Source organism: Pinus tabuliformis, chromosome 7 (assembly GCF_031772625.1).
Source record: "Pinus tabuliformis cultivar Carrire ecotype Pingquan chromosome 7, CPIR1, whole genome shotgun sequence".
Lineage (NCBI taxonomy): Eukaryota > Viridiplantae > Streptophyta > Pinopsida > Pinales > Pinaceae > Pinus > Pinus tabuliformis.
In genome coordinates, this window is record NC_142293.1 from 1556088124 (window position 1) to 1556160212 (window position 72089).

The 72089-nt window shown below is 37.3% G+C and overlaps 3 protein-coding genes and 1 pseudogene across 4 annotated transcripts; all 4 read left to right on the forward strand.

Annotated features, from left to right (window-relative positions):
• Positions 1-967: 967 nt before the first annotated feature.
• Positions 968-5288, forward strand: LOC149253888 (uncharacterized). Of its 2 annotated transcripts, none has more exons than XM_089460041.1 (3): positions 968-1876; positions 4246-4372; positions 4490-5288. In XM_089460041.1, the coding sequence occupies exons 2-3, from the start codon at positions 4327-4329 to the stop codon at positions 4684-4686; spliced, it is 243 nt and encodes an 80-aa protein (XP_089316167.1). In that variant the 5' UTR covers positions 968-1876; positions 4246-4326; the 3' UTR covers positions 4687-5288. The 2 variants fall into 2 exon arrangements, with proteins under 2 accessions (XP_089316167.1, XP_089316166.1); XM_089460040.1 differs by lacking the exon at positions 968-1876 and adding an exon at positions 1990-3111.
• A 13986-nt stretch (positions 5289-19274) lies between these two features.
• Positions 19275-20228, forward strand: LOC149253889 (benzyl alcohol O-benzoyltransferase-like). Its single transcript, XM_089454617.1, has 2 exons — positions 19275-19706; positions 19797-20228. The coding sequence occupies exons 1-2, from the start codon at positions 19275-19277 to the stop codon at positions 20226-20228; spliced, it is 864 nt and encodes a 287-aa protein (XP_089310743.1).
• Positions 20229-20293: 65 nt separating this feature from the next.
• LOC149253890 (putative small nuclear ribonucleoprotein G pseudogene) lies at positions 20294-31178 on the forward strand (annotated as a pseudogene).
• A 2565-nt stretch (positions 31179-33743) lies between these two features.
• Positions 33744-37636, forward strand: LOC149253891 (small ribosomal subunit protein uS17z-like). Its single transcript, XM_089456956.1, has 6 exons — positions 33744-33755; positions 35041-35081; positions 35172-35272; positions 37127-37271; positions 37360-37449; positions 37543-37636. The coding sequence occupies exons 1-6, from the start codon at positions 33744-33746 to the stop codon at positions 37634-37636; spliced, it is 483 nt and encodes a 160-aa protein (XP_089313082.1).
• The last annotated feature ends 34453 nt before the right edge of the window (positions 37637-72089 follow it).

Consider the following 72089-nt stretch of genomic DNA (forward strand, 5'->3'; position numbering starts at 1 on the left):
CTATGCTTTCCTCTGTGTGGATCCTACACTCAATACCTGTAACATGCCTACCCTCGAGGCTTCCTCTTGCTACATGGTAGCAACCTTCTGCCTGATTAGGAAGTTCCTTTCCAAATGGTCGTTTACACATATCCAATATATAATAGGATTATTCTCCTTCACATTAGTTGTCTATTCTACTTTTTTCCCTTAGAAGTCTTAAAATTCCCTTGGTCCTTTTTTTCTTACCCTTATCACCATGGCCTTCTTCTTAGTCCTTCCCATCTCTCTGGTAGTCCAAGAGATTCAAAGTTGCGGTAATGGATTCTACAAGAGTTTGGACACCTTTCTTCCTTACCTCCTTCTTTTTCCCATAGATGCAATCCACTAATGAAGTGATACATGTGATCCTCATTTAAAATTTCTCTAATATCCAACATAAGGCCAAAATAATCTTTGATGAGGGGATGGATCCTCCTTGTATGCTTCAATACCATAAGATGATCTCTAGGAACCCACGCTTAATTCTCTAGTCCAAATTAAGCATTCAAAATTGCCTTCAACTCTTCCCAGGTTGATATATCATTAATGATACAACCAGATGCCATGTCTTCTACTCAATTCCTTTATCACAATTTTTGGGTTCATATGAGATACATAACAACAGAATTCATCTTGGCCTAATCAGAACATCCTAAACTTCCCAAGAACCTTAGCACTTCTAGTCCCATCATATGGTTCTAATTCCTTCAACTTCACTCTCAAATATGAACCTCTTGAATCCTGTCCAATGGCCTTATTCAATGCTGCAAACATATTGGCCTAGTCATGCGTCAAAGCCAAAAGAGAGGCCACCTAGTTTTCTAAGTGCTTCACACAATCCTCCCATATTTGGTTTTGAACCTGATTCACAGCCTTGGAAACTTCCTCAAGTACACCTACTCCCTCTTAGATAAATTCCTTTACGTCACCTAAATCATTTTTACGCCGTAAGGCGTTCCCTCTGAGAGGAACTCCCCTCCGTGCCGCGGTGTCTCGATATGGGCCCTTAGATCGATTGTTAGACGATGGAATAAACTACAGCCATCAGATCATCAGCTTTTTTAGAAACCAAGCGTCAGCGAAGAGAGGCCAAGCGTCGGCCAAGCGTCTGTGGATGGATGAGAGAGGACAGCAATCTGAGGCGATCCCCTTCGATCTGAACATCAGGGAGCTCTACGAAGCGGATCATGTCCCTTGACGAAGATGGCAAGGTGTGGTGAGGAGAGCCGTCCATCCATTCGGCGGTGAAGAAGTGACAGAAAAGCCATGGTACACAGTCAGCCGCTCGGCGGTGAAGAAGTGACAGAAAAGCCATGGTACACAGTCAGCCGCTCTGCAATCTCGAGCAGTGGGATGTGATGGCCCGACCCAAACCCAGGGAAGATTGCGACATGAGGCTTTTGGCTCTGCTCTTGCGACTCCATGAATGTCTCTATATTCCAACAAGCAAATGCCAATTATACCTTAAACAATTAAGATTCATTGCCATACTATTCGGATCTCTTATGGTTCTTTATATAATGAATGAGATTTCGTACTGTCCATCCAATGGGTTAATGGTTGTTTGTACCTTCAGTCTTCAGTCTGGTTATGATGTTAATGGGCTTTTTGTATCCTCTCTGTCTTTTGTATTCATCCTATTATGATGATAGCTGTTATCGGTTTGAAATAACCCACTATCATTTTCAGAGTGAAAATGCGAAATCCTCCCTTCTTTCCTTCCACATACCGATATTTCTTCCTCTGTTACTCCGGTTTATTGTGTAAATAATATATTCTTCCACATTCTGCGCTGAAAATGGTGTCAAACGACAAGGCCTCCGTCAGGAAGGAGCTCAACGATAAGCACAGAAAGGTAAAGCTTCAAGGTCTCATGTTTTTTCTTTGAATAGTTCCGAAAATGTTGTGGATTTTGATTTATCTGTAAATGGGCCGAAAGCCCTGGAATTTGCCATCTTATGAAGAATTAATCGGCTGGGTTTCTTAGAAATCAAGTATTTTATTGTCGCCGACCGTAATTTTGAACGGTCTTTGTCGAATTTCGATAATTTAGGCCATAGATCTTCTCTTAGATTCCCGGTCTCGACGATCCTGGGCTCGAATTCTTCTTTTTTGGGAGGATTTCTGTTATCTAGGGCCTGAAATTGTGTTGTTAGGGTTTCTTCTCATTTAGGTTTGTTTCTGTCGATACGCGCACTTCCACGGAGATTGCTTTTGTGCCAAAGTAATCCGAATAATATTTCATTGGAATATTAGGTGGTCGTCGTCATCTTTTTAATTGTTGGTTTTGGGGTATGCATTTCCGCCATGAGTTGTCCCTTTGATCACCCGCGTGATCCGTCTCTCTTATGACTTTCTTCTTGGTTAGTTGGACGAGGATCAATTTAAGTCATAAACTTAATTGCAAGTGCAAGCGTGGTTGGGAAATTGGCAACTTTTGACTGGAAAATTTGTTGGTCAAAATGTTGAGTTTATCGGAACGATTTCATGGAAAAAAATGTCGCTGGAGAGCGGGTTAAGTATACATCTCAGAAGCTGTGCCCTGACAGGATTTTTACACATTTTGGAATCTGATTCCTTTGGACAAAGCATGAAGAATTGTAAAGTTCCATTTAACAGCACGCTGAGGGCGTATGAGCAGTGGTAGATGTATCTGTTGATGGCCTTCGAGATAATTCACCTGCGGGATTTATGAAATGCAGGAGGTTGCCTTCTGGTTGTTTGATTCAGGACATGCCCAACGGGTATTTCAAGGTTGTGCCCGAATCTTATATCGCTGATAATGGGGAATAGGAATTATCAGGCGGGTACAGTAACCAATTAATCTCAGATGTAATGTATATGTGTTTGATGAGATATCAGGCGACACGGGTAGAGCATGCGGAGTATGATGTTAGTGGAGTGCACAGGCTTTACCGTTCTCCGTTAAATTCGGGGATTTTTTTCCCTTTCCTCCTTCGGAGTTTGTCCAATGAAGTCAGTTGTGTCATGTGTGGATAACGCCTGAAATTGAAGGGCTGCCGTTCGCAAGCTGTCATGATGATCAACCGGTGTTTGGTGTTGATATTGGTAGCATGAGGACGGATAGAGGTTGGTATTAGGAACGCGTACGAAGTTGTTTTCTGTGTGGATAATTTAAGAATGGGATTGGAAGCTTGGTGTTATTGTGAGTCAGTTAGGATTCCTATGGCTTTCTGGGATTCTTATTCTTTTCTTTATTTAGGATTCCTATGGCTTTCTGGGATTCTTATTCTTTTCTTTATTTATATTGTGGGTTGATTGAGTTATGAATTGAAGATGGACTTAAATTCAACAGCAGTTTGTATCATTGGAAAATGTCATACAGAAGAATTGTTATTTGGTATTGGTACCAGAAGACAATGTCTGGATGGAGTTGACATTCTGTATGGGATTGGAAGCTTGGTGTTATTGTGAGTCAGTTAGGATTCCTATGGCTTTCAGGGATTCTTATTCTTTGCTTTATTTATGTTGTGGGTTGATTGAATTGTGAATTCAAGATGGGCTTAAATTCAACAGCAGTTTGTATCATTGGAAAATGTCATACAGAAGAATTGTTATTTGGTATTGGTACCTGAAGACAATGTCTGGATGGAGTTAACATTCAGTGGTTGTGTTCGGTAAGAGGTGAAGCTGAGATGGTTTATGTTGTATTATAGAAATCTCCAGGAGCATATCAAGCAAATATTTTCGCTCTTGGACTTCGAAGAATAACAGTGGAAATTGGGTGTTTTTTCGCTACAGGAAATTGGAACCGTTTTTCCTTGATTTTAATATTTATGTCTATCTGTTAAAAACTTGAAATTAACGCAAATGCAATCACATCATTTTTTCAAGAAATATTCATGCTAAAATATCGGCCGGCTTTAACCAGAACTTATTATGAACATGCAGAAATATTCATGCTAAAAAATTGGTATAGGATCCGGAGTTGGGACTTCTAATTTCTGCCCTGAGAGACTATTTTTACTTTTGCTATTTCATAATTTTCTTCATAAATATTGATACCCCATTTCAACTAGAACTTCAACGGTTCAAGAGGGCCAAAAAGTATGAGACCCTTGTAATTATGCTGGTATGGTCGCTGGTATGGTCGCTTGATAAATGCTGGTATGGTGTTAGGTTCTTATCCCTTCATTGGTGACTCCTTGCAAGGCACATATGACAAGGTAAATGAATCTCTGCTGCTTTTGACTTTTCAAACAGGCCGGATGGAGGGAAATACTTATTTTGTTGTTACTAGTGGTGGCTTAGATTGTTCATGATCCACTTGTACTTCCAGAGGATATGAATCCAACACTTGCAAACTTACTCGAAGGTCTTCTTTGCAAGGGTAAGTGACTTTTCTCAATTGAATGTTTTACAGAGCAGATTTTAATTTTAAGAGTTGCATTGCTGCAAATTTTGAAATTCACCATAATAATCAAGCTGCCACTATTGGATTTCACAGATCCGAAGAAAAGGATGAGCTTAGAGGCTGTTGCAAGGCATCCGTGGGTTATGAAGGATTTCACGTCAACTGTGCAGGTTTTGGGGAAATGTGAACAGGGTAGCTCCAGATATCATTATGATCATCATGAGAAAACTGTAGCTTCCTTAACAGGGATGGTTATGGTTTTTATTTTTACATATTTCATGGCTGCTTAGTCATGGAAGAGATGCTGTGGTTCTTCAGAAGAAAGGGTTCCTTTTCTCATTGTATTTATATTGAGTTGCTCTATGATGCTTGTACATTGTATCTGCCTGTATGACTTTAGATATTCAGCGGCATACTTTAGTTGGACTTCCTTCTAATGCAATTGGGACCTCAAAGGAATATTATTTGACAGTTCTAAGCATGCAAATAATAATCAAGAATCACATGATATGGTGGCTAATGTTCAAACTTCAAACTTTCAAAGCACTTCACTGTCAAGAGCTCTGGGGAATTCTTCAAGATATCGGTGTGTCAGTTGCAGATTATGTGCTGGTAAGGTTGCAGCAAGCAAGTTCAGTGTCTCTGTTGTAAAATATGTGCTGTTAAGATGTAGCAATCAAGTTCTTCATACTAGGAATTCCCTGGTGTAATTCACAATCAAATAATATTGCAATTTGTGCATCCTCCTTGTAAAGGGATGTGAGGCGGAGGGTTTTAAGCACCTTGTGCATGTAATAACTCTATTTATGATAGCTTATTTTTTACGGCTTTGTGCAACCTGTTTTCAAGCTAGGTTGGTTGCCAGTCCAAATATCTGCAGAGATCTTGGCCATTTCAAATTGATCTAGAATCGGTCAAGTTAGTTTTCTTGTAGTGGAATATTATAAAGACCTTTCCTTTTATGGTTGTGGTACACAACTTGACGAGTGTAACAATAGAAAAGCAAGCTAATTGTGTGGCCAGGTTTTTCATGGCAGTGATGGAACTATCCCTGAATAAAATGGTCATATGGGGCTTCATATTTAGATTGTGATTTTTATTCTTATCTATATGTTCTTCAGAAAGGATTAATACACAACCCTAAAAACCCTGTTATCCCCTTTGACAAGCCATTTTACAAATATTTGGCTGTACTCACTGGAGCTGGATTGATTGCAGTGGTAATGATTTGGGACTAGTTCTAGAGTGGCGGTAATGGTTTGGGACTAGCTGCAAATTTTGCCAATATAAAGTTCAAATATCATGGGAGGGGAGAGGAGGGGACGGCTTGAGTTGATGATGAGAGCCCTACTGCTGCTATTTTTCCCTCTACCATCCCTGGAAATTGACGCTATGGTTGTAACTATGCCAGTGCTCTGCTCTATTGGTCATGGTTTTCTTCGGCCCTTCCTACTCAGAGATCAGGTTCATTTCTAGCTTATATCCTCTGTGTATCACTGTCTTATTTGTCTCTTTTTGGGTAAAGTAAATGCCTCTTAAATGGAAAAAGAATGGTTGTTTTTTTTTCTTTTGTCCCATGAGGTTTTTGGCCCACATGTATGCACGGTTCAATCACTAGACATATTTGTATATTGAGTTTTTTTATTTGTGTTTGGTAGCGTTAAGAATATTATGCGACTTATCTGGTTTTTTTTTATTACCTGCATGAAGGTTTGAAGGATCTATTTGTTGAGATATTTGCTACCAGACCTGCACACTGAGAAACAGCTGCATTTACTGAAAGCTAAATGAAATTCAGTTGGATGATAAGAATGAAACAGCTATATGCTATCAAAGGAGAAACTTTATTACCTTGTTGATTCTGTTACTTCTACAGCGAATCAGCCCACTCATTGATGCCTTCATAGGCAGTCCTTAATGGCTATTAGCCAAGCTATCCAGATTCAAGACAGTATGAAACATCAAACAGTTCTCCAAAATTCCTTCGTTAGGCTAGTGCTTAGGTACACACTGGAAGCTTGAATCTCTTTTTCAAGCTCTTTTTCTTAATGAAGTCGTGTGGCCTGCTTCCTATTTGTAGTTGGCATTTAGAGAGTTTATAGATCCCCTCAGTTGCCATACAAGCATTGCAAGCACCACAAGCAAAGTTATGATTAGAGGCCTGGCTTCACAATTCTACAGACAAAAAGGTACAAGACGAGGGTGGAACCTCAAGCAAAAGAAACTCCATAAAGCAGCTAACAAAAGTTAAAACGGAATTGGTGAACTTTGCCAAGTGGCAATCCTCAAAACCACTTGTTCAATTGAAAATGAACCCATTCCCCTGGATATCTTAGAGACACAGAGGCCAATTCTACAAATATTGCCATTACAGTGCTCAGAAAACTACACTGAAGAACACCAAAATATTCTATTGAAATATGGCATCTTTGCAAAATTTCAGGCTGGCTTGCAAAAGAAGAATCTTTGTTGCTGAATGGATAGGCTATAGGAAGTTGGAACTGCATTAGAAGTATTTTTTCTGCCAAATGGTCCCAACAAATATGGTAGCAAAGGTGAATCCATGACACCTATCCTTAGAAGCAGGAAAGATGAATCCATGACACCTATACTAAGAAGCAGCAAAGGCGAATCTGCGACAACTATACTTACAAGTAGCAAAGGTGAATCCATGACACCTATTCTTAGAGGAAGCAATCACTGGAGGAATACTGAAAGGACATAATTTCAGCTTGAATTTTGGGACTGAAGGAAAAATTGGAAATAAAGACGTGAGATAAATCATAGAAAATATATCCAATATATCAAAAAGAAATTATTGCCAAACATTACACATTTATCAAACAATCTATCCATAGAATGGAAAAAAAAAAAAAATTGGTCAAATTCAATTTCAGGGCTCTTGACACAGTTATTTTTCCCCGCAGAGATAAACCCGTAATTTCATTCATAGAAATGAGTGAAAATTACATTCCTTCAATACACATGGTGTGTATTCATATATCAAAGAAGACCAAAAAGGAAATGCAGCTGTGAGAGCTCATATAGGGCCGAGCTCTTGCCCAAACACAAAGCTGTAAGATTCTTTTTTATTTCAGAGACAATTTCAATTGCATATGATTCATGAACATCAGAGCCTTCTCCGTCATCTAGTAAGTTTTTGCCCAGAATTTCCAATCTTGACCTTGGAGATTTTTCTTCGGTCCCATCACTGCCTTCTACGGTTGGAGAAACATATGAAGACTCCTGAAAAGAGCTAGAATAAAAGCCTCTTTTCTGATTGACATAAGACTTGTTAAGTTCTGGCATCCAATCTTTCCAAGGTTTCATTTTCTGCGGTGCAGAGGGGGATTGTGAAGGAGTGGGAGAGGGCAGATGTTGAGTCATAAGGTGCATCTGCTCCCTAGGTGCCAAGACATTACAATGCTATCCAATAACATACCTACAATTACTCCAGCTTTTCCTTTTGGTGTTTAGAAGAACTAGATATTTTTTCTCATACATATCCGATGTATCCAGGCTTGTGATTGTTGTTCCAATCTTAACTTCATTGACAAGCTCTTCCTTTTGCTAAGAAGCACACAGTAAATTTCTTCACAAAATGATACTATTATGGGCATTCTGCCTATTTGAATCAAAGGGTGATGCAGTTGGAAATGGAATGTACTTTCCTAAGAAGCACACAGTAAAGTCAGAATGATATTTCAGGTGCTTCTAATCACATAAACTTGGACTCTGCAAAGATTGGAGAAATCAGGGAAGAAGACACTGTGTGGCAGCTCTTTGAAGCCATGGAAATAGGAGATTTGGAACCAATGCACTCTACGCAAGGAATGGAAGAAGCTGACAGCTGTAACATCTTTTATTTTTCTGATGTATTTCAAGGTTTTACTAATACTAGGAAGCTTTTACAGCATTTATACTTGTGTGAACTGTTGGAAATCTTTGTTATTAAGCTGGAAATTTTAGACATGGAGCTGGAATGCCTAGCTTATCTGGAATTTCAAAGAACAATGTACTTCTGTTGTTACGTAGGGTAACTGTTTATATATATTCAATTAAAACATTTTTATTTTACAATCATTTAACAATTAATTTATAACCAATCAACTATTAAATTAATACAAAACATCAATACTTTATAATAAAAACATGATATGACCATTAAACTAACATTCAAAATCTCATGAGGCCACAAAAAAACACCCCTTACAATGTGTAGAACTACAACAACCACAGATCAGTAGAGCTCCTCATCAAATATCCAAGATTATTGCCATGCACATTCCAGACCCATGTAAATACACAAAAGCAAATTCTCCATTCCTTTCTCAAACAGTGAATTGAACTTTCTTATTAAAAGAGTTTTATATTTTAATTCCCTCAATACAAATACTAAGCATGCCTTGGGGGACTTTCTGGTGATCGTTAAGCAGTGATAAAACTTGCAATAGTTGTTTTCCAAGCTACAGCAACTGAAGTTGTTTCCCACATCACAGAAACTCGTTTATGACACTGGCACAAAACTATATTGTCATAAGCTTTATTAAGTATGCGTTTAAGTTCCTCTTTTACAACTAGTTGAGAAATGCCTTTTTCACTCAATTAAAATATTGCTCATAGTTAAATGCTATCAGATCTAAAGTAACAGCCAAGGAGTGTGCCCTCCTGGCTGGCATAACTCAAGTAAATAATGACTTTCCAGCAGGTCACCCTAATGTAACTCCTCATTGATGGTTCCCTTCATGTAATCAGTAAAGTTAACTCCCTCATGAACCTCTAACGCTGGTTGTAACTATTTATACCAGCAGGACTGCAGATCCAAAAATAATTGAAATAACCATCTCAAGTACTGTGCCTTCCTCTGCTGTCATAAATGAATGTGGACAGGCCCAAAAGTAGCATCAAATCAGCACCTTTCCTCTGCTGTTAAGTTAGTAGCATCAAATCAGCACCTTTCCTCTGCTGTTAAGTTATCCCTGCTGCTGGTTATAACTCCCATCACAAGCACGCCCAATTTCTTGTTGTAGATACTGTGTTTGGGCTTCAAAGGAGTGCCCCATATCTTGATATATCTCCTCAAAAGAACACTCGAACTTCTGAACATAACCCACAGCCACATACTTTTACTGCAGTGCCCTATCTTATGCAAATCTGCCCTGGAAACAATGGGAAACATGCAGGAATGTGGCACAAATGTCCATGATTGAAGTGGCCACAAATCGACTTTGATTTAACTTGAAAGATATTATCATGAAAGGTACTTCGAGCTTTTGCATCCTTGGTAGAAGTAATGAAGGAACTTCCTTACATTTATTTTTACTATGCCCTTAATCAATACCGGTGTGGAAAGAAGTTGAACATCAGACCTCACTTCAGCATTTGTGGGATAAATTGATCCTGGAAGATTGCTTTCAAGAGCACTTTAATAGAAGAGAGCTGAAGAGAGCTGAAAAATAACACAAAATCAAATATCAGTGATAAGACTTTGGGCATAAAGAGAGCATCTTTATTTTTCTATTAACTCTTTATTTTTCTATTAGCATAAAGAGTTAATAATGCACGCTCATGTTAATAATGCATGCATGCTCATGAAAATGAGGATGTAGCATGACAAGAATAAATGAACCATTTAAGACAAACCTTGTCATGCTATCAAGGATTCTAAGGATTTAAAAATATCATCTTTTAATATCGATGGACATTATCACGACCAAATGCACACCAAGTGTAAGAAATATTATTTTCAGTGTCAACAATCTAGCACATTCAAAACTAATATTACAGGCAACTGCCATTTATGCCAAGTCTCCTTTCCTTGCACAGCATAACATCTCAATCTAGTTGCAAGTTAAACATGAAAAAAATTGTGTAATTAAAAATTGAAAAATAGTTGGCTTTGAATACATAATGAATACAAAAATTGTAATATAGATTTCAGTTTTGACTTATGAGTTACCATTTCAAGTTTGTACAATACCCGAAATTTCCAGCATCTCCCCATTCAACTCTCTTCGTCTGCAATCTTCACTATCTGAGTTCCAAGTTCTAGAATAATTGCAATTTTTCTTTGAAATCGCTTCCTTCTAAAGCTCAGATAGAAACATTACAATGCCTAGGAATTAGACACAAGAAGCAGCCCACTTGAACAATTAAAGTGGCCCTTGAGGGGCAAACAATTGAACACGAGGACTTTCATTTGGTTAAGCTGTCGTGACAGCGCGTACTTTTCTGTCAAAATCACCCAGAGATTTGCACATGGCTCCAATTGCTTATTCATGGCTCAAGAAATTTAACTTTAGTGGTTGCCTTAACATTTGTACATTTGTATGTTAAGGCAACCACTAAAGTTAAATTTCTTGAGCCATGAATAAGCAATTGGAGCCATATGCAAATCTCTGGGTGATTCTGACAGAAAAGTACGCGCTGTCACGATAGCTTAACCAAATGAAAGTCCTCGTGTTCAGTTGTTTGCCCCTGAAGGGCTACTTTAATTGTTCAAGTGGGCTGCTTCTTGTGTCTAATTCCTAGGCATTGTAATGTTTCTATCTGAGCTTTAGAAGGAAGCGATTTCAAAGAAAAATTGCAATTATTCTAGAACTTGGAACTCAGATAGTGAAGATTGCAGACGAAGAGAGTTGAATGGGGAGATGCTGGAAATTTCGGATATTGTACAAACTTGAAATGGTAACTCCTAAGTCAAAACTGAAATCTATATTACAATTTTTGTATTCATTATGTATTCAAAGCCAACTGTTTTTCAATTTTTAATTACACAAATTTTTTCATGTTTAACTTGCAACTACATTGAGATGTTATGTTGTGCAAGGAAAGGAGACTTGGCATAAATGGCAGTTGTCTCTAATATTAGTTTTGAATGTGCTAGATTGTTGACATTGAAAATAATATTTCTTACACTTGGTGTGCATTTGGTCGTGATAATGTCCATCGATATTTTGTTCCAGTTTTTTGGTGGCTTGTAAGTTCAATGCATTATATCTTTATTTGTGATGTTTTTCGAAATTTCCATTTTATCATTAAATTCTTTCTATTCATTTGTTGAGGATTTGGTAAATTAATATCTAACATTAAGAAAAATAATATTTACAAATCATTTTTTTGAGCAGCTGGAAAGGCATGACCCCTTTGAAAGTTGTAAGAGTAGGCACGTAGGCACAAGAAGAAGATCTAGAGTTGATGTTTGAGACATTTCTGAAGCACTGAAGACAGATAATGAATTTGGCATGCTTGCAACATTTAAATTTGACAAGTTTTGGGATTCTTTCCAATTCTTTGGATTAGAATGCCGACAACCCTTTTCTAAGAATTTTCTATCCCTGGGCATGTTCTTGTTTAGTCCATAATTTATGTTTTAATTTGCTAAATATACAATGAAATATAAAACAAATAAGTAAGCCAAATCCCCTTCAATCAACCTTCTAAAAAGGTGTGAGCATTGTGAGTCATCTGCCATGCTCCAGTGTTTATGTTATTGAAGAAACATAGAATGACTAAATGTTGAACCAATTGTTTCAGTTACCAGGCTTTTCTATCTGTTTAAATTCCTGCAATTACAGTCTTTTGACACATAGGCTTCCCTTCTGTACGGACCTGATCAAAGGCACTCTCCTTGGATGTGACATGCTTGAGATTAAAATCTTGAATTGAGTCAACTTCTGCCTTGCTTAACATGACAAAGCTTTCCACCCCCAAAGCTATGATATTTTTTGTCCCTTTTCTTCATGAAGTGTTTGCCTGTTGTGAACTCAACCTCTACATGCAGATTGCTCTCTGTAGTTTGGTTAACAAAAAACAATTTTCTGCTTAGACCAGGAATTTAAAAAAGTGTTTTTGAACATAAACTTTACCAGTTAGATGTAGTGTTAAAGACCACCACAACAAATGTCAAAGCAATTTGTAGTGGTAATTAAATATCTCTTGCTTGCGTTAATAGAGAACGCTTTTCATGGGCACATTTTTAAAGAACATATCATTAGCTTAGTGTTAATGCATTTAAAAGATCGTATTACAATTCTGTTTCAATTTCCTTTATGTTTTCTCTTTTTCTCTCTTTCAATTTCCAGTTTTTAAAGTTGAAATGAGCTCTAATCTACAATGTTATGTATTGATAAACGCAATAAGACCTTTATCTCTGACAAAGTTTTTTCGAAATTAATAGATTGCTAACATTTGTTATCTATAATTTTCACAACAAAATCTGTGAGCATTCAAGTTGTCTGTAAATTTCAGATATCAGCGAGAAGAAGCAAGAATTGAAGCTTTGGTAAATCTCAAGACTTCCAAATCTGAAGCTGCAACAAAAAATCTTAAGGTATAAGGAGTGTGCCTATAAATATTGGTAGACATTTAGGAATATTTCTATAATTCTGGTCATTTACAACATTTAGAAAAAGTGAATAGACATGTTGATATTCAGGTCATTGACCTAATGCACACACTATATGGATAATGGATTTCCGCACGCTTTGGTAAATCTCAAGACAATGCACACACTATATGGATAATGGATTTCCACACGCTTTGGTAAATCTCAAGACTTCCAAATATGAAGCTGCAACAAAAAATCTTAAGGTATAAGGAGTGTGCCTATAAATATTCGTACACATTTAGGAATATTTCTATAATTCTGGTCATTTACAACATTTAGAAAAAGTGAATAGACATGTTGATATTTAGGTCATTGACCTAATGCACACACTATATGGATAATGGATTTCCGCACTTTATGCCTTACGGCGTTTCCTTTGCAACATCTGGTGCAAATGCTAGTTTATTTCCTTATACTCACCTGCATGTGCCTGTATAACACCTATCATCTGTGCTATAATACCTTCAATTAAAACAACCTTATTTCCATTTGTAGAGGCATCCTTGTTCACTGAGCTCCCTCTAGTGTTCACCATCTTGACCTACCAAAGAAACCTACATAGATATCCTAGATATGTCCCTTCTAAAGTCTATAGAAGTAAATTTTCCAATCAGTCTTACCCTAATATAATACCAACTTTATGTGGTAAATAGTTTCACACCTCTATCTCTTTAGCTTTGATTACACCTCTGTTGGTGAAGAGCTGTATATCTTCCTTCTTTAGCATTCTTCTACTTCGATACAATGTTCGTGTGTTGAATAGCATACCACTATCTTTACTTCAACTCTGATACCACCTTTGTGTGTTGAACAACTACTTACACCAATTAAGCTTTGATACCACCTATCATGACCCCAGGTCTACACACTATTATGTGGTGCTTTTGGTGCACCATGACCCCTAAGCATGCATCACTAATGTGTTTCACAACTAACTAATACTAGAACAAATTTATTTCACCCAAAATAGGCCTCATAATACGCTACTTATTGAATTTTTCCTACCTTAAATTATGTAATTATAGAATATATCATAACATCATTATAGGACCAATTTTTTGCATTGTCACATTCATCAACATCATAAATTGATTAAACTTCATGTAAATCAATAAGTCACAGTTCATTAAACTTCATTGAAACATTCTACATCCTCGTGACCTTCTAGTGTTATTTCTTATTAAATAGCGCAAACTACCAAATTTTAGGCAATGTCAGCCCTCTCACACAACCCCATCTCTTTATAATATAAAATAACCAAAATTCAGCTTGTCGCCAAATGTTGTGCATCTTGGTCCTTCGGCATGACCCTCACACATAAAATTACAAAGCAACAGAACTCAAGCAGTTTAGCCCTCTGGCATGACCCTCGCACATAAAATTACAAAGCAACAGAACTCAAGCAGTTTAGCCCTCTGGCATGACCCCCACACTTATCAAACACAAATGAGAGTTAAAAGGGCTCCATAGCCTACAATTATAGCTCGCAAAAATTCATCTAAATGACAAAGAATGAAAACGAAAATATGGAGTAGAGATTGCTCTTCTCAATATTCAAAATGGCTAAATAGATTACAGTGTAAACATCAATAATAAATTACTAAAGTGACACCTATGGAGTAGAACTGAAATAAAATTGATTGTCTATAACACCTAGCAGACAACAGAATCAAATGTGATGACACATAACAGAAAGTGAGATTAATATCTCAACATCCCCTCCTAATCTCAATTGTTACATGTAGAGACACTTACAATGCCTAATTGTTGTCTTTTAAATTCAAATGCATTCTTTCCCAATGGTTGTGTGACGATATTTGCAAGCTGATCTTTGGAACCACAAAAAGCAAGTACTGTGTCCCCATCATTGGCAAGATCACAGATGAAATGAAAACATGTGCTAATGTGCTTGCTCTTTTTGTGGAAAACATGATTTTTTGATACATAAATTGTTGAACTATTATCACAGTAAATTGGTGTTGGTTCATTTTTAACATTTGATAGATCTTTCAATAATATTCTCAACCACACTGCTTGACAGACTGCTGAATTTGCTGCTACATATTCTGTCTTTGCAAAATATATTGAAACGATTGGTTGTTTCTTGGATTCCCATGAAATAAGATTGGTTTCAAGATGAAAAACATACCCTAAGGTGCTTTTGTGATCATCTAAACTCCCTGCATAATCGTTGTATGTATAATCTATTGTCCCTGCAATATACCTTAAGATCCTTTTTACAACCTTCCAATGATAAATCTTAGGTGAATACATAAGCTTGGAGACAAAACTTGCTGCAAACAACTATCATGTCTATTTGAAGTGAGATATAACAAACTACCAACTAAACTTTTATATAACGTGGGATCAAGTAGTAGTGCTACACCTTCTTTTGTCAATTTTGTGTCTTGAGAAATTGGTGTATCAACTGGTTTACAATTGGTCATTCTAAACTTTTGAATGATGTTAGTAGCAAATTTTTGTTGACCAACAAAAATTCCATTAGCAGATTGGTTAATTTCAATGCCTAAGAAGTATTTCATGACTCCTAGATTTGTCATATAATATTTTTTTTGCAGTGCTTCTTTGAAATCTTCTAACATCATATTTCCCGTATAAATAAGATCATCTACATAAAGGTATACAATAAGAATTTTACCTTCATGAGATTTGGTACACAAAGTTGGTTCATGACTTCTTCTGTAAAACCCACTTTTGATGAGATAGGTGTCAATATGAATGTACCAAGCTCTTGGAGCTTGTTTCAAATCATAGAAATCTTTCTTCAATTTGTATACATTATGCTCATGTCTTGGAACTTCAAAACTAGGAAGTTTCTCTACATAAACTTCTTCCTGTAATAAACCATTTAGGAAGGAAAATTTTACATCAAGATGATAGAATTTCCATTTATGTTGATCTGTTGTAGTTAAAATGGCTCTCATAGTGTCTAACCTTGCTACTGGAGCAAATTTTTCACCATAATCGACACCAAACTGTTGTGGAAATCCTTTGGAAACCAGCCTTGCCTTATGTTTCTCAATTTCTCCTTTTTCATTCAGCTTGGTCTTATATACCCATTTTACACCAATTCTAGTTTTGTCTCTTGGGAGATCAACTAATTCCCAAGTCTATTTCTTCTCTATGGTAGCAATTTCTTGGTTCATTGCATCAACCAATGTTTTTATTTAACTACTTCTTCAAAATGGGTTGGTTGAGATGAAAGAAATGCAAACATATTATGCTGGTCAAACTCATGCTCCTGCTCATATATTTCTCTGATGCTTCTTGTTTTCTGACTGTCTTCTAAAGATGTTGAATCACTAGTGGATTCACTTCTTGAAGATGTACCATTTTCAGAATGGTATGGTTCTTCTTGAACCTGCAATATTGGTGGCTGTGGTGGATAAAAAGACTGATTTGAAGATTCATCAACATTATTAGACCAAGATTTATTTTCAAAAAATTGACATCTCTGCTTAAAACAAACTTCTTGGTAACTGGATTATAAAGTCTGTAGGACTTTGACTGCTCACTATAGCCTACGAAAATACATCTTTCACTCCTATCATCAATCTTCTTTCTTAGCTACTCAGGAATATGAGAAAAATATAGTGATCCAAAAATTCTAAAGTGAGATACATTTACCCATTTACCATCCCATGCTTTTTGAAGTATTGTATCTTGGATACTAGTTGTTGGAGATCTATTGAGAACATACACTGTTGTTGAAGCTGCTTCAACCCAATAATTATTTGACAAATTCTTCTCATGAAGAATACATCTGACCATGTTCATAATCGACGGATTTTTTCCTTTCTTCTACTCTATTCAGCTGTGGAGTATATCTTGTTGTGTTCAGCATGATGATTCAATGTTGTTGAAAAAATATTTGAATTCATTGGAGTTGTACTCTCCTCCTATGTCAGATTTGAGTACTTTCAAAGGCTTTCCATTCTCCTTTTCTTCTTCTGCTTTGAACTCTTTAAATCTTGAGAAAGTATTTGATTTATTTTTGAGAAAATGAATGTCAAAAAATTTATACTACCACAAATGGATTGTGTTTGCATTGGACCACATATATATGTATGGAATAGATCTAAAATCTCTTTTCTCTAGAGGAAGATCTGGGAAAGCTATCTCTTTTATGCTTGGGTCGAACACAAATTTCACAATTACAATATTTTTCATTCATAGTAGGGAGACGAATGACCATTACATGTTTCTGAAGCTGAGTTAGACTCTTGAATGGTATGTGACCATATCTAGAATGCCATAGTTGAGACTCATCTATCCTTGACACATTGTGGACTCAAGATTGTGAGAGATTTCGACTTCTAAGAGTCAAAGGAAACATCATATTCTTTGTTTTTTCAACCTTTGTTATCAGTATTCTATTGGGAGGTTTGTCATAGATATAACATGTGTTCCCTTGAAATATTACATCATAACCATGTTCCATCAGTTGTCCTACACTAATGAGTTTATGCTTCAGATGTGAAACATAATAAACATCTAGTATGTATTTCTACTGATTTTGTTTAGTAAGAATAGGGACAATACCTTTTCCTTTAGCTTTAATGCAAGAATGATCTCCAAGAGTAATTTCTGATGTTATGGAAGAATCCAGATAAGAAATATTTTTATTACCTTCCATATGATTGTTGTAGCCATTATCCAACAACTAAAGATCCTTTTTGTGAGTGTCTTCAGAAATATGGCAAGAAAGAAACATTGTTTTAGAGGATTATCCTTCATTTTTGGAGAGATGGACATTTCCTCTTTGCTGATCTGACTATTTTTTTCTGCATTCATGTTCATAATGCCCAAATTTCTTACAGTAATAGCATTGGACATTAGATTTTCTCCATGGTCTGCTTCTCTGAGTTTGGTTTTGTGGAGGTCTCCATTGCTCTGCTGCATGATGATGTTCTGATCTTCCTCTACTTTAGCCTCTACCTCGCTTATTGCCACCTCTATATCCTCTACCTCTGCCTCTACCAAAAGAAAGTTGTGCTTTGAAAGCTTGTTCCATAGAATCTTCTGCCAAGTTGAGTATTGTTTCGTGTGTCATAAGTGATCTAGTCAAATGTTCTATTGATAAAGTTATAAAATATTTGGATTCCAGAATGGCTATTACAATCATTTCATATTTCTTAGGCAGGCTTCGAAGGACATTTTCAACAATTTTATGATCTATAATGGATTCAACAATGAGTTTGATCTGATTGACTATTCCCATGACTCTAGTCATGAACTGATCCACATTTTCTGTGTCAGACATTTTTAGGGTTTCAAAATATGCTCTGAATATATGCAATTTAACTATCTTCACTGTATCATTACCTTAATACAAAACTTTCAAGATTTCCCAAGGTTCATGTGTTATGAATATTCCAGTTATCTTGTCGAAATAGAGTCATCGACTGAGTTTTGTATCCAAAATTTGGCTATGTGCTCTTTCTTTCTGAGTTCAATAGCTAACATCCTCTGATTATTGGTCATGACCTCCCATGCTTCTTGGGTCGGCTCTACATAGGAAGTCTGAAGTGTATCCCAACAATCTTGGGCTTGCAAGAATGTCTTCTTTCTCAAATACCAAAACTCGTAATTTTTTCCAAGCAAAATTGGGGTCTGTGGCAAGGCGCTGCAGGAAGTCATTTCTTCAAATATAGATTTGCGCCCCTTTTTTTAAATTTTCTTTTAAAAGAAATGAATCTTCCTTTCAAAAAATCCTCTTTTCTCAATAAAAGATGCTCCCATCGGCTCCTCCTTAAAAAAAAAACTTCTAAACAAAACCCTTTTTTTTTAAAACAATCACTTATACATAATAATAATTAAAAAAAACACTTTTTGAAATGAGACACTTCCTTTTTAAATCGTATCACTTTCAAATTGTATTTAAAACATGGTTTTCATAAAACCTTTGAAATAATGTGGAGGATTCTCTTCTACGTACGAGTCAAGGGCTACCAAAAAAAAAATTGCTTTAACCAAATTACCCTTGAAAAAAAACGTTTTTTTGAGCCTTTGAAACTCATTTGTCGCTTTGCACGAGCCTTGAAATTTTAACTTCATTGATTCTTTTGCCGTGTGCGCAGCTCCAACGGGATCTGCTGCACAATTGCGCACGTCATTCAATGCACATGGTGCACATATTTTAATTTTTCGACAATTTCGTATGAGAATACGACTCACTGCATGAAAAAACACGTTTTTTTAGCCTTTGAAACTCATTTGTCACTTTGAAATTTTAACTTCACTGATTCTTTTGCCGTGTGCGCAGGGCAAGAGCTAACGAGTCTGCCATGGGGCACTAAATGCACTCGTATAGTTTTTAGTTTTTTATAACACCCGCGTCATTACTTTTATTTATCTATCACAGAGCGCGCGTGTTATAAAAATGCAACGCACTGCATCTTGCTCTGCTCATCTTCGATTGCGTGCTCGCTTCATAGCCTTTCATTGATTCTCCACAGCCTTGTTTTCATGGCACCTCTACAAATGAAAATCACCAAAAAGCCGGCTATCCTTGTCACTCCTCTCCTGCCTACTCCCAAAGGGTTGCTATACCTTTCCAATCTAGATGATCAACCGTCTCTCAGATTTCATATTCCCGTCCTTCAATTCTATCGGTTCGATCTGTCGAAAAAAGGTGAGGATCCCGCCAAAGTTATCAGAGAAGTGTTGGCGAAGGTTTTGGTGTTTTACTATCCTTTAGCCGGAAGATTGAGAGAAGCGCCCTTCGGTAAGCTCCTCGTGGACTGCACCGGCGAAGGCGTGCTGTTTGTGGAAGCTGATGCCGACGTTTCCATGGACGAATTCGGAGACCTGTACCCACCTTTCCCCTGCTTGGATCATCTGCTGCATGATGTGCCAGGCTCGGAAACTATTACCAATTCTCCCCTCCTCCTCATTCAGGTTAATTGATAACTCATTTTTTGATGAGCGAAATTCATATTCCAATGGAAATTATGTTTTTTTAACGTGTTGCTTATCACGATATTTCAGGTAACGCGGTTGAGATGCGGAGGGTTCATTTTCGCCCCTAGTTTGAATCACACTAAGAGCGACGCGCTTGGCCTCGTTCAATTCTTGAAAGCTCTCGGCGAAATGGCGAGAGGCGCTGCGAGGCCTTCGGTTCGTCCAGTCTGGGAAAGAGAAATCCTCCGACCGCGGACGAATCCCACAGCTAAATTCCCCCACTACGAATATGATCAAATCGAAGACAAAGACGGGCAGATGGCGAACATGAAGGAGATGAGGCAGAGTTCATTCTTTTTCGGGCCGAAGGAGATCGAGTCACTGAAGAGACAAGCAGTAGGGCAAGGCAAGTGCCCGACCTTTGAAGTTCTATCGGCCTGTTTGTGGCATTCCAGAACTAGGGTTCTCCAACTGCCCGCTGAGCAGGAAGTTCGGTTCATATTCATGCTAGATGGCTGAGCGAGATTCGACCCGCCGATTCCCAAAACTTCTACGGCAATGCGATCATTTTGTCGTGCGCGAAGATGACCGCACGAGAGCTGGCAACCAAACCGTTGTCCTTCGTTGTGAAGTTGATCCGCCAAGCGAAAATGAGCGTGAATGGTGAGTACATGCGATCAGTGATAGATTTGATGGAGTTGAGAGGGCACCCTCTCTTCACAGTGGTGGGCACCTATGCGCTCTCGGACTGTACTAAGATCGGGTTTGGAGATGTGGATTTGGGGTGGGGAAGACCAGCCTACGGGGGGCCAGCATGAGGTGGAGTGGGACCAGCGTCAGTGGTGGGGTTGTCAAGCTTCCTCGTCCCCCATCATAACAGAAGTGGGGTGGAAGGCATAGTGGTTCCAGTATGCTTGCAGCCCGCTGCTATGCAAATATTTCAAGCAGAAATCAATGAAGCTATTGAGAATGCAGCCCCATATCTACGATCCTCGATATAAAATAGCAATCTGGAAGCTTAATTATTACGCCGTAAGGCGTTTCCCTTTGAAATAAACCCCAGTCATAATAGTAGCCGTCAGATCAACGGTTAGACGATGGAACAGAAATCAACACTCTAATTTAAGGTTTTTTTTAATGAATTTAAGGTTTTTTAAGGTTGGAATACTGAACGTCTCTTTGCCTAATGGGGGTTTCGTTGTTTAGGGTGGAAGAAAATTCTTCCACTGTGTACTGTTTTATTTGTTGGCTGATATAGCCATGCATGACTATTCAGGTTTTTCTGGAGGTTTGAGGCCCTCGCCTTGTTTTACTATATGCAAGATTAATATTGTATAACCCTATGTGGTTATCTCTCTGAGAACCAATCTTCTCGGTGGTTAACATTATACTTTAATAGTTCATGTTTTGGACTTATTTTGAGGATTCGGCCCTGCTATGACTAATTTAATTTAGTCTTCTCAGTCTTTTCATAGTTATTTCAGAGATACCATGAATACTGTGTTATTAATTCTGTGAAGTTATAATTTTTTTTAAGACTTTTTCCTCTTGATATTTACTTTGAAATGATAGAAAAATATGTATTTTGTCAAGCTGTAATTTACTAATTATTTGTTGTGGGTTTCAACCCTCGCCGAGGGTTTATTGAACTGTTTTCCGCAAGGCTTTTCGTGCTTATTTTCAGTGTAAAATGTATGATAGTTACTATTGTTCGCATTAATTCCGATAGCGTTGTATGCACAATTTGATTAATATATGCTCTAAAGCTGAACAGATTGTTGTTATTTCTCCAAAGTTTACAATCCAAGTTTCTTTCAACTGATGTGGTTAAGGGTTTGTTTGACAACCCAACTGATGTGGTTAAGGGTTTGTTTGACAGCCTAGGTCTGAGGGTTGTTCACACGTTGCTGCTCATTTTTTGTTTGTGCTTTTCCCCTCTTAAGAGGCATCATGAGCAGGCCAGGGCAGCCTCGGATCTCAAGAAGTAAGTATATAATTCACCCCGGTTCGGTTAAACTAAACTTGTGTTTGGATCCGTTCTTGTTGCTTCAAGACATACACTGGATGGTTTATGTAAGTAGATGTTTTGCATGGGTAGTTTACTTTTCAGTGGCATAAGGTTAAGAAATTAAGGTTTAGGGTTTTAGGATCAGTTCTGGGCTTAAATATCATTTCAAGGTTTAGGATCAGTTCAAGGTTTAAACATCATTTCAGGGTTGAGGATCTATTGAGGGTTTGAATATGAGTTCGGGTCTTCAGGATTTAGGGTAGAAGTCTCAGCTTTATGTCGAGGTTTGGATTTCTTGAAGTTAAAAGTTTGTTGTTGTTTTGTTTGGTGTTCAGGTAAAATGTGGGACCCCAATTTCAGGGTGCCTGGTCTTTAGGCTCCTAGGATTTCACATAGTCAGTGTAGAAATTGAGGTGTTTTTAAATTTTCAGCAGACTCTAATTGTTTTATAGCATTTTAGCACTACATAAAATACATAAAATAAACAGTACAACCCTGGTCTTTTGCATCTTTTGTGTTGGGGAATCTCATGATGGTATACGGCCTTAGTATGGAGTATTTACCCTATTTTATAAATATTAACATATGTAAATGTTCAACATTAAAAGTTAAAAGTGGGATACCCATTTCACGATGTTTGATGATAGTCTCAGACTCATGGGACCTCATAGTGAAACTAACTAAGGTGACTTCAATTATTTTAGCATTTTAGCACTACATGAAATAAATAGTGCAACTCTGGTCTTTAACATCCTGTCAGTTGGGGTATTCCCGGATATTGTAAGTCTAAAACATAGTAATTCGATTCTTGTATCGGAGAAACAAGAAAAGGCCTACTACACAGGGTTCAACTTAAGAGCATAGTGTTAAAAACTAGGACCGGTAACTGACCTGGTCCACCTATCATACAGGTTTTTGAACTGGAACAAGGAAAAACTGGACTGGTCAGATCATCAATAGGAGTGACATAAACATCATCTAGCTCAGAGTCTGAGGACTCCTCAGATTCCTCTGCAACCTCAATAGTAGTAGTAGTTGTAGCAGCAAAAGTAGACCTAACAGAAGCACGAGTTGGTCGAGCTGCACGAATAGTGCTTCCCATTGGTGTTTGCCTTAGCTTGATTCAGCTACTGGCTCTAGTTCTATTGGCACTACCAAATCAGGATCACCCCTCACCTCCCCCAACTCCAAATGAGATGTGTGAGGCAAATGAGAGGGGATGTATGATTTTATAGGCTTGGAGGGGTTGTTTTTGGAGGGAAACAACTCCTAGTTTCCTAGAAAACCACTCACACCCACCCAAAAGTGATTTGTGTGTGTCTGCGGCTGCGCATGTGTGAACTCTCAATGACCCGATTGGGTTATGATGGAACCAACTGGTTCATGCCAGTGTGGTACCAAACAGCTAGTTCATGGTCGGTTTGGTGCGAAACTGTGGTCTACCTTAGCCCAAACTGGGGTCATTGGCTGGGTTGATCTCTGTACCTAATGAATTGGCTGGTTTGACGAGGTAGCTGTTCGACCTAGCTGGGTTTTAAAACCATGCTTAAGAGATACATTGTTTGAGTTGGCTACTCAACGATGTACACTGAATGGTTTAATAGAAAACAATGTATCATGCTGAGTTCCGTTTCAGTACTATAGAATCTAGATTCTGATGACATTGGTGCAAACAACAATGTAAACTTTGAAACGGGAACTATAAACTCAAAACGGGAACTCTGGCCAAAAAACCCCAAAAAACATCAAAAACAGTACTAAAAACGAAAAGTGTGTATACTGGAACGATGTTTTTTTTTTTTTAGGTGTCAATTTTGAACGTGTTTTAAAAATGGCAGTGACTATGAAATTTACTACGAAATTTTCGTGCAAAATATAGCTTCAAAACGAAAGTGTTGATACTGGAATAATGAATTTTTTTTAGGGTCAATTTTCAAACTTTTTAAAAAATGCTAATAAAACCAATTTTTTATGTCTCAAACAAAGTTAAATTTTAAGGAAAAAACACATTAATATTTCTGGTAGAATATCATTTTTCTTTCCTAAGTATAAATTTAACATGTTTTCAACCACAACATGCTAGATACAAAAGAAATTGAAATTTTTTCAACTATAAAACTAAAAAAGCATGACATTATGAACAAATTATATCACTGAATGAATTCAAAAGTCTTTATTTGTATACTGAATAAAACAGACATTATATCTCTAATTTGATATTGCATTGTAGATATTTAAACAATAAAATTTATCATACTTAAGACATAATCCGACAACATAAAAATGCTTCATAACTTCTCATTTAACAAAATATGGAAAACATTAATTTTATTTGAAGATACGATACATACATCAGTTATATAAACTGTCTTAAACAATTATTCAAACTCAATCACCCAATAACCGTGGGTAGGCTGTCGTCGTGCCCCCTTCCCCCAACCCATTACCGATCTTTCCCATTCACCCATGCCCTCTTCCCCCTTCTGCCCTACCCATGCGCCAGCCCTTGCTACCCCCAACTCACCCACCCATGCACCATTTCCCCAACTCTTCCTTCCCTACCCCACAACTCTCCTCCCCATAAGCCCAACCCCTAACTCCCATTCCCCTCCAATCTCAACTCCTCCCCCCCTTCCTTAACGCCGGCCCCATGGGCCTTGCGCCCTACCCCCCTCCACCCTACCCCCTACCTTCCCCCACCCCCCACCCTTACCTTACCTCCCACCCCCCGCCACCCCCCTACCCTTACCCTACCCCCCCCCCCCCCAAGCCCTACCCCCCCGGCCGCCCCCCCCCAAGCCCTACCCCCCCGGCAGCCCCCCCCCCCTCCCCCCTGCCCCCCTCCCACCCCCTACCCTTACCCCCCCCTACCCCCCTGCCCCCTACCCTTACCCCCCCCTTACCCCCCTGCCACCCCCTACCCTACCCCCCCTGCCCTACCCCTTACCCCCCCCACCCAACCCCCTACCCTACCCCTACCCCTACAACCCCCTCCCCCCCCCACCCCACCCTACCCCCTACCCCCCTTACCCCCCTACCCCCCACCCCCCTTACCCCCCCCCTACCCCCTACCCCTACCCCACGCATTCCCCCCCCGGCCCCTCCCCACCCCGCCCATCCTCGGCCCCCTCCCCGGCCTTGGCCCACCCCACCCCGCCCACCCCCCTCCCCCTCCCCCTCCCCGCCCCCCCCTCCACCGCCACCCCGCCCACCCCTCCACCGCCACCGCCCCCTCCCCGCCCACCCCTCCACCGCCACCGCCCCCTCCCCGGCCCCCCCGCCCACCCCTCCACCCACACCACCCCCTCCCCGGCCCCCCCGCCCACCCCTCCCCCGCCACCGCCCCCTCCCCGCCCACCCATCCCCTGCCACCGCCCCCTCCCGGCCCCCCCGCCCACCCCTCCACTGCCACCGCCCCCTCCGCGGCAGCGGCACCCCGGGCCGCCCTGCCCCTCCCGATCGGCGGCGGGGCGGGGCGACCCGGGGGTGCCGCTGTCGCGGAGGGGGCGGGGTAGGGGGAGGGGGAGGGGTGGGCGGGGGGGCCGGGAGGGGGCGGTGGCGGGGGATGGGTGGGCGGGGTGGGCGCGGTGTCGGGGGAGGGTGGGTGGTGGGGCCGGGGAGGGGGCGGTGGCGGGGGATGGGTGGGTGGGCAGGGGGCGGTGGCGGTGGGCGGGGATGGGGCGGTGTGGGTGGAGGGGTGGGCGGGGGGGCCGGGGAGGGGGTGGTGGCGGGGGAGGGGTGGGCGGGGAGGGGGTGGTGGCGGTGGAGGGGTGGGCAGGGTGGCGGTGGAGGGGGGGCGGGGAGGGTGTGGGCGGTGGCGGTGGAGGGGTGGGCGGGGGGAGGGCGCAGTGGCGGGGATGGGTGGGTGGGGAGGGGGCGGTGGCGGTGGAGGGGTGGGCCGGGGAGGGGGGGGGGGGGGGGGTGGGTGGAAGGGGGTAGGGGTGGGCGGGGGTGGGGGGCACGGTAAGGGTAGGGGATGCGGAGGTGTAGGGGGTTGGGGGAGGGGTAAGAGGGGCGGCGCGGGTAGGGGGTAGGGGGTAAGGTGGGGGGGGGGGGGGTAGGAGGTGGGTGGGGGTGAGGGGGGGGGGTAGGGGTAGGGGATGTGGGGGTGTAGGGGGTAAGGGGGGGTGCGCGGGTAGGGGGTAAGGTGGGGAGGGGGGGTAGGGGGTAGGGGATGGGCGGGCGTGAGGGGGGGGTTAAGGGTAGGGGGTTGTTGGGGGGGGGTAAGGGGGGGAGGTAAGGGTAGGGGTTGGGGGAGGGGGGTAAGGGTAGGGCGTGGGTAGGGTGTAAGGAGGGGGGGAGGGGTAGGGCACGGGGGGGGGGTGGGTGGGGGCTGGGGAAGGGTACAGTTGGGCAGGGGTTGGGGGGGGGGGAGGGGGTAGGGGTAGGGCACGGGGGTAGGGGTGGGTGGGGGCTAGGGAAGGGTACAGTTGGGCGGGGGTTGGGGGGGTGGGCGCAGTGGTGAGGGGCGGCCGCGGGGAGGGGTTGGGGGGTGTAGGGGGTTTTGGGGGATGGGGGGGGGTGGCGGTTTGGGGGGATGGAGGGGGGCAGAAGCGAGGGGCGAGGGGGGATGGGGCGCGGGAGTGTGGGGGGACGGTAGGGGGTAGGGTGAGGGAAGGGGAGGGGGGTCGGGGAGGGGGGGAAGCTTAGGAAGCTTCGTTCAAATAGAAAATTCAGCTGAAAAAAAACATCTAGCGTGGCATGCAAAGGATGGACCATGAAGAAATACAGAGTTGGCGAGCGAAACAAAGAGAAAACATAGATTTGATGGATGCAGGGAGTACAATAACTTGGTAATCATATCGAGGGATTTGTCATCATCATCATTTTTGGAGATTGGATCAGGCGTGTTACTTTAATTATTAATGTGTAGTGAATCCAGACAAGAGATCTCTCGTGAGAGGAATAAGTTAATGGGGCCGGGGCTTCAATGTAGTCGTCAAGGGGTTGTGGGGGGCGCATGGGTAGGGGCTCGCCCATACTTGCCTAATTGTGCACTTAGTCTCATTATCCCTCACCTGACCTCCCGCTCGCCCATCGACCCGCCTGCCTGTTAGAGGTGGCTGGGCAATTCTGATTATACAAATAAAAAATTTATGGTATATTTTTGTTGTTAATTTAAGTTAATATGTTTTTTTATTTACTAATTTATGTGTTTTTTTTTAGGAAAATGGCATCAAGGAAAATTTCTGTGAATCTTTCTGGACCAAAGAGTCTTAAAGGTGTATCTTCAAAAAACATTGGTGAACGAACTGCACCTGAGCTCATGCCTACAAATATTTCAAGTGCTTTAAGTGATAAGAAGCTAATCTCAGATTGGAAAAGTTCAAAAGAGGTGAAATTTCCATCAAGAGTCCGGTATGTGAAAGAAAGAGAGAGCACAACTGTGATTTTCGCATTGATTTTTAAGTTAATTATTATTTTTTGAAAAAAAAATTTGTTATTATTATTTTTTTGACATGAAATTCATAAAAAAAACTATTATTTGACCATTTTTAGTTAATATTTTTGTATAAAAATTGTGATTTTGACATGTTAATTCTAGCAAAAAATTATCAAAACGTTTAGTTTTTTTGTTATATTTATGTTAAAAATTGTTATTTTTATGTCCATTGTTAAAAAATGTTGTTTTTTAGAAGCAATTATTTCATGTGGATTGAAAAATTAATTAAGGATGTATAAATATGTAGATTATCTAAAATTCAAACTATCGACTTTCTAATTTAAAAACGCAAAACAATAAAAGCCCCCCTAAAAAAAAAAAATTAAGATAGAGAACAAGAAAATATGAATAAAATGACGACTTCAAAAACTATCAAATTTAGAAAATAATTTTTTACATTTCACACACTAGAAAATTAAAAGTCAAAAAATAGGTCTTTTAAAAAAGGGTGTGATGCAGAATACTCACTTTTTAAAATCAGCATGAAAATCACTACCATTCTAAAACTTGATTTCATCCTTGAACATGAAAAAAAATTAAAGTTCCAAAAACCATGTTCTAAAAAAAACATGTGTATTCTGCATCACCACTTTTGAAAATCGGGTCATTTTTTTGCTATCTCTACGAAACGGGTAACAGTATTAGTTCCCGTTTCAAAGTTTACATTGTTAAACTTATTAACTATTCACAAATCATTCTTCATGATTGTAGAATTAAACATCAGAGTTTCCCGTTGCTTCTTTAACAGAGGTCTGTTCTATGAAAAGAGACTCCTCCCTCTAGCTTCTTTTGTGAGGAGACTCTGCAAAGGCTGAGTCGCAACATCCTCTGTTGTGCCTTTCTAGTAATATCTTAAAATTTCTGAATTTCAACTGTTCATTTAAACCACTTCGACTTTCAGTACTTTCTTTTCCATAATGACTTCAAAGCTGAAGAAGGTTAGGCTGCCAACATTGCCAGGTTCTCGTATGGTTACCTTGCATGGGCCTTTGGATAATAGTTAGCACTTACCTCAACAGTTGGGCTAAGGTTTAACTACACTATCATAAGACACTATATATTTCCACAATGTGGGCACATCATACATTGTCATGGAAACCATGATGTGGCTAAGGTTTCACTACATTATCATAAGCCACCAAATAAATCCCACAACATGGGCACATCAGACATTGTCATAGAACCATGGTGTCAAATACATTGTGTTTGATTTATTGTATTTTTTGTTTACATTACTTTTCTTCATCATCTTATGGGAAGATAGGCGCTTGTGCAGTTTGTCTTAACTAGTCAACTTTCCAAGCTAGAGTGACCACGTTCTTGTTCTAGCACACCTTCTTGTTTTACAGTGTTTGCAAGTGCAATGGCCTAGTGGAATTTTGGATTGTGATGATTGGTGGCAACCGTTGTCCACTAGTAGTAGATGAAACCTTCGTTCTTAGTTGTTTCTCTTGGTTTTCTAATTTACATCAAACATATGAGATTTTAACTTTTTGTTTGTTTGTGATTTAATAATTTTTGTTGTTTTCTATGTTTTCTGATCGTTACCTTGCCACCTTTTTCCAGCAGTCGCAAGCTTCAGTACTAAACTTTGAAATAAAAACCTACAGAATAACTGAAGTTTCACTTAGTTTTACTTCATTAGTGGTTGAGCATGCTCTCATAGCAAACTGTAGGTGCAACAGAGAGTTCCTGAATTTCTGGCCTATAAACCAACACTTAGGTTGCCATTGGCAGAGTAAACAGCTCTTCTCATAGACATAAAGAAAATGACAGGTCATGATATGCATTGGTCTCAGTTGAGTATCTGCAATTTTTAAAGTGCAACAATGTTGAAACAAAACTGCAGTTACTGTCGTCAATATATATAAGAAAACTCTAGAGTATTGAATATTAATAGATTAGATATGTTACTACTATAGACAACTGCAAGAAAGTGTGAAACGCCCACAAGAGACATTTATAATGATGTAACTATTTTTATGTTAACTTGGAAGTTGATACCAATACCTATTCCCCGAACTGCTTGTAGCGTATCAAATATATTGCATGCAACATGTCATTTTCTTTACGGTTGTCCTTTCATGTTGTATGATTTATCAGTTGTCTTGTTCTCGTTGTTTCGTGCCCACCAAACCCATCTGATTACAACAGGGATCTACTCTTTAAGTTCTTTACAGTGATTTCCACATCGGTCCTTTGCAGTTAGGAGTGTGGTGGAAACTGAAGCCTAACTCTGGGCATTGATTGTATTAACTTTCTTGCCTCTAGTTTGTCGGCAATTATTTTTTCTCATTGTTTGAATACAAGATGTTGCTTCACAAGTTCTTGAGATCTTGCTTGAGAAATTAATTCTCTTTATAGCATAGTGTGCCTTTAGTTCCTCCTAAAAAATATATCTTCCTCTAATGTGTTAAGTAAACACTAGTAAAAGAAGAATAGAACTCTCATTCTCTCCTAATAGCTTGTGCATGTTACACTGCATGAACTTGCTTACATACTTCATGTTTACAGCATTACTCAATCTTTGCAAACTAACGTTCTCATCTTCTATTGAAATAAACCATATTGGATAGAGCAACTAGATGATGATAATGAAATCTAACTGCCATGCTCAGCAATATTTTAGTGATTTCCCAATCCTTATAAACTTGGAGTGCAATAAATAGTTCTTTGCCTAGTCAGGATTAAGATATTCTCAATGCCATTAAGATTAAAACCATTTCCAAAGCCTTCATCTTTAGGATTGGTGCCTTTTGAATCTTCCTTGATGCTATTCAAATGTCTTAGGGATTCAGATCTAATGAATATAGGTGCTTGCTAAATTATCCCTTCTCCCTCAGCTAGATGAAAAAGTTGACTTATGACATATTCAGAAGATATGATTTAAGCATATATAATTTCTTTCCCTTGAGAAAGTATATGATGTTACTGTAGAATATTTATGATTTCACCCTTTCTGGGTAACTATTACATAGTTTAGAGAACATTTGGTTTTGCAATTTATTTTCCTGTTCCATTCTGACTTGATTGATACACGTGGGAATCCCAATAAGCAAATTGTGCTGTCTGATAAACATTTGTGTTAGTGTTTATTAATTTGTAGATAGTTACCTACCGTATATTTTATCCCTTTTGCTTGGTTATGGCTGTGATGATGTTGCCTTTTCTGTTTTACTCGTAGATTGCATTTTCAATGATACTTTAATTTCTTTTGCATGATAAGAAGTCTGACATCTAATTCCATTGTTTTTTAGTTGCAAGGAAAGGCATTTTGATCTCTTTAAATTTATGAATTCAATGGCTTGTATATTTTGCCATGATATATGTACATGACAAATTTGCTTGCCTAAACACAATAGAGGTAGAGAATAAGAGTAAGCAATTATTTTTTAGTTACTGTTTCACTTTTCTAATATATTGAAAATTAATTTCTGAATTTAGTAAAGTTGAACGCCAACAGAGTGGTGGTTGGTACTCTATGAGGATTTGACCAGTTCATGAATTTAGTCCTGGATGGTACTGTCGAAGTAAATGACAATGAAAGAGATGAGATAGGCATGGTGGTAGGTTTTTCCTCTTTCTCATGTCGTTTTCAAATTTTTCAATGTCATATAAAATTAGTTAAATTCAATTTACTAGGAGATTCATTTGTTTTGTTTCTTATATGCAGATCATCAGAGGGAACAGTGTTGTGATGATTGAAGCTTTGGAACTGGTCAATAGGTCATAATAATTTATTTTGAAACCTTTTCATGTTTGGGAGATTCATGGGTACATAACTTTTGTAAGCAATGCACCATTTGTTAAAATATTCCAGTAATGATTTTGCCTATCTATTTTTGCAATGTTTTATTTTGAATGGATGTTATGAGCAAAGTATGGAGAGTATTCTTCCCCCCTTTTTTTATGCTTTTAGGAGTTAGAAGATGGCTGAAATAGCTGCACGGGAAGATGGCAGCAATGTAGACAACCGAATTTCACAATGTAGTTTATTTGCTTGATATAGTAACCACATCCTAACGTGTTGCTTAATAGTAACATCAATTCTTATTGGCTGTGAATGCTTTTAGATGGTTGGAACAATTTCCTTATATTAAGGCTTCATAAGTTTGTGTGTGCAATGTTCTTAGCTAGCATTTTGATGATGTTATATAATGTAGGTCCTTCATTTCCATATGGGTTGGATTCATATCAGCCATGCTTTTGCTATAAGGGCCATGCCATGTTTTAGGAGTTAGAAGATGGTTGAAATAGCTGCATGGGAAGATGGCAGCAATATAGACAACTGAATTTCACAATGTAGTTTATTTGCTTGATATAGTAACCACATCCTAACATGATGCTTAATAGTAACATCAATTCTTATTGGCTGTGAATGCTTTTAGATGGTTGGAACAATTTCCTTATATTAAGGCTTCATAAGTTTGTGTGTGCAATGTTCTCAACTAGCGTTTTGATGATGTTATATAATGTAGGTCCTTTATTTCCATATGGGTTGGATTCATATCAGCCATGCTTTTGCTATAAGGGCCATGCCATGTTTTAGTGCATGCTGATCACCTTTCTAGCTTTGAACTTAAATGTAGGATCTTTTCCTCCGTTTTTTTTTTAATAGAAAATCTGTTTTAACCTTGGATTGGATCTATCAAGCATAGAGAGGTATCATTGATCAAAGACAATGTGCAAACCTCTCATTGCGCCGAGAGGTGCTCTCCAGCCCAATATGGTAGTGATGTTGTAATGTTTAACCTTTTGACTTCCTAGAATGACAAAGATGTTGTAATGTCCTGTCTAACATTTTTGGATTCCAACCCATGGTTTTTCCACATGGTATTGTTCTCTAATGTAGCCTATATGAAGGGTAATAATTAAACCAACCTAGATCCATCTCTTCACTCTAAAAAATGTTTGCACCTCAAGAGAGAGATTTGATCCCTCTTGGCGCTTGGTAGATCCGGAGCTAAAGATGGATATAGGCTAGTGGTATAAAAGAACGCCCAAGGGTTGAGATGGATCTATGTTAGTTTATTTATTTATTACGTCGTACGACGTTCCCTTTGAAATGAACTTCCCTCTCTGCCCACTTGTCATTTTTCTGCATCATTAGATAATATGTTAGACGATTGAAATAGGTTTAGTCGTTCGATCAGAGGATATGATTAGTTAGAAAAAAGAGTTATTATGCCCTAACCGCCTTAACCACCTTACACACAAATTCTATCCCTCCCGAATGGTTTCCACTTCACGCAGTGGATTGCAGGCTGTGGGGGCTCACCCACTGCCTATGGGAACCACTATGGATCTCTCTATCACAGAACTCAGACTACGATTCAGCTTGGTGCAGAACAATTCCCGTCTGGATACAAACTCCCTCAATACAGTCTACCACAACTAATGGACCATTTGTGATTCTGAGGGTTACTGTGACTTCTGATGATTACGCCATTTTTTGTTTTTTGTACAATTACAAAAATGGATATGCATTGCTGGCAATTGGTATTTTCAAGAGCATGTGCAAGGGAGAATTGTGTTTTTGGATTGTGGGGTAGTTAGCATTGATATGATAATTTTAATGGTTCCTGATTTACATAAATGCCTAATGCCTAGAGCATTGGCTTGTGTTTTGGATTTGTTGTGCGGGTTAGGTTAATGTTACTACCTTATTTTCAATGATTATTGCTTCGTTGTCGTAAATGTTTGTCCAAAGGCAACTTTTGACTAGGGTAAGAAAAAATGTTTTCCAGGTTATATGGATGTCTACCTGTGATGTTCTGAGCTATTTATCATTATATAATGCTGAAGAATATACAACAACCTATTTTTCATTAAAAATGTGCCTGCTTGATTGTTAAAATCCGTTTTCCCCCTCCTTCTGTATGTTAGGGGTTTAAGGGTTAGTTGTTTTAGGTGGTATCAATGTTTATGTAATGTTTTTAGGTTATGAAACCTATAATAAAGGTGAAGAAAACAATATCGAGCCCTATTGCATCTATTACTATGGTGATAAGGCTATGAAATGTTAGTGGAACCTTAACAGGAATTGAAAGTTGTCTCCATGGACCATCTTTGTTTCTCAATTCTAAAATATTTTAAACAATAGTGAGTCCATTTGCCTCTTGCTGTGTTTTTGAGATAAGATAAGATAAGATAATTACGCCGTAAGGTGTTTCCCTTTGAAATGAATTGCCCCAGCCGCCGCTGTGTCCTATTGTTGACCGTGGATTTGTGGTGTTAGACGATTGAATGAATTGTGATCGTTGATCCAACATTGATACAAAACTGAACAGTTAATGAGGAAGTGGGATGGATGCACCGCCAGTGAGCCATTCGTTTCGCAGCTGACATGTGCTTGGCTCGCACTGCCAACAAGGGCTCTGCTTGGACTCTAGCTCTGAACCTCCGCCTCATGCGCAAAAAAAAGACCATCACGATGATGAAGCAGAAAAAATCCTCCCTCATAACGCTGGCGAGAAAAATGAAATTGACATCTTTCCATTGAAAATGTTGTAACTTCTCAGGTAGGAGCGGGAGCGGCCGAGGCCTTGAAATGCGAAGTTATAAGTCTTGAATTCCTGCAGCCATGGCAGAACAGGTATTCCAACTCTATTCCTTCAAGGCTTTTTATGGTTTGTTTTATGTATTTTGGATTTTTTAGGGTTTTCGCGGAAGAACAAGCGAGTTTCTGGAGTGGAGAAGATTTTTGTTTATTGAGCTCTTTCAGATTCATGTCGTTTTATAGTAGCTGTTGTTTTTCTTACATTTGTTTGGCCCACAATATCCAGTTTTTATTAAGGAAACCCTTCTTTTTCATCCTGTCTCTCTTCCTATGAAAAACGTGGGATTGGGGCTTAAGCTATTTGCAGCGGTTTTTTTTTGTATGACTCTAGCGTTGATCAAGGTGACATACATCGCAATTACCAATTATTTCACATTGAACTGTTGTCTTCCCTATTTAGAAAGTGAGAAGGTTACGTTGTTTGTGGACAACATTCTGCATAGTCCCTCGTTCTGGCTATATGCAACAAGGCAAGGATCCAGGGCTTTAGTCGTTGGGGCATTCACTCCCTGCTGAGATTCACTTGAAATAGGGCTAATGTAGGGATTTGTTTTGTTGGCAAAGTTTTGTATGGTGTTTGTTTTTGTGTGGAATGGTTCAACGCATTGATTAATGGCCCAGATTTGATAAGTGTTTACTGGTTAGACCCTCGGTAATCTGGGGTGTAGAATGGCCAAAAGCTATTTTTGGTCCCTTGTTAGTTTGGCTTGCAGGATTCGCGTTAGACTGTTTGGTCCTTATTTGGAAACTTTTGGAAATAACATAAATTAGTAGACAAAGTTTCCATGATGCCAACTTTATTAGGATCTTGTTAATAATAAAAACAAGATATTCCAATGTGTTGGTGCCTTGAGCTGGTCTTTTTTTCTCTAGTTGTCTTACGAACGACCAGCTCGGGATTTGCCCAAGACTTTTAATTTTTTTAAACAATGGGGATTTGAGTTTAGACTTTAGTACTTTTATCAAACGGGGTTCTTGATTTTGTCATGGTTCTTTTGCGTGTTTGGAGTTGCAAGCTCATGTTAAAGCTATTAATCTCAATGCAGGGTATGGGTATATATGTAATATTGGGATAGGCTCTTCGATCATCCATTCTATTATTCTATCGCTATGCTCAAGTATTGGTAGATGGGTTTATTTATAAAAAAGCAGTTAACCATAACAAGCCCTTTTAATAGAAGCCAAACACCTTTTTCCAATATTCTATGCCACTTTGAAGCTTGTATTTGTGGGTGAATAGTGAAAACGTTGTTGTTAGTATTGTCATTGTTATCAACTAATGGGACATCTCTGATACAAATTCCTTGTATTGTTTTCATAGATTGAGAGAGCTTTTCTAAAGCAGCCAAAAGTCTTTCTCAGGTAATCATATTGCAGTATTATTTGATTTTATTTCATGTTTAGAATCTTTTGATTTGCTTCTCTTTTGATCCTTAATTTATATTGTTGCAGTTCTAAGAAGTCTCGGAAGGCGAAACATCCTGGAAAAGGTGGCAACAGGTTTTGGAAGAATGTGGGTCTTGGCTTCAAGACCCCCAAAGAAGCTATTCAAGGTATGGTGATTAAATTCTTGGTAGATTTGATTATTGCGATATATTTTGTTTGTATATATTATTGTGCATTTAATTGTTGTTTCTATTAAATTATCCATTCGAATGCCAAAATGCTTCCTTGTAGCAAGGTTGCATGAGTAAGAAGACACACCAGGTATAGAAATGGTGTAGTTGTTATGAATTCCCAAAATATTGTTTGTTAGTATGGGGGATCCCGGTGCCATTTGAAATGTCTTTGTGCTTGCCAATTTAAATGTAACTTACTTGATCCATGTGTATTGGACTCTGGAGAAAATTCTAACACTACCTTTTAGTTGTTTCCCATAAATACATTTGAGCTTCAAATACATTTCAAGTCTTCATATTTAAGACTGAAAATTGACTCCATCATGGTAAAAACACAATTAAACCTGTAAACAAGAGCCCTTTATAATTTAGTATAGACTGGAACAGAGTTCTCATGCCCAATACGTGCATCAATCACTTACCAGGCTCACACTATGCTGTAGATCTTCAACTATCAATCCATATGAATTAATTGAATGCAGAATCACATTTCTTTCTTATTGTTTACCAAAATATATAGTGTCAATGAAGTCAGGGAAGTAGCTGCTGTAATTAAAAAATAGCTATATGATGAATCATCCAAATTGATACAATAAAAAGCCTTTTTGTAGGATGTTTTGAATTCTTTGAACACACGTTCTGTAGGTCTCTGTAGCTGAAGAGCCCCTGTTTAGTAAGAACGTTAGTGGTAAAAGTAGCATGCCAGGTATGGAAGTGCTTTTTGAGTACCAAATTCTAATAGCATAAGTAATGATGCAACAATCTTGTCTAAAGCTTTTACAATATATCTTGTGTTCTAAGACACCTTTTGAGCATTTTCAAAGAAGATAGGAACTCTCTTCATCATATGTTTGCCAACAAAACCAACTTGCAATAGTTTTATCTCTTGCATTTACAATATATCTTGTATTCTAAGACACCTTTTGAGCATTTTCAAAGAAAATAGGAACTCCCTCCATCATAGGTTTGCCAACAGAACCAACTTCTACTATCTGGTCAATCAGTGCCAAGGCAATTAATTAAATTCACTACCAGCAGGGAACTTAGCAAGAAATCATCAACTGCAAAGATAACCCCATGCTTGCCCTGTATCAGCTGCGGCCAACAAACAATCATTCCAGATGCAGGAAAATCATCTGCGGGGTTACCGTCATAAAAATAATACGGACTTGGTTTCCACTTTTAATTATTTCTTTACAGAGAAAGATGGTATTCTTTACAGACTCGATTTTCGCTTCTAGTTATTTGTTTACAGAGAATGATGGTATTCTTTACAGACTCCGTTTTTCATATCCGATCTTACCTGAAAGATTCAAAGATTTGGAACTAATTTCAAGAAGCTATGATACTCAGTGCTGAGAGGCAGTTGAATGATCATTGCCCTACTGTTTTTATTTTTAACATTATCTATATGAACTGATTAATTTTTTTGTTTTTCCTTCATCATTAACATATGATAATAAAAGCAAAATTAAGAATCTTAAGAATAATCAAGATGTCATTCTTATGATTATTTTTCGTATTTTCTTGATTCTGATACATGAACTAGAAGTTGTGCAATCATCTTGGTTTTATTTATTTATTTATTATTTTATTTTTATCTATAATTTTTATTTTGGTCTTTTGGTTTCCACTAATTCATGCAAATATTTTCTGATTGGTGCATATTATTTTATATTGTTGCAGTCTTTCTCAACTAGTTTTTCAATACACGTATTTGTCTGTTATATGTTTTTGGGTCTTTCTCCACTGGATTGTGTGAACTAGGTTTTCTTGGTTTTTATGTAGAGACCTACATCGACAAGAAGTGCCCATTCACTGGTATTGTTTCAATAAGAGGTCGCATATTAGCTGGAACATGTTATAGTGCTAAAATGACACGGACAATTATTGTCCGTAGGGACTATCTCCATTTTGTCGAGAAATATCAGAGGTAACGAGAGAAAATTATAGTGAATTGCAATTATATTTCTATACAGTTCCATTTTAGTAGTAATTTTGAATGTCTGCATACTTAACAGATATGAAAAGAGACATTCGAACATACCAACCCATATTTCACCCTGTTTCCGTGTCAAAGAAAGGGATCATGTTATCATTGGGCAATGCAGGTAAATCTATTTATGGGAATATCCACTAAAACCTGTGACTCTTTTTTGTGTTTTTATTGGTTGTTAACATTTTATATGATTTTCTTGTATCAGGCCCTTGTCCAAGACTGTAAGGTTTAATGTTTTGAAGGTGATTCCTGTGGGTTCTAGCAGTGGTTCTACAAAAAAAGCCTTCACTGCAATATGAATCCGTTTTTTCTTCTTCCATTAAGTCTGACAAAGTGGGCTTCGATAGAGTTGAGGGTTACTTACTATTTTATCATTTGGTCAAAATTAATTTTGTTAGTTTAATTCTTCTTTTGGTTACTATGTTGAATTTTGAAAAAGATGTACGGTGCATGTTTACTCTTTGGTAGTTGAAAGTCCACCATTCTTGGATACTTTTGTTTTGGTTTTAGCATCCAGTAAACCTTTGAAGGCATATTCTTCGAATATATATATATATATATATAGATATATTTCCAATAGCCAAATATGACGATGTCATATTTATTTTATTATATATGGCAAGGAGTTTCGCTTTTAATTATTTCTTTAGGAGGTGACATTCGTGTGCTTGAAGTTGTTGACTTGGTGATAATAAATATTGCTATCAAATGATCAATACAGCTAACTTTCTCAGCATAACTTTGAATTTATGAAGGTGCCTAAGACAATCTAGTTATATGTGATGGTTGCCAATAGTATTTCATGTGAAGATGTTGAAATTTAATTCACACAAGAGGTTTGTAATGTGCGTGGATTTTAAATTATAGGAGCTGCAAAGCAGGATTCTTGCTGAGTTTTTTGTACTGATCGAATATCAAGGGTTCTAGGCGTTGTGAATCCTCGTCATTATTTTGATGCGTATTCCATTTTCTATATCACTGGATGCAACTGTCTAGGCTTATTTTGGGGGCTTATGCGAAGTAAAGTTTACGGGAATTCAAGGTTCAAGGGTCCTTTCAGATTCTTTACTGGGCCACTTTAATACAACAATCTCTTATTCTCGGGTGAAAAAAGAAACCATATAAACAATTTTAGGGAATGCCCAAAATTTTTGAGATGATTGAAAGACGACTGAAAATAATGAAACAGTCATGCCCTGCGATTTTACTATATTTAGCCGATGTGTGTTGATGAGGCATTGTGCAATTAAATCTAGTTAGTATCAATATGCATGGTCGTGTGAGAGAATCTTAGAAAGGGGATGGGGGGTTCTGATATCCAAATTTGATGTCTAATAATGTGTTAAATTAGATTATTTCTATAGTTACCAAATTAAGATGATTGATATAATTGAAATTATTAAAACATTGAATATGTCTTATAAAGAAATTATTTCATATTGTTGTGTATAAAGAAACTTTTGTGATTGAAATTCTTTACTTTGTATAGATCATTTTAACTCGTGATTAATCAAAGGGCGAATTGTTTTGGATACTTGTGATGGAATCAAAATATGATTGTACAGTCATTATATTCTAGGCTATTTTGGTCAGAGGGAATTGTTTTGGTAATTTTTTATGGCATCATGTATATATATTATATATGATAATACTCTTTTATTCAATGTTTGCCTCTATACTTAATTATCGACCAGGGAATCATAATAAGTAGAGCTGATGCACTATATGTGCTGACAATAGATAAGTTATGCTGTTTGCTGCACTATGGTTTAGATAGTGAGTATTACAAACTAGCACTTTATTTTACAAACTGTAATTCATTTCGCCACACAATTCATGAAAAACTGGTAATTTTTTATGGCATCATGTATATATATTATATATGATAATACTCTTTTATTGAGTGTTTGCCTCAATACTTCGACCAGAGAATCATAATAAGTAGAGTTGATGCACTATATGTGCTAACAATAGATAAGTTCTGTTCTCTACTGCACTATGGTCTAGATAGTGAGTATTACACACTAACACTTCATTCTACAATCTGTAATTCATTTTGTCACACAATTAATGAAAAACTGGTAATTTGTTATGGCATCATTTATATATATTATATATGATAATACTCTTTTATTGAGTGTTTGCCTCGATACTTAATTATCGACCTGGGAATCATAATAAGTAGAGCTGATGCACTATATGTGCTGACAATAAACTTTTGTTGTTTGCTGCACTATGGTCTAGATAGTGAGTATTACAAACTAGCACTTCATTCTACAAACTGTAATTCATTTTGTCACACAATTAATGAAAAACCAGACAATGCTCAAGTAGCGCAATTGAATATTTTAAATCAGGGAACAAGTTCCTCCATTTATAGGCTCATGAAATAACAAGATGGATCTAACTTGTTACTCTTAATCAATTCAATGCATTCAAACAAGACAATCAAACTCAATACATGAAATATGAGTCTTCACTAGTGGCGCACGTAGGTGAATGGTGAGATCTCAAATTTTATCTGACGTGTACTTCAAACAATTAATCATTAAATCTATAGCACAAATACAATTTGAACTATGAAAGCATCACTCGTAAAATAAAATTGGAAAGACTAAACTATTTAATAACTTAAACAAAGGGAAAACTTGCCTTGATGGCTTCGGTGGGCCCTTGCTGATCTACTAGGTAAGCTAAAGACTTACAGTGCTAAGAAGTAAAATAACACATTGATCTTAACAATTGTTGTTCATATTATTAATGAAAAAAAGGATTACAATATCAACATTACAAATCTCCATTTATAGGCTCGTGAAATAACAAGATGGAGCTAACTTCGTTTCCTGTTACTCTTAATCAATTCAATGCATTTAAACAAGACAATCAAAATTAGTACAAGAAATATAAGTCTTCACTAGTGGCGCATGTAGGTGAATGGTGAGATCTCAAATTTTATCTGACGTGTACTTCAAACACTTAATCATTAAATCTATAGCACAAATACAATTTGAACTAGGAAAGCATCACTTGTAAAATAAAACTGGAAAGACTAAACTATTTAATAACTTAAACAAAGGGAAAACTTGCCTTGATGGCTTCGGTTTGCCCTTGCCGATCTACTAGGTAAGCTAAAGACTTATAGTGCTAAGAAGTAAAATAACACATTGATCTTAACAATTGCTACAATATTATTAATGAAAAAAAAGGATTACAATATCAGCGTTACAAATCTCCATTTATAGGCTCATGAAATAACAAGATGGATCTAACTTCGTTTCCTGTTACTCTTAATCAATTCAATGCATTTAAACAAGAGAATCAAAATTAGTATAGGAAATATAAGTCTTCACTAGTGGCGCATGTAGGTGAATGGTGAGATCTCAAATTTTATCTGACGTGTACTTCAAACAATTAATCATTAAATCTATAGCACAAATACAATTTGAACTACGAAAGCATCACTCGTAAAATAAAACTAGAAAGACTAAACTATTTAATAACTTAAACAAAGGGAACACTTGCCTTGATGGCTTCGGTGGGCCCTTGCCGATCTACTAGGTAAGCTAAAGACTTATAGCATTAAGAAGTAAAATAACACATTGATCTTAACAATTGCTGTTCATATTGTTAATGAAAAAAAGGATTACGATATCAACATTACAAATCTCAGAGTGCTTTGTTTCCAACCTAATCTCCCTTCTTGGATCTCTCTGGAGACTAAGAGATTAACTATTAACCATTCAAGAAAGATTTTGATTAACCTAATTGTTCGACATACCTCTCTTTTATAAAGAAGAGGGTCGTTACCATAATCTGTGTAATGAAATTGAAATTACATTTGTAACTTTGTCCTCAGGACACAAAGTGCATGATGAGGAAGTGGATCTTGGGTAACAAAGTAAATGAGATGTCTTCAACAACTTCATTGGTTCCATAGTGGATTGTTTGCTAAAGCACTAAGTCTGAAGATGAAGTATGGTACTGGAATCAGACAGTAGACAATGGAATACAGGTACCAGCATCGAACAAAGAATATGAGTACTGGAGTTAAAACGATAGAACAATTGGAGCAGTTGGTACCAGAATCAAACTGTGGAGCAATTTGGTTACTAGAATCGAACAATGGAATGGTTGTGATGAGCGCATTAGCCAAAATCTCGGGTGACGGGTCAAGTGTTGGATGAGTGCACGCGTGGTGAGAAAGATCGTTGAGAACACAACTATTGCTCGAGTACTAGATAGGTGCATAGGTGGTTGACGAGTGCAAGATTGTCGAATGAGTATTGGATGAAATACCGGATCGCTGAGCTTCCTGAGTACTAGAACGCTGAACTAGCTGAGTACCAAAATACTGAATTGATAGAGTATCGAAATGCTAAACGAATCTGGAAGAGTAGAAAATCTAGAGATCTATGAGAACCAATCAGAGAAATTAGAGTAAAAGATCAAATAATGATATTTTTACTATAATTTTCTTATAGTTCCGCTAATCAATGCCAATGGCATGTCCATGTTTATTTCAAAATGATTTTATGTATCTAACATCATCTACAATATAATCTAAAAGATAACCCATCGATCATAACAAACCATAGTAGCTAGATTCTTTTAATGTCTTAAAAAAAACCAATGGATGCAACTTTGTGAGAGAAAAATGGCATTGCCACAGTAATATAAATCATAGCAGAGATCTTCATTCATATATATATATATATATATATATATATATATATATATATATATATATATATATATATATATATATATATATATAATGAGTATGTACTATAGAGATTTATTTATCTCAATGATAACTTGAGATTCTTCCAGTTATGACAAAAGAGTAAAATATTTAAAATAGAGCATGGACTATAGAAAGTAATATAAATCATAGCAGAGATCTTCATATATATATATATATATATATATATATATATATATATATATATATATATATATATATAACGAGTATGTACTATAGAGATTTATTTATCTCAATGATAACTTGAGATTCTTGAGATTTTTATCCCACGCTGCATACGATTTCAATGTATGTAAATGAAAAATTAATAGATTAATTTAATATTAATTTTGATAGATTTGATTACCTATTTTTCCCCACTCTATGCTATTCTTCCCCACTCTTTGCCTTACGATGTTTTCTTTGCAACATAAGGTGCAACTGCTAGTTATATTAAGTTGTTGTTACTTGAATAAAATCTGTATTAAGTTGCTCTTACGTGAATAAAATGAGGTGGGTACCTCACCCAAGAGTGTCCTTGTATTTCAGTGAAGTAAATTGGATACACTGCAACTTCTTGAGTTTCTTAGAGTAACACCCAGAAAAGTATGTATCCTTGATTCCTTACTTAGGAGTTGCCTTAGAGTAACATCCGGAAAAGTATGTATCCTTGATTCCTTACTGTAGGTTGCCGAAGCACTCTGCATTCATTCAAGTTACTCGCATTCATTCATCTAACTCGGTGACATCAATTGAACAAATTACAGTATCATTTAATTAGGGGAGCTATCATTTAACTGTTTTGTTTTTGTAAACAGAAATTCTAGAAACCTATTTTGAAATAAACCACACTTATTAAGGTAATATTGAAGTTTTATTATTTATATTGGTTGAAGGAGGCTTATATATATTATGTAACAATGCATATATTTAATGAGTCATAACTACATCTAGCTTTTATATTTCATATATTCTACTAGCATATTGAGAAAAATGATCTATACATATCTTTCCATATTCAAAAAAATACTATTTACGTTGTCAAACTGTCACTATTGAAATAGTGAAATTCTATCTAAATAGTCAATAACTAGCATGAATCAAATATGAAAAAGTCAATAACCACAAACTATGGGAAGGGAAAAGAGCCCTCAACCCATATTGTCTCTCCCTCTAAAGATGTATAATGTATGATACCATAATAATCAACAATCCCAATCTTTGACAGTGAGTCTGCAACATGATTATTCTCGTCGAATATGTGCTGGAAGGTGATCGTTGCGAAGGTACCTCGGAGAAATTTGATCTAGGCGATCCAAGAAGAAAGATGTGGGGATGTGGGGGGAGAAATCTACGTTTGACAACAGACCATTGATGGGGACTTGTGAGTCTCCATATACAAATAAAGTATCGATACACAACTGCGTGGAGATCCACAAGAGGCCCCAGAGAGCCAATGTTTCTACCCTAATGTTGGTACTCGGTCCACCATTCCAATGAAACCTGTAATGTCATACTTGGTCTACCTGAAGCCAAACACCGCAGCCACATTTGGAATTCCGGGCAACACCATCAAAGAAACCCGCTGGAAAAATGTATTGCATTTGGAGCAAATCTATGAGATCGATCCTTTATTATGCGAATGGGAACTCTGACATCATGCAAACTAAGAATGACTTTGTAGATAATGAAACGTGTGTACAACATCAGGGATTTCCCAACCTCTTGGGTTTGTGCCCTCCAAAAATTGTACACCAGTGAAATGAACTCCACGTCCTCCACCCAAATTCTATTGATTTGAATGGAATGCCCAAACCAAGGTGCTCAAGTGTCCACTGTAATGCATGTGGTCAAACGTCAGATATTTTTCTACCCATGATCACATACATCCTAGACTCTCAAGCAGATTTTCATGTACTAAGAACCGATCTAGTGTTTTACCAATGTGATTAACACCCGCTGTGCAAGGTAAGAGTTAAAGTAAGAGGTCTAATATCCAATAAATGATTGGACTCAAAGCATTGGAAAAGATGGTCAATGAAGGGATCCGCCCTACACCCCGACATTCATCTCAAGATAAAACTGCATTGAAATCACCTACCAAAATTAAAAACCCAATTTTAAATATATCACAGTAAGAGTGATCCATACGCTTCCAGAATGTATATTTTTCATTAAGGAAATTTAGACTTATGGATGACCCCGAATATAACAAGTCAAAGAATGACACTCATTGAAGGACTTTAATCGAAAGAAATAACACACTTTAGTATTAGTATTTCTTTAAATGTTTTGAAATTCGCGACTTGATTTCAGTGGCAGTGTATCTAGACAGTTTGTGTTGGCAAGAGCTAACGGGCCTGTCATTGGGCATTAAATTCCCAACTACATGCGCCCCCGATAGCTTTTTATAACACATGCGCCCGGTGATAGATAAATAAAAAATAATGGCGTGTGTTATAAAAAGCTATCGGGGGCGCATGTAGCCGGGCATTTAATGCCCAATGGCAGGCCTGTTAGCTCTTGTCATGCGTTGTAGAGGCAAAGATCTTTCGAGATGGAGGAGACACCGAAGCCTGCGTTTAGTGAGATATATATAAATTGAAGCTGGCCTTTCTCAAGTGATGTGACCAGTATAACGAATACCATCAGCAATGAAAGATTAACGATGAAAGATCTACAAAAAAGGCCACTTCATATTGGATTTTTAAATTTTAAATTTAATTATTAATAAGTATGTTGAATGAGTTGGTTTACTTTTACAATAGATTTTTAAAATTTAAAGTAAGTGGTATGGATTTAATCCCTATCATTTCTAGAATATTAGTATATATGTCAAATTTTCTATAGAATATTAGTATATATGTTAAATTTTCTATAGAATATTGGTATATATGTTAAATTTTCTAAAATATATATAGTGATATACCTGAGTTAAAAGTTAAAATTTATTAACAAAATAATTATTTTTTGGTTTTTTAATTAAATTCACTAATTAAAAAAAATTATGTGAAAGAATATTATATAAAGTCAATTTTTTTTTTTTAGGTAGGTGGTATTGATAAGTTATAACATTTGCTAATAATATTGTATGTATTTCAATTTTTTTTAAATATTTACAATGATATAAGTAAGTCAAAAGTTGAAATTTATCTTCAAAGTAGTTATTTATATTTTGTATTTTTAATTAAATTTATTAATTAAAAAATTCTTATGTGAAAGAATATCATATAAAGTTAATTATGGTTTTTTTTAGGTATGTGGTATTTATAAGCTATAGTATTAGCTCATGGTATTGTAACAAAGACTATTTAGAAAGTTGAAATTTATGAACAAAGTAATTATTTCTTTTTTGTTTTTTTAATTAAATTTGTTAACTAAAAACATTTCATGTGAAAGAATATTATATAAAGTCAATTATAGTTTTTTCAAGTATGTACTATTGATAAGCCATAGTATTAGCCAATAATATTGTATATATGTCAAAATTTCTAGAATATTTAGAGTGATATACATAAGTCAAAAGTTGAAATTTACCTTCAAAGTAATTATTTCTTTTTTTAAAATTAAATTTATTAATTAAAAAATCCTCATGTGAAATAGTATCATATAAAGTCAATTATGTTTTTTTCAAGTATGTGGTATTGATAAGTCATAGTATTAGCCCATGGTATTGTAGCAAAGACTATTTAGAAATTAAGAATCTTCATGATAAAGTGAGGGTAAGTGTTTTATATGGTTGTGCAAGTGATTAGGTGGATGGTAGAGATTTAATTTACATAATATTTTAAAATAGATGAAAACTTGAAATTGATTTAGAAAGTAGATATACTCCTTCAACATTTTTAATTAAATTGATTAATTAAAAAATGTCATATTCATATAAATATGAGTTGTGTTTTTTTGGCATGTGGTATTACTAAGCAGGAGATTGGATTAGGTGGATGGTAGAGTTTTAATTTACATAATATTTTAAAATAGATGAAAACTTGAGATTGATTTAGAAAGTAGGTATACTCCTTCAACATTTTTAATTAAATTGATTAATTAAAAAATTTCAAGTAGGTATACTCCTTCAACATTTTTAATTAAATTGATTAATTAAAAAATTCATATTCATATAAATATGAGTTGTATTTTTTTTGGCATGTGGTATTACCAAGTCATGAGATTGGCCTTTGATATTGCGACAAAGTCTATTTACCATGAGAATATATATATATATATATATATATATATCTTCTTTTTCAAATTAATAAAACAAATCATTTAAAAAAAATTATAATTTAGTTAAGTTTTATGACTTTTCAAAATTTGGGCAATGTGAAATGTATCGTGAGCTAAATGTTTTCATGCTTATGGACATTTATCAACAATTCAATTTATATGGTTTTCTTAGTTTATCAAGAATATAAAATCATATATTTGAAATATAAATGCTAATTTAGCGAGAGTATATATATATATCTATATATATATATATATTAAAAAAATGTTAGATATAATAAAAAATAAAAATGAATATAAGTGTTTAGTTTGTTTAATTAAAAGTATTATAAAACATCAATAATCTCACTCTATGTCCATACTAAGAAGAAGTTGTGAAAATATTTCACTCACTCTCCACCATAAATAAAATATATAATAAAAAACAAAAATGAATATATGTGTTTGGTTTGTTTAATTAAAATTATAACAAAACATCAATAATTTCACTTTATGACCATACTAAGAAGTGGTCAAAATATTTCACTCTCACGCTCAACCATAAATAAAAAATTTTGAAGTCCATATTAAACAACATAATCTTATGTCAACTTTATAGAGAAATAAAGTAGTTAAAAGTTTCAAAAGAACTATATATACATTATATAAACTATATTTTGTTTTAGTTTATCTTTTTATGATGATGATGATGATGGATCAAATTGTAGACATTTTATTCAAATTTTTCACTCTAAAAGAAGTTTTCATCTCAAGAGATTTGATCCTTCTGGGTTCTTGCTAGATCCGTGATTAAGAGAGATCTTGTTAATAACAAATTATGTTAACCACTTTTAATGATAATCTAGTAAGAGCTAAGGGGGATCAAATCTTGACAAAATTTGAATGAAATATTTTCATTTTGATCTTCTGATTATATATATATATAGAGAGAGAGAGAGAGAGAGAGAGAGAGAGACCACTTGTAATTTTTCATTATTTATGTTGCATTTTTTAATCTATAAAACAAAACAAAATTTACATGGGCATAGTAGTGAGATTGCTTAAAATGTTTCACCTACTAGTATATATCCATGAATCTATAAAATAGATCAAAATTTACATGAGCATAATAGTGATATTGCTTAAAATGTTTCACTGACCAGTATATATCCATTTCCATTTTAAAGCACAGATTTAAAATGAGTAGAGAGTGCAAAAAATAATGTGTAGTTTTTCATTGTTTAAATTGTATTTTTTAATGCTATAAAGATTACAAAATATGTACATTGAAATGGCTTTTTATTATTATTATATTTTTAAGTATATGTCAATATTAATTTATATTAAAATATTTTATTCATAACCGACATTGCATATTTTATTCTATACAATTTTAAATATTTTCTTTTAACATTTTTTTCTATATATATAGATATATAGAAAGTTGATATAAGGTTTAAAAATCTTATTCACATTTTTTTTTTCCTTTTAATTACTTTACATGAAATTATATTAGGTCATATGGACAACTAATTAAACATGCATAACATTTTTTTTTTCTTTTTTATTATAACGGACATTGTTTTTCTATTTATAGAATATTTTATTCTTATTTTAAGAGGGACATGTGTCAACTCCAAGTTGAGCACTGGCATACTTACACATCATCATATTGGGCTGTAGAATGACCCTATGGACTCAATAAAGAAATAATTTTTTTTTCCAGTTGCTTTATATAATGTATATATAGGTTTTTTTTTGTTTAATTTTTAACTACTTCAGTTTGAGAGTGAGAGTGAAATGTTTTTACCACTCCTTCATAGTATGGACATAGAGTGAGATTATTGATGTTTATTATACTCTTAATTAAACAAACCAAACACATATATTCATTTTTTTTTAACTATATATTTTATTTATGGTTGAGAATGAGAGAAATATTTTTACTACTTGATGTTTTATAATACTTTTAATTAAACAAATCAAACATTTTAATTCATTTTTATCATATCTATTTTTTTCAATATATATATTTTAAAATGACACATGTCAACTCCAAGTTAAACACAGACATATCATACTAGGTTGTAGAATAATGAGAATCTCAGTGCAATATATATATTTCATCATTAATTTGAAAATATGGAAAATAAATAATTTAAAATAAAAACTAGTACAACCACATTATTAAAAATACTTAATGTAGGTGTTTTACATTGAAAAATAATAAAATAATACTTACATTAACAATAACAAGTAGCCATACAAAAAATGTATATCTTTCACAAATAAAATACCTCAATTTCCAGTTTAATTTCACCCAGAGATAATGTAATTAATGCACAATTTCCTCATTATTTAATATAGAGCGGACAAGTGGTATTTAAAAGATTATGCTAAGAAGCTAATAGACAAAATGACCTTTGCAGTGGAATCCGGTGATACAAGTTTAGGTGAGATTGTGAATTTTTGTTTTTCAAAATATTCTTTTGAATATATAAATAGATTCAAAAAACCCTGTGACACTCAAATTTTGTAGATTAAACAACTTAATCTTGTGATTCTTAAAAATCTCAACTTAATAATTAGTAAAATTAATCGTAAAAAATACAAAAAAAGACTTTGTAATTTAACTTTCTTTTTTGAGGTGTTCCAGAGCAAGAATGTATGTATGAGTGTCGTTTGTTCACCGAGCTTGCTCCCAGGCTTCGCAATATCCTTTGCAATGTCCAGGAATTGTTCCGACATTATTCTCACCTCTTAAATTGAAGTAAGTTCGATCAAGGTGGTTTGCTCATGGGTGCACAGGAAGGAGTGGGGAGCATTGCTGCTCCACTTTGATGGGTTATGCCTACTCTATCCACCATCAAACTGTGCTAAATTGATTCTGGTATGATCCTACCTTTTCCTTATGGTTTGTATCTCCTCCTCTTTATCTCTTTTTGTGAACCCCGGTCCACTTCACTTTCTCTCCTATTTTTGTATTCTGGATGTTTGCGTATTCTAGATATTTCCTACTATAATCCCTAGAAGGGTGAGTTTTTCCCTTATACTACTAGCTCCATTGCTTCTCATATCATGACATTTTCGCTTCTCCATTCACGTTCTTCATTCCTCCACTCAGAAGTCCTCCACATTGTGGTGTTCCTCTGTATCGCTTCATACCTTCTTATCTGCATATTTCATTCTCACATACTTACTCCCCCGAGACATCCATATGCCCCACTGGACTAAGCTCCTTAATCTCTTTTGTCCACATTTTTCACTGGGGGACGGATCTTGTTTTCGCATTACAAATTATAAAATTCTTTGTACTCGGTGGTATAGCTTTGTTATCATTTCACGTCCCTGTAATGCTTTTGGTATCCGGATTTGTAATCGATGGTGGACATGCCCAGGATGTTCTTGTTGTTGCTATTGTGAAGGCTTATAACTCTTTTTCTTTCTTAGTTGTTCTTGTTTGGAATCTCTCTCCATGAATTCTGCTCGGCTCTGGTTTAGTTCTGGACTGGTTTGATTTTCCGACACCGACATCTACATCATTTTCTGGCACAATTTGAATTTCCGGTTGGGGTTGTTTGGTTACTTCTGATGCGAGGTAACTGGGGTCTACATCACACATACCACTCTGTCATTTTCCATCTGACAATCGGGATTGGGATCCCCAGCCCACCGTCCTTTATCATATCCTTATTCTCTCTTTTCCTAACCCTCATTACTTACCTCTTTTGGATTTATTTTCGGCATCATCCCTCCAGATTTGGCGTTATGTGGGCGACATCCCCCGTGGCCTCAGTTCATCGTGATTAGGACTCTGCTGATTTCAAGAAATTCTTGTCAATGATCCTCTACTGCTTCACTTTATTTTTCAACCTACCATTTGATCGACCATCAAAATCACATTCCTTTCCCACACTTTCTCCCGGTTGTATTTGGGTCTTTTTTCCTGCATATGTGGATATGGACATTCTAGAATCATACACCTCAACACAAGAGGCGTTCATCCATGCCACGATGGATGTAGAGTCTAAATTCAGGAGGAGGGTCCCATCTATCCACGAAACTTGGCACTCATCTCAAGCATCGATGCATCCTCCAGATGGCCAACATGCGGACCCGATTTTGCATGGACTTTCCCATGTGGTTCATGAACGTCGATCCCGCCACCCCAATAGATATATCAAAATCACTACTTTGGCTCCTGCTCTGGTTTTCAACCATGACGTGTTGATCGATCGATTGACCAGTCTTCAGAAGCACGCTCTCGTGGGTAAGTGGAATTTTGCATAATTGATTGAAGTTGATATGCAGGTTTGGGTAGACACCAAATGGAAAACATTTTTAGGCTATATGTCTACAGTGGTTTGCCTCCTAAACGAGTGGTATAGTTTCCACTTCCTCTGCCAGGAAGACCTCATGAAAATCAAATCCATTCCTTGGATTAACGGGCACAGTTTTATGACATTGCACTCATGGTACATTAGCTTCAACCCTCTGAAGGAGACTCCCCAAAACAAGCTGATATGGGTTAAGCTCCCTGGCTTACCCATCGAATTCTGGACGTGGCAAGTTTTTGTGGATATTGGCAATGCCATTGGAAAACCTGTATACGTAGATCCTCAGCATTTGGGTGCACCTGATAAGCGGGTGGCCTAGATTCGTATTGAGAAGGAGTACAGGGGAGGGTTTCTGGATCATATTGAATTGAACTGGGGTGACACACATTTGGTCCAAAGATTGGATTTCTAGGGGGTTCCATTTCGATGTCTAAACTGTCACCACACTGAACATCTGCTGGCTCATTGTCCACGGAGGTTGGGGGCAGATCCATGGCATCCCGTCGACATTGGCATCGCGATTGGTATAAAAACAAAGAGGCACTAGCTGATGCTTCTCCACGTAGTTGGCTTGAAACTCCATCTTTCAGACATGGCTCTCCTCAACATGTAAGCGATTCGAATCTTGCCGCATCTAGACATCACTATTCTCAATTGTCTGCTAATCCTTTTAATTCTGCCCCTATTCCTATTCTATCATCTCCTCATAATTCTGATGGCTTTGATGTTCCCTCCACGGAAGCCACCTCACCACATCTGACTGAATAGAACATCTCTTCTCCTCGTGACTGTCTTACACCTCTGCCTAATGTTCCACGCCAACCAACATCACGGGACCTATTATCTTCCACCCACATCATGTATGTCCATGTGCCATCATCCTCTCACGTCACTCCACATTCCTCGATGTCAGGATTCGGCCCTGCATGGCCACACTCTCCTCTAAACTCCCCCACAAATTCCGTGGACAGTGACCTTGATTTTCTCCTATAGAAAAAGACGATAGATCTCTGCTCACTCACTGTTCACAAGCCTGTTGGCCACTCATCCCCTCGCATCATCTCCTCATCTGCTGGGAATATTATTGTTCACCGAAAACAAAACAGTGGCAATAGGAACTTTAGAGGCCGTCCCTGACCTCTCCCTTTTAGTCCCGCTGATGCACATTCTCTCATTGATGTCCCCATTACCGGTACTTCCTCCCCTCAATCCCTTGGAGCACGAATGCATGCACATGGTCAAACATGACATTCATCCTCTCACTTAATATGCGGGGGCTGCCCCAAAATTCCTGGCCCTCAGAGAACTTTTCTCTTCTTTCCATCCCTATATTCTTCTTCTTTAGGAAACGATGCATGTAGTTCCTCAGGTGGTTGAGTACTTTAGAAAGATGATTCCGGACTGGTATATGGCAGCCACTGATGCACATGGCCTCTCGAGTGGGCTGGTTGCTATCTGAGATCCTTGGTGGGTCAATGTCAAGGATTTTTCATGTTTTGTTGGCATCCTCCTTGCTGGTCACATTCTCAAGCTCAAGGGTAGAATCCACATTCTTAATGTTTATGCACCATACCGTGATCGAGCCATTTTTTGGGATAATCTGATCAAGTCAGAGTTACTGGAACTTACATCACTCATCATTGCGGGGGATCTAAATTACACTATTTGCTTGAATGAGATTTGGGGATGTTACAGAAAGGTAGATGTGATGGTTGATCGTATTAAGAATTTCATCCTAGAGTAAAATCTGGTGGACATTTTCCCCTCCATGCTTATCCCCACCTGGGACAATCAGAGGTCGGGTGCGGGATATATTGCAAAGTGACTAGATCGTTGTCTCCTACACGATCAGACCATTGAGAGGCTTGGGATGGTATATTCTGAAGTGGTTATTTTCTATATATATGATCACGGACCCATTGCACTTCACTGCAGAAGGGATGACTACAGAGGTGGCATGCCCTTTAAATTCAATAGGGTATGGCTTGAGGATAGGTATTTTAACTCTCTTGTGTGTGATGTCTAGAACATAGGCGGGGTTCGGTGCTCCTCTCCCATGCGGCACATTCAGGACAAGTTGCAGATCCTGTAGCGGGAGGTTGAGGCATGGGAGAAAAGGAAAATATGGCATATGAACAAAGAACTTGTTGCTATTACTAAAGAACTTCTGGATATCCACCCACATTTAATTGGACATTATCTACCTGATGTCATTCGAAGCCGCATACAAGTTCTAGAACTCCAAAGGAAAAAACTGCTCCATATAAAAGAGACTACTTGGCATTTAAAAAGCAGAGGAATTTGGATTCGGGAAGGGGATCGAAATACCAATTTTTTTAATAGATATGCAAACTATAGGCACAAGATAAATTCCATTTGGGAGATTTCTAATTCAAATGGTAACAAGCTTCAGTTGCAACAAGACATTAGTCACGCTGTCATTTTCCACTTTCAGCAAGCTTACAACCAAAGGGATTTGGTTTGCCCAGAGGACCAAATCTGGGGGGTCGAACATTTTCCTACCATGTTTGATGAGGATGCTAATCGGGTGCTCTATCATCCTATTTCGGTTAAGGATCCGGGGGGTAATGAAATCGTTTAAGGGGGATAAGAGTCTTGGCCCCGACGGATGGACAGTGGAGCTCTTCACACCTTTTTTTGATCTCTTTAAACAGGACCTTGTTGATATGGTCGAGGAATCAAGGGTTCGGGGCTTTAGACATCCTCACATAAACTCCACTTACATCGCACTAATCCCGAAGAAGGCACATTCTCTCACCTTTTAAGATTTCCGTCCTATATCTATTTGTAATATGGTTTACAAGATTATGTCTAAATCTATTGCAAATCGGATGAGGCACACCCTCTCCATGTATATTTTCCCACAACAGTTTAGGTTTCTACAAAATAGATAGATTCATGATGCTACAGCAATTTCCCAGGAATGTATGCACTCAATTCACACAAAAAAAGTAAATGCGGCTGTCATGAAAGTGGATTTAGAAAAATCATTTGACTGTTTGGATTGGGGCTATCTGAGGCTGGTTCTCCACAAAATTGGTATACAATCCAATGTTGTAGAGTGGATTATGGCCTGTGTTTCAAATGTACAATATGTTGTGGTTATTAATGGATACCCTACGACATTCTTCAAGGCTAGGAGGGGTCTTCGGTAGGGCTGCACTCTATCCCCACTTTTATTCATTCTGGCTATGGACGGGTTGAGTCTCCACATTAAAAATGCTATGGCCGAGGGACATTTCCTTGCCCTTCACCTTGGCAGGAACATCCATATCTCACACAGCTTCTTCATGGATGATGTTCTCATCACAGGGATGCTCAACAGGTTTGCTTGGCTTCATCTTTTTCATATTTTCACTAAGTTTGGGAAGGCATCTGGTTTCATAATGAATCATTTGAAATCTACTATTGTACATGACCAAGGTGATATGGAGTTTATTGCTTACATTCGAAGGTTGTTGACAGTGGCTTTGAGATATTGTGATGCAAGAACATTCAGCCCAAGGAAAATCATTGTAAATAGTAGACATAGGGGGTCATGTGTTTTAGGGAAATTAGTTTCCTAAGTCTCAAGTCAATGAAATATTTAGGCTTTTAAGTGATTTAATTAGATAATGGGAGAATATGTAAATGCTCTCAAAATAAATAAATGAGAACATCAGTAGTTCCATGATCCTAGAAGCAAGAGAGAGCTTTTAGGAATTAATTAGAGTAGAAGTGGACCATTGAGCTGATAAGGGGACTTTTCTGTTTTAAAACAGAGAAAAAGATGGAGTGGATAAAGTCTGCCACATATGTATGCATGTAGCGAGATTTAGGGCTTTTGTTAAAGGATGGGATCAGGTCCTTCATAGTAATCCAATCCAAAGTTTCCATATAAATATATGTAAGCCTACGGGCAGAAGGAAGAGGCCACTAATGTTGAGAATCAGGCTTGTGGAAGACGAGGAGTCTCAAATGTAATGTGTGTTTTTACATTAGTATATATACAGATTTGTTTTTGAATGTCTCAAAAGAGTTGAATGCGTGTTTTAAGTGTTGATTTGTATGTGAACTTGTAGGCTCTGTGACAGGGGGTTACAGACAGTGTTTTGCAAAACATGCAGAGGAGACATTGAGGATTGTTCGAGCAGAACAACGAAGTGAAATTGGGCGAGACAGAACCCAAGTGGAATGCAGAGAGGAGAATGATTCAGAAGAATCATAAAGGATCTTTGAATCCAGCTGAAGGAACAGAGGGAAGCTCTGAAGAAGTAGCGAAGTGAAGGTTTGCTAAGGACTTAAGCTCAGAGAAGTTGAGCAGTAGACGTGGAAGAATGAAACCCTGAGGAAACTACTCAAACCCATAGAGAAATGCTAAGAAGATGGCGAAAACATAAACAAAGATAAGAGTGGAGAAGTGAAGAGGAGTCGCGCAGCAGAAACAGCATGAACGGGAGCTTTTGAAAAAACTTGAGCATAGAGAGAAATTGAAGAAAACACGAAGAAATTCCAAGTAAAAGGAATAAACAGAGAATTGTAAAGTGATGCTCGGCAGCCGTTAGATCTCATAGATCAATGACTGTGATTTAATCACATCGGCGGAAACCATTGGGTCGAAATGGGTCTTTGAATAGAGCGATTGCGACAATGCGATATCGCCGATAGCAATAAATCGGTGATCGAAGCTCAGCTGGATTGGAGGTATGAAGAATAGTGCTTAAAGAGACAGACTCGACATTTTATAGATGCGGTCCTAAAGAATTTGAAGTCCGGTGTATGCGGTTCGGAGAGGAGTCCTCCGTGTATTTCCTGTGTATTCTTTGTAATTGCAATAAAGTGTTGCGAGCCTTTTAAGGCTTAAACTATCCGATAGTCATATCGAAGTCGGAGGAGGGGTGACGGTACATATGTGTATGACCCGTTGGACTTGCGATGACAAATTGCAATAAGGTGCAGCATTGAAATCTGTGCAAAGGCCGTAGTAAGGCAAAAAGGTATGTTTGCAGAGTTTTTCCTTTGTAAACGCATGTTTTCCTTTATAAAAGGATTATAAGGAGAAAAGCACCGATAGTGTTTTTGTTTCTTAATGCACACGTAACCAAGGGTTTCAAAGGGAAGGTTATATATATGAGGGGTCTTGACCATGTATGGTCTGAAGATTTAACTCCATTGTAGAGTTAAATACCTGGGATAGTTGTGGATGCATTGTTGAAAATGCATACTGTGGGTATATGCTGGGTAACCGTGGCATCAATTTGCTAAGTATGGTTATATGCTGGGGGACCCCTGCATCATTAGTGGTATCAGAGTAGATTTGTAATCTGTAAGAGGGAACTTTGAAGTTCTTGGAAGACTATAGCAGTTCCAGTAGAGGCTTGAAGTAAATAGGAACAGAGGATTCCTTGAAGGAAAGAGAAAGCAAGTTTGCTTAATGAAAGTTCAGAAGGAAAGAGGACTTGGAAACCAACCAGAGGAAAATCCATTCAAAGTGCAGAAGAATGGGTGAAACAAGATCATGCTGAGGTCTTGAAGGAGAGGTAATATGTTATGTTCTGTTTTAAATTGAGAATGTGTGTTTTTATACTAATGCACAGGTGACAGCAAGAGAAGTTGTGAGAGAAGAACCAGATGTGTTCTTGAAGACAGAGTAAGGAGAATACTCTAAAAGAGAAGTGGCAGTGAACTTGAAGAATCCAATAAGATATTGGATAGAGAGGACAGCTGAAGTGTTCTCAATAGAGAATGAGAGATTGCAGAAGCCTAGAAGGAGCAAAGGTGTTGCTCAAGAAGAGGTTCCAGACAGAGGACCTATGCTTACCAAAAGACTGAGTGAGGAGAGCTTAGTGAGGTAAGATTATAGTGAGGAGGACTAGCTATTGCAGAGGCTTGGAGCTCATGAAGAAAGGAGAGAAGAAGATGACTATTGATAGTCATAGCAGAGGTTCAGAGAGAAGCCAAAGCAGAGGATATAAGAAAGAGGATTCCAAAGCAAATGGCAAGAGGATGAGTCAAGAAGAAATTGACAAAGAGGTTGCTGAATTAAAAGAACAACTCAATGAATTAAGGAGAATGCTTGAGGAAAGCCAGAGACTAGGTTGGGTCTTGAGGAAGAAGCCAGTGGAATGGCATGAGATGCAGAAAAGGCTACAACAAATGCAAGTGAAGTGGCTAATGGAAAAACTCGAGGAAGCTAAGTTGGAAATGGAAATGGAAGAGCACATTTGTAAACCAAAACAAGGAGAATTTCTGGGAGAAGGTGAAGATGAAGACTTGAAGACTTAAACTTCAAGTGAGGCCAAAGGGTCACATGGTTTCAAATCTGACAATTTGTGTATGATTGTAGGTGAAACAGGTGAAAGACAATTGGCTGATATTGTCATGAAGAAGGAAGAAGACCAACATAATTTAAATTTTGTTCTGGAAAGAGATGAGATAGATAGATCTCATATACAGCTGGAGGAAGATATCAAGCAACCAAGTGAAGGGCTTGAAGAGATTGAAGAAGAGACTATCAAAGAATTTCTGAATCATATGAATGATTTAGAACAACAAGAAGATATGATGGTTGAACCATCAAGTGAGACCATAGGGTCTTATATTTTTAAAACTGATAGTTTGTGTATGATGGCAGATATTGTAGGAGAAAAGCAGCCATTTGAAGATATCTTTAGAGGGGATAAACAACAAGGAACTGAAGGAAAACTTGAGGAAGAGACTATGTTAGCTAAAAACATAGTAAAAGATCATCAATTCACTATGATGATAGGCACAGTGGAGATAGCCATGGAAACTGTTGAGACAGACAGTAGGGAAGAAGCACATCTACTGAAAAGATGTTAAGAAGGAGGAACCCTATGCAAAGGATTTAAACTTGGGAAAAGGAACACTAACAAAGGAGTGTTTTGAAGAGGATGGACGGTCTTTTGAAGATGTCGAAAGTTTGGAGGAGTACTCTAGGAGAACAAAGTATGATGGAGAAGACCTCTTGAATGAGGGAAGTAGTGATTTGCTACAGCAAAAATACCTTGAGATTAAAAGGGCCAAAGGAAGACACTGTTTTAATACTGTAACACAACATGTGAAGGATGAAGGTGGAAGAGAGAATTGGGATGAAGTGCTTGCTAAGTGTGAAGAGGAAATGAAACTGCTGGATAAACTGATGAGAGAACCTAATGGTAGAACAGAAGCTGCAGTTACAGTTTCTGAAGATGAAGATGTGTCTCAAGTAGCCATGAAGACATAAATATGTAATAATTTGTTTGCAGGTTCATTGAAAAGCCTAAATGAGTATGATTATGTGATCAAAGAGATTGAGAAGAGATTATTTTAAGATGGTAAAGAAGGCAGTAGGAATCAAACAATTTCAAAGTGAAGATAACTAGCAGCAGGTTAAGGAAGGAGAAATTCACTACTGTTAACCCAAGCAGGAAGACATCATTAGAACAGATGATGTAGAAGAGAGATTAACTAACAGTCTCATGAATTCTGCTAAGAATTCGAATTAGCATACTGATGTGATGAACAAGGAAGAAGAAATAGTGTAGCAAACTGAATTGTTGCCAAAGGAAAACGAGACACAACGGCCTTATGTTTTTAATTTTAACAAGTGTTTTATGAATGCAGGTTTCGTTGCAGATGCTGGAGGAGATTTAGAACAAGTGAACAACCAAATAAAAGTGAAAGAAGAGAATTCTATCGAAGAACCAAATCCATGGAATATAGAAGTTAATTTGCTGGAAAGAGTGTTGAACAGTCATGATTCAATCATGAAAGAGGGTAAGGATGATAGGGACGCAGCAAGTAAACCAAAGGATGAAGCAAGTAAAAGAGAAGTCAGCATAGGAGTCACAACAAGCGTTGAAGCAAGAGCAAGCAAACCAAAAGTTGAAGCAAGCAAAGCAAGAGTCAGCATAGGAGTCAGCATAGAAGACAACAACAATAACCTGAAACAAAAAGGAAGAGGAAGAAGTAAGGAGCAGAATATGGACCAGCCCAAAGATATGTTGGACATAGAAATTGAAGAAATGTGGGAGCTGATGATGAAGCAGTCCAAATGGAGGAAAATGGTAGTAGAAGCAAGCAAGATCAATCAGAAGTTGAACCTGATTGACTAGAAGAAGAAGACAACAGACATACAACAATAGCAAAGGTACAAGGCATCTGGATAGTTATAGAACAAAGTGTGGGATCTAGGAAGACCAAGATCAGAAGGCACATGATCAGGAGATCATGAATATTTTCTACTTTGGGAGTCTGATGTAGGATCATTCAGCCCAAGGAAAATCATTGTAAATAGTAGACATAGGGGGTCATGTGTTTTAGGGAAATTAGTTTCCTAATTCTCAAGTCAATGAAATATTTAGGCTTTTAAGTGATTTAAGTAGATAATGGGAGAATATGTAAATGCTCTCAAAATAAATAAATGAGAACACGAGTAGTTCCATGATCCTAGGAGTAAGAGAGAGCTTTTAGGAATTAATTAGAGTAGAAGTGGACCATTGAGCTGATAAGGGGACTTTTATTTTTTAAAACAGAGAAAAAGATGGAGTGTATAAAGTCTGCCACATATGTATGCATGTAGTGAGCTTTAGGGCTTTTGTTAAAGGATGGGATCAGGTCCTTCATAGTAATCCAATCCAAAGTTTCCATATAAATATATGTAAACCTACGGGCAGAAGGAAGAGGCCACTAATGTTGAGAATCACGCTTGTGCGAAACGAGGACTCTTAAATGTAATCAGTGTTTTTACATTAATATATATACAGAGTTATTTCTGAATGTCTCAAAAGAGTTGAATCCGTGTCTTAAGTGTTGATTTTTATGTGAACTCGTAGGCTCTGTGACAGGGGGTTACAGACAGAGTTTTGCAGAACACGCAGAGGAGACATTGAGGACTGTTCGAGTAGAACAACGAAGTGAAATTGGGCAATACAGGACCCAAGGGGAACTAAAAGAGGAAAATGATTCAAAAGAATCATAAGGGATCTTTGAATCCAGCTAAAGGAACAAAGGGAAGCTCTAAAGAAGTAGCGAAGTGAAGGTTCGCTGAGGGGTCAAGCTCAGAGAAGTTGAGCAATAGACGTGGAAGAATGAAACCCTAAAGAAACTACTCAAACCCACAGACAAACGCTGAGAAGATAGCGAAAACATAAGCAAAGAGAAGAGTGGAGAAGTGAAGAGTCATGCAATGGAAACAACAAGGACGGAAGCTTTTGAAAAAACTCAAGCATAGAGAGAAATTGAAGAAAATGCGAAGAAATTCCAAGTAAAAAGAATAAATGGAGAAGTGTAAAGTGATGCTCAGCAGCCGTTAGATCTCATAGATAAATGGTTGTGATTTAATCGCATCGGCGGAAACCATTGGGTCGAAATGGGTCTCTGAATAGAGCGATTACAATAATGAGATATCATTGATAGCGATAAATCAGCGATCAGAGCTCGGGTGGTTCGGAGGTCTGAAGAATAGCGCTTAAAGAGACAGAACCGATTTTTTATAGATGTGGTCATAAAGAATATGAAGTCCGATGTATGCAGTTCGGAGCGGAGTCCTCTGTGTATTTCCTGTGTATTCTTTGTAATTACAATAAAGTGTTGCGAGCCTTTTAAGGCTTAAAATATCCGATAGTTATATTGGAGTCGGAGGAGGGGTGATGGTACATATGTGTATGACCCGTTGGACATGCGATGGTTGATTGCGATAAGGTGCAGCATTGAAATCTGTGCAAAGGCCGTAGTAAGGCAAAAAGGTATGTTTGTAGAGTTTTTCCTTTGTAAATGTATGTTTTCCTTTATAAAAGGATTATAAGGAGAAAAGCGCTGATAGTTTTTTCGTGTGTTAATCCACACATAACCAAGGGTTTCAAAGGGGAGGTTATATATTTGAGGGGCCTTGACCATGTATGGTCTAAAGATTTAATTTCATTGTAGAGTTAAATACCTAGGACAATTGTGGATGCATTGTTGAAAATGCATACTGTGGGTATATGCTGGGTAACCCTGGCATCAGTTTGCTAACTATGGTTATATGCTGGGGGACCCCTGCATCATATTGTCAGGGGGTATGAAATACCTCGGATTCCATATTAAACCATGCAGTTACAAGGTTAATGACTGGATGTGGCTCGTGGACAGATTCTACAGAAAAATATCTGGCTGGGAATACAGATGCCTATCCATGGGGGGTCACATCACATTGACACAAGAAGTGACCATGTAGATGGGAGTGTACTGGGAACACTTATTCCATCTTCCACTCACCATCATCAAAAAACTCAATGGGATCATAGCCAAATTCATCTGGTCTAGTATGAACAACAAGAACAAATTCCATCTTACCAAACTGGATCATATTCCCATGCCGAAGCATCTGGGTGGCTGGGGCATATTGAATCTGAGGAGATTTGGTTGTGCATTACTACTTAAATCATTATGGAGAGGGATATTTTGGGTAGGCACATGGGGTATGATCATTAGACACAAATACTTGAAGGACCTTGATTTTCCTGTTTGGCTGCGTAGGGGAAGTATCAATAACAAATCAGGCTCAGCTATATGGCTCAGTTTTACATAAGTTTGTCACTACTTTCTTATGCTACTCATCTGGAAATTGGGCACTGGTCATCGCATTATCATTGGTCAAGACAAAATTCTGGGTATTGAAGCTGCTAACAGGCTACTTGATAGTCTCATATATGGATTAAATTGTCGCAGCATATTCTTCTGGCAGCATGTTATATCGGCATGGCATGACATATGCCTCATCTGGAAGTGGGCCAGGTATTTGGGATTGAATGGACAAACAACGCAGGAATTGGATAGGCTTCAAACACACTTGCAACTTGCTAGAATTAGTTGTGATGTGGATAGAGACAATATCACCTAGACCAGTAAAATGAAGGGAGAGAATGTCATGGTGGCGGATACATATCTTACACTATGTCATCAGGAGTCTCAACACCCAAAGGTATGTTGGTTCTTTAAATATTGATGAGGAAGGTATTTAAAGACAAAAGAAATGTCTTACACGAAGGTAGTTGTATTGTGGCTATATAGGTAGTAGCCACCACATGCATGGGTAATCTAAAGTATTAGGTTTTCACATGCATGTTAGGGGTAAGGTTTGCTAGGATAGATGGTTTCTCTCAAGGATAAAGGTTGTTACATATCGAGTAATGATTACTATGTTTCTTCACAAGGCATATACGTCAAGAATGGAGTCCATATGAAGCTTCACCTAGATGCTTGGATATGATTCTTTATGGATTGAGTAGGTGTGGATGCAATAGGGTTTGATCTATCCTAGTTTGAAATTCGCAATGTGCATGTGAAATGATTTTGCTAATATGTATATGTCTTGAAGTGTAAGGGAGAAATGTAGGGTAGTTATACACCTAGGAGTAAGGGTAAAGACAATGCTTGAGCTTTCTCTGGCAGAGGAATGCTTATAGATTCATTGAATTTTGATTGCCTCTTTACTTGTATAGTGGAGAAGGCCTTGTAAAAATATGATGTAGAACTGCAAATGCTCAAAACGTTTGATCTAAAATCAAGAGACATAATACTACTCTACTGGTTTTTGGAATTCTATTCACACTTTAGAACAACAATCACACATATGAAATATGAAATAACACACATGCACATTATTTTTCCTAGGGAAAACAACTTCTAAAAACCACTTAGGTATGCTTGCATTAATCAGATGAATAGAGATGTATTACAAGTGAATAACCCATCTCTCTTCTAAATGAGAAGCTCTGACCCAGACTTAGTCAAATTCTGCCTCAGATTCAACCCCTATTTCCTTGCGCAATTCATGAGGAATTAGGCCCCTATTATTTAGGAAATTTCCTCCAATTGTCTGCACAATTCCCAAGGTTGATCATTTGGTTACATGCAACACTTGTACACTCAAGACTAGTCTACAATTGATGTTACACTGCCGTAGAATCTCCACCACAGCTGGGGAACTTGAATTCTCTGCATGCACTAGCTATTTTTGGCTAATTGAACAGTTAATTGGATTATCAGTAAGTGAGATTGTTGTCCAACTACACAACTAACCTTCCACTAGTTCTATCAACTTTGAGAACTAGTTTAACTGAAAACAACTTGAAATAACTGACCAGAGCTTAATTAATGTAACAAATTTTCAATTCTTTGTGAGTAATTAGAGATGCAAGAAAAAATAGTTATATGTGAGTAAATAGAAATGCAAGAATCAGAACGTCAAGGTATCCTCTGCTTATCCTTTTTCAAATTAGAAATTCAAACTGATTAACCACTCATGTGAATATGCTCACGGGTACTGTTGATCCAAATAATGACTTCAAAGTAAGTGGGTTTGATTTTGTCTTTGTTTTCAATGCTAGAAAAGAAGAAACTCTAAGTTCTTGTCGTCTTCTCTTAATTTCTTCAATTGTTTCATTACTTGATAATTATAGATAGTTTTCATTTACAGTGGCTCACTTTTGGAGTGGTTATCAGGAAACCCTACTCAAGTTCCTCAACCTCAATATGTCGAATTCGCTATCAAAATGCAGACGAGAGAAGAGAAATGATTCATTGAAGGATGGTATGAATTCAATTCATATTCTCACTTATTTATATGCTTGGTTTGTTGAACTCACATGTATGTTCAATGATTTTTATAATATTGATTGTTTTCTTATTTAATGGATTTGCAACCTTGCTGCTTTGTGATTAATATAATATTTGATTTTTTTCTAACATTCTATGTGAGGCACATAACCTTTATTTAACTTATTTAACTTTCATTATGTGTGTTTCTTTAACCAATTTGTTTCTCTAACTCTGCAGATCAAACAACAACCATATAAAATTGTTGTTGTTACTAAGATGAAAATGCCACTATTTTGTGGCAAGTATATTTATAATTTCAGCTCAAATGGGTTTTAATTTAAGAATCTAAAACTTTGTAGAAAACAAATTATAGTGAAAATGCTATGATGAGCTGTTTGAGATGGAATTATGGAGCTTGCAAAAACCCTAACTTCCTCAGGTCATATCTCCAAAAATATAGCGAGACAAGATCTGAAATTCAGATCCGAGGTTCAAAACGACTTCGTATCAAATGGGTTTCTTTTTAATCTTCTGAAACGTCGCAGAAAAAAAGTTACAGCGAAAATTCCACGAAGACCTATTTGGAACAGTGAAACCATAGAATCTAAAGCTCTAATACCAAATGTTATGAAACCAACTCACAAAAAGATAGAAAAGATATATCAACACCTTAGAAAATAAGCCTCTTTGAGGAGGAAAACTCCTTTACATTACAAAAATAAACAATTCTTGGATGATACAAATTACAAGGCCTCCTTTCTATATATAGGAGTCTAAGGGGTCATAATATAATTAGAGGCGACATAACAATAATAATGTAAGGGCACAACAATATTAATAGTGGGCTTCTATGGCGCGCAATAATAACAATATGGGGAGTACATGGGCATAACAATATAATAAGGGGGTTGCACTAATAACAATAAGGGGTTACACTAGTAGTATAGGGACCTAACAAATCTTTCATTGAGTAAATTCCAATCAATTTCATCTTCTGGAATTCGAAAAGCGAGATTACAAAAACTAGTCCAAGATTGCATACAGGGTTCATCAGGTGCTTTCTGTAATTCTAGAATTTAGATACAAGTCTTTCGGATTAATCACATCGTTCAGATTTGGTCGACATTTCGAACCAACTAATGTGGTTCATCCTCATGACAAGGTGAGAAATTAATCAATTTGAAGGAATAAATAGCATGGATGCATCATTGCCCAGAGTTAGCCATTGAAAAATAGTTGTTGGTAATTTCGTTACTGAGGAGAGTAAAATATTATTTAAGAATAAGAGATAAGGAGATGTCTCTTAAATTATTTAATATTTAGTTAGAAACTAACTGTTATGTAATAATTAAATATTTTATTTCGATATTACAAATTAATCAAATTAATTTTAATGATATCAATTAATATAATAATATTATCTAGCTATTAATTAATTTATATAATATTATTTGTTGACTTATTCATATTAAATAAAATATATTTGTTGAAACCTAACTGTTAGGGGTAATAAAAATATTTTATTTCATTATATATTAATAATAATTAATATTATCAATTTATATAATAAGAATATTTATTAATACTACCACTTTAATATGACCATTATTTGTTAGAGGATAGCATTTCTCCCTTGAATAAGAGGATAGCAACGAATAATTATAAAGGTTTATCAGAAAAATATTAAAAGTCAAGTTGAATTATTAAGGGGCAAATTTTAGTTTGTTAGCCATTTTGCTCAGAAATATACTTACCAAGCTAAACATATGAAGTTAAAGAAAATTAATAAGGATACAAGGGGATAAAACTAGAAGAAGATAAAAGAGAATCAGAAAGAATAAAGAGGAGAGAGGAGAGGAGAGGGAGGAAAAGCCATGAAGAGAGAGACGGAATCCACCGCTTACTCAATTTCCAACCATCATCCCTATTAAGGTTTCTGGAATGCCTTTCAATCTCAATATCTTCCCTGAGTTTCTTATTCTTCAATGCAGACATAGTGTCCAGAATTGTTTTATTGAGTGATTTTTGATTATAACGATAGAAATCATGGGCCAATTCTCTGATCATTTGATCAAAAGAGTGAATAGAGGTTGTGGGCACACACCATTGTAGTGTGTGTTCTCGAAACGTGAATGCAAACAACGAGCAGTCAATATGATCCTCATGGATTTCATTTCTTTCACAGAAACCCATGAAGGAAACACTGTGTCTAAGCAAGGCTACTCTGCCTTCACCATGATACAAGTTACGTGAAAAGTCATTGAAGACATCCTCCGACACTTCAAAATCATATCCGTGAGACAACATGTCGGAGGTTGGATTGTAATGTAAGTCATGAAAGATGTGCAAAGATTTAAAATAGACTTTGAGGACTCAACTTGTCATCTAGCCTCCTTCTAACAGTAGAAATGTTGATGATGATGGACCCACCAACACGTTAGGGGATCTGCCCAGTCAGAAGTCCCAACTAGACCTTAGACCGTTTAGAGTAGGATTCCTAGCAGTGGGTAGTAAAGTTATGCCTTGACTGCGATAACGTGCAGATGTAAGTGTGATATCTCTGTCAGAATCAAGTGTGTGACCTTGTAGCGAGTCAAGTGAGATGCATGGGGCTTCTATGACATGGAGGGGGAAAAGGAAGTGTGTCCCTTAGAAGCATATAATAGTATGCAACCTCAAAGGAAAACACAAGATGAATGACATCACATGCTGGAAACCATAATAGTCCACAATCCAAAGTGACGGGTTAAACCAACAACACGACTTCAACAAGATTCATAAAATCGTATACAAAATAGTTCATACATAAATGCATAAGTTAAACAACATATATTGCTAAAGTAGCCAGAATAGTTGAACTACAATAACAACATATGCATGAAGACGTATTGGATCTGTTATATATATAAAGTGAAAGTTCGATCCATACATACACCATTGATAGCCACTAGCCCCAATAGTGGAACATTACAGTCAACACCGCCTACTCCTCCAAAGAGATGTACTCACTCTACGCTGTGCAGAAGCCAAGGCTCGTCACAATACTCTCTAAGCCTTCTCTCAGCAATTCCTAGCCAAAATCTTGGCTCCCAAAATCTCGTTCTATGAGTTATGAGGCTCTATATATAACAAAGGGTGGGGTGACCCTTGACATTCCCCTTTGTGACTCTTGGACTACCCTCATGACTCTTCAACTTTATTACATATAACTCTTTACATTACATATGATTGTTTGCATTCCACTAATGACACTTGGAATTTCACATTACATTACATTTGATTACAATAGATACGGCTCATACTAGTGAGGTGGTCAAGACAACTCATAACACAACTCGACATGACATTATTGACATTTATTGGTTGACTATGGTGTCCCTGTCAAGTTGTTGTGCTGCTAACTGATGGATGTGTCCTTAGATGTAATTTGTCTTCACCTCCGCATAGCTTGGTGCTATTAGGTCTTCAATGGTCTTGGTCTTTGCAAGATGGTTCTATGCATGTGTTTCTTTTGCTTGCTTCTTGATGTGCTTCATTCATTCATCCAGTTTCAAGTAAATATTATAGCATGTGCGCTCCTTCTTCATCCTGTTCATCGTCTCATCGTGATTCATTAATGTACCTGTTCCTGGAATTCACTCATGATGGAATGACTTCAAATCCAAAGCCTCCTAGTCCAGCATCATGCATTTATTTCTGTGTTCGAGTCCAGGTGACCAGGAGGTAGAACAGGAAACTGAAATTGCACAGATCATAGCTCAAGTTGGGATGAGGAATTATGGAGCTTGGTCTACACTGTTGTGAAAAATTGTGCAGTGATCATTGGGAGGCAAAATCAAGCAGTTACAGTCACCAGTGTCGGCTTCAAGACAAGAACTTGAAAGGGACATGTTCTGCGCATTTTCAACAACGAGGACAAAGTGGGGTTGCAGAGGCACTGTTGGGTAGTTTTGTACAGTTTCCAGGGGGAAGACAAAGCAAGGTTGATGAGCATTTCTACGCAATTTCTGAAGGGAAGACCGAATAAGCCTGCAAAGGGATTGTTGTTTAGTTTTGCGCAGTTCCTGGGAGGCATACATGTTTCTCACTTCAGGGATTGTGTAGTGCAATTGACCTAAAGTACGTCTTCAAGCATTGCACAGTTCTAGGTAGCAAAGCAGGATCACTGGGAGCTGAAACTGCGCAGTGTAGCTCAATCAGGGTCTGACTGAAGGAGGTTGTCTAGTCGAACATATTTTCAGGAAAATTATTGTGTCGAAAGCAAGTGAATTTGTGCAGACTAACAATGTGAGCATACACTTAGCATATTTTGACGATAAGACAACACAGAGCACTAAGACAAAACATGTGCTAAGTGAGATTGTCTTAAAGCTAAGAGCGACAAGTTCAACAATTAAGATAAACCTTTGGATGAACGTGAGGACACTTGTGCGACAGTGATTACAACTTGGTGTGTGATTAGGATTGATGTTCAAAGAGCTAAGACAACCCAAACACACAAACACAAACCTTCAAAATCACCAGAACCAGATTGCAAGCATGACTCAACAATCAACATGTCAAAAGACGACAATTGGTCCAACAAGCGAAAAATAAGTAAGACATGTAGAGGAAACACATCGAATGACTTGTAGTGCTTGCAAACATGCATGTTATTGAAGAAAAAATGATATGGCGTTGATCAAAAATACTTCAAGATACACTAAGAGATGCACTTCAAAAATATTTACTTTACTTACCATACTTACCCTCTAGATGGTTATGCATCCATCGGAGTTTGCATGCAGTCTTGATCTCTTATCATAACTTGGTTCCTTGTTCTTTCTCATCAACTCCTTGAGAGTCATCTAGCATGTCATATTTTCTTATGATCACTGAGAGATACATCTGTGTAGTTTCATCAAGAAGTGACTGTTGTTAGGATGAGGTCCAAGGAGGACACCTCTGCATAATTTTTGAATGCAAGGAAGACTAGGCATCTAGGACAACACTGCGCAGTTTTGAGAGGCAAGACACTATTGTGGGATGGATCTCAGGAGGACACATCTACACAGTTTCAGGTTGCAAGACAGACTGGGCAATTGGAGGACAACAATGTGCATATTCTGAAGACAATGGGTTCCAAAGGGGGGAAGGACACTGGAGGAAACCAATACATAGTTTTGGATGCCAAGGGAGGTTGGGATCTCTACGTATTGCGCAATTCCAGTAGGCAAGGGAAAAATCTTGAGGGTTGCAGAAGCGAAGTGTGCAATTTCATAAAGTTGGATGAGACTGGGTTACTCGAGAAATTGGCTAAGTATGAGACCAGTGAAACTGACGTGAACAGTGATAGAACTTGACTATGATCACACACTTGAACACTTAGTGATACAACATAGACCACCCATAACATATAAAACATACTCTGCTTGATTCAAAAACCTTTGCGACAAGAGTGTGTGAAGTGAGTGTGAAATGTGTTTATGTAATGAGAACAACTCATACGAACAAAGATTTCCCCTTGAAGCATAACAAGCTTCCCTTTGGACGACAAACGGCAATCCCCATGCCTAAGGATGACACATGTTGCGTAAAGATGAGAACATGAACAACTATTAAGATCAAGGAGGGTGCTTGAGATCATTAGCTTACCAATAAGTGGCGAAGGAACGATCAATCACAAGATCCACGGTAGGCTCCGAAATTTTCATGCAAGTCAAACTTTTGGAGGGTGGTTCTAGCCACTACAATAGGTGGTAGTGAGACAAATGGAAGAAGCACTATTGAATAATGCTTTAGTTTCAGATCTGCCATGATCTCATGGGTGATTAGTAAGAAAGATCATGTTTCTTTGAGTAGTGTTGAAGCAGAGTACTTGGTTGCATGTGAAGTAGGAAAGGAGGATGTATGGTTGAGGAAGCTTCTGACAGATTTGTTCAAGAAGCCTCTGGATCCTACTGTGATTAATTGTGATAATAAAAGTTGTATCAAGATGTTGGGATATCCCGTTTTTCATTCTAGGACGAAGCATATCAACAAGAAGTTCCATTATATTAGGAACTTGGTGCAGGATGGGATCGTGAAGCTACAGTATGTCCCGACAAATTCTTTTCCTAATAATAAGTTTGAACATATTATAAGCATGCTTGGTTTAGTTGATATTGTTGATTTTGTTGGTGATGATAAAAGTTTGGAAGAGATTTGTTGAGGCCTTGTGTGTGAGACACATTTCCTGGTAGGACATCTAGCCGACACTATTCGTTGATGTCTAGTTCCCGAAGTAGGGACAATGGCATTGTTCATGGAGCTTTGACCTCGAATACACACCTAGATCCTTGGGTTGATGGTTCACATGTAATCTTGATTGTACCTAGAGAGGTTGAAAGCTTTAGTCCATCTTAGTCCCACATGGATAGATTTCTCTGGTTAGGAATCTAGTCCATGGCATTTTAGTGCCTAAACTATTGAGAGACATGGGATAGATTGCCCTCGTCAGGAATCTACTCCATGGCATTGCGGTGCGTAAAATATTCATATTTCATATAGTTTGAGATCTTCCATATGAATACCTCCCTAGTTAAGAGAGAGTGTTGAAAAATGTAACTTTGTTCGATCTTCATAAAATGTATTTGTCAAAGAATTTATATTATTTTTACAATGACTTATTAAAGCATGGGTTTCATGCTTGGGTCATCATTTTATTAGTCAAAGTCTCCATTGTGGAATCCTAGGATTAATAAAGAGTCATTAGAGTCAATGTATATATTATGAGACCCTTCTTGGGCTTTCAAACGATGTAAAAATAATTATTTTTTAGTCAAAAATTAATTATGTAACCTCCACACCAAGTCGGCCTCAACAAGATCAAGTCAGCCTCAAGGAAGGAAATTAGACCTCATTGGAAGGTTATATATACAAGCTAGTTCAACTTCATTTGGAGCATCTCTCTCTCACACATAGTTCGATATTTGAAAGTTGAAGATGGAAGCTCGAAAAAGTGTGAAGTTGAAGGAATAGTATAAAAGGAGTGCGAGTTTGTTCAAGGAGGAAGCAAAGAAGAAAATCGAAGTTTTGGTGTGTGTCTCTCTCTCTCGTGTGGGCTGGTTTAGGAGATAGAAGTCTCCTAGTCAAGGTCAAAGTTGTTGCTGATGTCGGAACCTTCCAAGTTGAAGTTGCTAGGGTCGAAGTGTTGTTGTTGCTAGGTCGAAGTTTAGATCGAAGAAGGAGAGGTTGGCTTGGTGTGGAGGAGGTCTTTGTCTAGGTTGAAGAGCCTCAAGGAAAACTATTGAAGGAAGAGGTTTTTGATTGGGTTTTCCCCCATATAGGGGATTTTCCCTGGAAAAGTGCCTACATCTTGTGTCTTGTGTTTTTATGATCTTCATGCACACATAATTTGGTAATTTCTTGATGAAAGATAATATAACAAATAAGTAAAAGAAGCCAACATAATTCATAATTAATTATCAAGAAAGAGAAATCTAACTCTAATCCTACTAGCATTGATTTCTCAACAATAAGAACATTGGGTTCTTATAGGTTTCTTTGTTAAGACTAGAATATCTCCATTTATTTTATTATGTTGTAATTTTTGAGCAACAACAAAGAATTAATATCGTTCTAAGTCCAACGAAACTCAGGAGGTCTTATTTATTTTCATAGAATGAACTACTATATGTTGCAAGTTATGGTGCTAGAGTTTAAGATCTCTACATATTTCCAAGAACCAGATGAATTCATGTACTATAAGGGTTTTTACAGGACTTGGAATCTATATTTTTGTATGGAATAAATTTAGCACAACTCTTGAAAATAATCTAAAAGGTCCCGTGCAAATATTTTTTGGGTGAGGGGGAATAGTTATGTTTTTATTCCCTCAGTCTAGTATTCAAAAACTTAATCAAACTTATGTGTGAAATGTTAGGGAGAAGTTAACCTTGATTAGGAGTTTAAAACGTGACTAGGTCATTGGAATGGTTTAAAATGGAGGTTCCTCTTTGTAGTGATATGACTAAAGTGGAGCATGAAATGAAAAAAAGAAAGAGGGATAACAAAAATTCCCCAGACTAAAAAGCAAGAAACAATTCACAAACAATTCCTCAAACAAAACTTATTGTTACTCTCTCATGTGTCAACCTCTGCTCATCAGGCTACATGTCCATTGCGCTGTAGCTGCTTCAAAATTAGACTTCGACAGAGGTGTAGGGGTGTCGAGCAAATTGAACGTTGAAAAGGGGGATGAGAAATGGCTCCAAACATGGGAAGCTCTGCTCAAATTCCCTCTGTTTGTAATTGTAAGCTTTAATTCATGTGGCAGGTGGCAGGAAAACATTGTCTCGTACTCAACATGAGGAAAATGGAGCTATAGATAGAGACATAGATGGAGATGTATAGGGCCCATGGCGAGTCAACCAAGGGCAGCCGGAGGATGGTCATCAACAAGGGGAGGGATCGAAAAACAAAGTTAAAATTGTCGACTCGTTAGACTATGCCTATGTTTTTTACAACTCAATATAAAAGATATATATTTAAAAATATACTAATAAAAAAAATTAATTTGAAGAATTCCAATCATATATAAAAATATTTAAATGTCAATTATGTATATTTAAACATTTTATTAGTGTTTCTCAAACAAAGGAGATTCCATATATATATATATATATATATATATATATATATATATATATATATATATATATATATATATATATATATATATATATATATATATATATATATATATATATATAGATATATATATATATATATATATATATATATATATATAGCCTAAATTCATATTAACCCTTGATTTATCAATTGTCAAGAGGAATCAAATCTTTCAAGGTGCACTTCAAATTTTAGTTATTCTATAAACTTGATATATCCAAATTTAACATA

Excerpts from the sequence above, each read along its gene's own strand:
- LOC149253891 (XM_089456956.1), top strand. Across the intron at positions 35,082-35,171 it reads CAGCCAAAAGTCTTTCTCAG|TTCTAAGAAGTCTCGGAAGG; the intron begins GTAATCATATTG and ends ATATTGTTGCAG. Across the intron at positions 37,450-37,542 it reads GTTATCATTGGGCAATGCAG|GCCCTTGTCCAAGACTGTAA; the intron begins GTAAATCTATTT and ends TTCTTGTATCAG.
- LOC149253888 (XM_089460041.1), top strand. The coding sequence starts at position 4,327 with ATGAATCCAACACTTGCAAACTTACTCGAAGGTCTTCTTTGCAAGG. Across the intron at positions 4,373-4,489 it reads CGAAGGTCTTCTTTGCAAGG|ATCCGAAGAAAAGGATGAGC; the intron begins GTAAGTGACTTT and ends TGGATTTCACAG.
- LOC149253889 (XM_089454617.1), top strand. The coding sequence starts at position 19,275 with ATGGCACCTCTACAAATGAAAATCACCAAAAAGCCGGCTATCCTTGTC. Across the intron at positions 19,707-19,796 it reads CTCCCCTCCTCCTCATTCAG|GTAACGCGGTTGAGATGCGG; the intron begins GTTAATTGATAA and ends ACGATATTTCAG.